Genomic DNA, 70,628 nt, shown 5'->3' with positions numbered 1-70,628 from the left:
GACAAACCCTACGTATGTAAACACTCGTTCTGAGAAATAAAGGAAATTAAAGAGCGAGCGAGACCTTTTTATAGTCCCTGGGTAAGATGAGCACAGTTAAAAGCAGCATTTGTTCATGTTTGCTTTATTAATAACAACTGATGAAAAAATAACTCCACTCCACTCCAAGGAGGGGGCATCAGAAAGGTTACAGCAACTATTATTTCTCATCACAGTGTCCCACACTCATACATGTGTAAGCTCTTGAAGGTGTTTGCAGCCTGCAAGCATATGCTTAAAGCCCATGTGTTGTGGGGACAGTCGAGCTATCGATTATTAAAACACACTCACAGTTATCTTTTAAGTTCTTTAAAACTGTTGCTAATATGTGACATTCCGGTTGCATGACGCACACTTGTGCCCTTGCTCAACTGGGAGAACCACATGCAACCATAGGCTAGTTTCACTACTGTGAAATATTTCCTCTAAGGAGTAATTTTAGCATTATTTGCAATATAAAACAGAAACTGAGATATTCTTACAATTTAAACCATAAATTACACAGGAATTAAGGTTCTGGCTCTGTTGGGTGGCTGGCACTGACTCTTTCTGCTACTCGTCTTTGCCCGTACTTAAAGAACTCAAGCTCATTTGCTTATGTTAAACTGGTTAAACCTTTTACCTAGACGTCCTTTCAGTAACTGTTCCTGGCAGATTTTTTGATCCAATTAAAGTCTTCCTACTTGGAATCTTCACATTTTCAAGATGTAAGCACTCCCAAAAAGTTGTGTTATAACAGTGTCAGCTTTAAGCCTCTTAAATTTTAACTTCTCTTTGTCACATCTGTAAGCTAAATAGTTTCAAGTTCTGAGCTTTTGCTCAGACAAAAATAAGACAACTGTGAAGCTGTGATTGTTTCCCCGTGTTGGGGTCATTTCGTATATTAGAAACCACATTTAGTTCCCTAACATTTGTGAGCATTAGATACTTTCTTTGTGGTTTGTCGTGGATTAAATCTAATAGAATGGCAAAATAATCTGAATAGTTTTTGGAAACCAAGCTCACAGTTGGCTAACTGGAATCAAATTCATTTAATTAAAAGTAGAAGAGCCAATATTGACCAAAAGTGTCAATAGCAAAAATGCCACTTGCAACCTAACTCAAATGGCTTATTTATTCATCAGCTGGAATGATGTCAAAGGTGATTTTTTTTTCATATTTGAATCTCATCCACATGTGTTCAACGCGCTGTCATCCCTTACACCTGACCAAGCAACAACAAGACCCGAGGATACTCACATTCCTTTGTCCCCATACGTGTTAAAGAACTCCATGTGGTTGCAGGCTTGGATCCAGCCGATGGTCCACGTCTCCTTAGCAGCTACTGGTGGCACCAGTATTCGGGCGTTCGCTCGAAAGTGCGGCGTCCGGTAGCGCAAGACCACGCCGGATGTCTCGTCGATGCTGGTGGGGTTGGAGTCGATGGTAGCGTTCAGCTCCAGGATGACGATGCTGTCTCGGAAACTCTTGGGCTTACATCTGATACTCTGGATGCAGCCCATTGCATTAAATAGCAACACAGTCCACAAGAACGTCCAGCAGTCTGGAGGAGAGGAAAGACGCATGGAAACAAGCAAGACAGTCACCACAGTTGGCTCCACATCATGTTTCCCCAACAGAGAGAAGAAAAAATGGTTTATCAGCACAAAGAAAGTATTTATATGAAGCAATGTTTCTCACGAAAAGCCATGCATTCTTTTTCTTTTATCCAAAACTACAAAAGAAGGCAGGCCTAGAAAATCTTCGCAACAGAGCGCATGCTTCCCGGTGCGTGAACGCAACTTCACCAAAACCGGCTCTGGCACCAGAAATGTTCTTATCCGAGCACAGATGTTTTCATGCTGCCAAAGTTACAAGACACTGCCACACAAAGTTCTGGCCTTTGGGCAAAGTGGGTCCATTTGGAAAGGTTCGTGGCATGTATGAGCTAAATAATTAACACACGCAAAAAAAAAAAAAAACTACTTGTATTACAGCTTGGCATCAGATTCTCCTTTGCGTGTGCACTCAAAAGATATAACCCTGTGACTGCGTCCAGCTGGTGACGAGAATCCTAATCACAAATATTGGAGGTGTTCAAGAGTGGACGCCTACAGTTTAAAATGCCTCTAGTGTAACGCGGAGCAGCCGAAAGTCCGTTTAACAAAAGCGTAAAATGTTCCACCAAACTTAAAATATTGGCTTCAGTTTCTCATAAGGAAAAGTGTACCATTGAACGCTACATCTGCGGAACAGAGGTTCTCGCAGTGCAATTACGAACTGAGGTCTTTTTTTTCTTCCCCGTTTCTAAAGCCGACAAAGCAACATGCAAAAAAAAAGAAGAAAAAAAGTCTACCTATAAAACAATTCACTGGAAAGTCTCCAGTGAATTGTTTGGGGCGAAATCCTGGAGAAATTCAGCGTAAACGGCGGCTCGCACAGTTCTCCGGTCACAGAGGTAATTCCGTTATCTCCTTCCACAGCCGATACCGTTATTTATTTCTTCGCCCCCTTCTCTCCCTTTTCCTTCCAACTGCAAACAATTTCAGCGTCCCGTTAACAGAGGTAGCATTTCTCCGAGCGCTGACAGTCTGGTCGAGTTTGAGACTGAGCACCGCAACATCCAAAAGGACGGCGCCGGGTCAACTTTTGCGACCATTCCACGGGATCAGGTGTCAAACTGAATAAAAAAAAAAATAATAATGTATAGATACAAAATATGTATAATGCAGCTCTGATGGGAGAAATTCCAACTGTTACATAGTTCGACCGAGCGGACAGCTGCAGTGCTCCGAGAGATGGGATGCAGTTCAGCCTAAATTCCTGCACAAGCTGTCATTTCTCCGCGCTCGTCCCATCTCTGCCTCGGCAGGTTCACCCCGACACGCATTGGTCTATCTGAGCTGCCTGGGAAGCAGCTTTTAGTAGTCTTCCTGACGACACTTCCGCTCTGCGAGTGTTGCAAGCATGCTGGGAAATGGAGGCTAAAGGTCCCTCATTTTGAGAAGGTTATAATTATAACTGATAACATATAATTAGTAAGTGATTTTTGAGAGCCTAAAGGAGCCCCCACAGGTAACTTAAGACGTGTGTCCGCTCTCTTTGGATGGTATTGAAAATTTGGACACAGACAAATGAAATCATCTTTTTGGAGATGTCTTTCCACAGACTAATCAATGTATCACAGTCAGCTTTAAATAAATTATAAATTGATAAATTTTAATTTATTTATGTATTTTGCTGAAGTGTGGCAGTAGCAGCCAACAAATAGTCTGATCGGTGCGATAAATTCAGTAAAAATGTAGGTTGTGTGCTCATCGATTTTTCTTTTCTTTTCTTTCTTTTTTTTTTTTTTACCATTTCTGAACATTTGAACTTGTTTCCGTGGCCCTCCATAAGCCCTGCCCCCTGTCTTTGTGTGTAATAAAGCCGAATGCGGGGTTTCTGTGCGTCCTGGCGCTGTCTGTTTAAGCACCTTGGAGAACTCCGCTGTCCGCGCTGGAGCGCAGCGCCGAGGCTGAATCGGGAATCGTGCGTAAGCTACGTCAAATCCGCCAGGAACAAGCAAACGCTGCACTGCCTGCGCTGCACTGCCTTGTCTTTTCCCTTTTTTTGTCGACGGTTTGGTGATTGTCAACTTTCCTCTGATTTTGCGCGGATCGCTTTATATACGTGAACGTCCTCTCTGTATATCGGAGAGGATTTAGAGAGATGTGCGCGCCCCCGTGCTCTCCCTTCTTCTTCGCTCGGTAAGATGACAACGCCGTGTCTTTCGTAGTCTCTTTACACAGTATTTTTCTTTCTTCTTTTGTTTTAAATTTGCACCGAGCTTGTTTTTCACCAAAAGCACGCGCAGTGAGGCACCTGTTAGTGGTGTATCGGTGCGTAACGAAATGCTCATGTTGTAATTTTTATCTCCGTGCTTTAGATCGTGTTTCTCTGGATTGGACGGAGCAGATGCCATTCAATACACTCTTCCTCCCCGCATGGCATAAACACCACGGACAACGTGCATTCCAGCGTGTCTAAATATATCTATTAAGGCCACAGGAGGTGGGGGAGGAGTGGTGTAGGCAGGATAGGGTAGGGGGGTTTATCCTGGGACATTTCACTGTCTCGCACCACTTGCATTATCTTCTGGAGATTGGCAATCGGTTATTATAGCCACAGAAGAAAACTTGGCCCCAACACCCCCAGTATGCCCTCCAGTGTGAGATCCAGGGCGCGGGAGAGAAACAGCGTCCTGAGCAGACCTGAATTTATGTCCCTCAACCATCAGCCCCTCTGTAGTGGCGGGGGCCCCGCTGAGAGCCGAGGCAGCTCAAGGCGACTGGGTCAAATCAAGCACCAAACAAGTCAGCAGAGTGAAGAACCTACCGACAGAGGCAGCAGGGACAGAAGAGAGTCCACCAAAATGCCAGAGGAAGACTGCATGCAGCTGAACCCTTCCTTCAAAGGAATAGCAATGAACTCCCTGCTTGCCATTGACATCTGCCTGTCCAAGCGCATGGGGGTGTGCGCCTACACGTCGTCCTCCTGGGGAGGCTGCCGCTCCATGGTTGCCCTGTTGGCTCTCACGGGGCATGGCATCACGTGGATCATTGGCACTATCGTGTGTCTCACACGGAGTAATACCCTTGCTGGACAGGAGGTCCTAGTCAACCTGCTGCTGGGTAAATGCCACACCACACTCACCAACCTCTGTCGTTCAGTACCCAAAATGCACCACGCAGCCATACCTGGCACCCACAGTGACACTGTGTCTTTGCCGCTTCTGTCCTTCTCACACTTGAAACCAGCCAGCTGTGCCAAAAATGAGCTTGCCAAATGAGTTTCAGTGTATTCGGCTTCCCAGCGCAGGGTTTTATTGACAAACAAGTGTGGGTGACATTTTCTGAAGGCACATTTCACAAGTGTTTATAGACCGTATCTCATGTGCTTAATATTACTTGAACTGCTGCTTTTATAGTAGAGCAATGAGACTCTCAACATTTGATACCTTTTCCCAGTTGTCAATAAGCAACAGAGAGGAAAACCTGCAAATTCAGAAAGAAAAAGACAAAATATCACCTAGTCTCAGTTTTTTTTTTAGTGAAGTCACAACTGCGTATTGAGGTTCCTATGCAGGCAATGTAACCTTTATCATTTTCTCATCTAGCAAATCTTCAGTTTTCCGGTTTGGATTTAACTTAACAGTATATTCGAATCAAACTGGTAACACAGCACAGTCTAATACTGCCACAGTCAAAGCAGTCAATCATTCAATCATTCAAGCAAAAGTTGTCTTTTGCAGTACGTTTCTGTCAAATTGCATCACTCAGCGATTACTCAGAACCTTCTGAACCGTCTTTATTAAAACATATGAATCTGAAATCTGTGGGCAAGATTCTTTCCACCGCAGGTTTTCTGGTTTCTATTTGTAGTCTGTTTGTAGTTCGAGTAGACTAATCAACTGACCAACCACGTCTGAGGTGCCTCTGATTGCATATAGAGATAAACTGTATGTGGCAAGAGCAAAAGAGAGACTTCATCTGCTGAAACTCAACCTGGAAACTGCCTTTCTTTGATCTGTCTGCATTCGTTGGAACAGGAAGTAGACAGGGAGTTCTTGTTGTACCGAAAGCCCGGACAAATTGACCCATGCCCCCAAGTGCAAAATCAGCAGTCATACATAACAATAACAACTTTATATGTATAGCACTTTTTAAAACAAACAGTTACAAAGTGCTTCACAATTTGGATAAAACCACTTAAAAAAGTCTAAATGGTTACACATTCAAACACAGAGTCAAGCCCACAGGCTTTCATTCATTCCTACATACACACATGTTAGCAGAACAGAAGGTCACAGATAATGGGCAGAAGATTAAAGATCTGCAGTTAAGAAGGGCAGTAACTGCTGAACTTAGAGGCTTTGAGGGCTGTGATTTAGAGGGCAAAGGAATTAGATGATTAAGTCCGGAAGTAGAAATTTGATGAAAATGAGACGGTTTGCTTCTGTGCCTTTATAATTACAGGGATTGGTTAAAAAAAATGGCAGCATCAGTGAAATATGAGGTTGGTGAAATACTATAACTGGGTCTTTTTGTTTTAAATTGTGATCTTGGTTTATTAAAACGGATAATGGGCATTGAGTACGACTGAACATAAGGCATTAGAGGAGCTGGTGACAGCGTTATGAACACAGGAGGGCAATCCGGCGTACTCAGTTGGTGAGGCCTGAAAGGGGAGCTGCTAAATAAAACACAACTAATCATTACCAGACTAGCTGCTGTCGTGCCAAAAAGTGATTTCTGCTGTTTCTGTGTTTTTCATGTGTAATATTGTTGTTTATAATGGCAAATAGGCTGTAGTGAACAAGATTAAGAAAGAGGTTATATATAAAATTAAAAAACTGCCTGTTTTGAAAGCGTCTTTATGATTGTGACATGACATTATAATTTATCCAGTCCTTTTTGGCTAATTAGAAAATCTTTATGGAACTATTATCTTATATTTGTTGCCATTTCTGTTGCCCTCTTGGCCGGCTCACTCTTGAAAGGGACATTTCTAATGCCAGTGACACTTTTAACCCGAATAAATGCAGGATAGAAAAAAGTCACTTTGCCAAAAACTGATTGCAGCTTCTGCCTTGTGACAGGAATTTGCTCTGTGACCCAAAATAACTTTATATGTTAGACAGATTATATACCAACAAGTCATTTACAACAATTGAAATAGTTTTCTTTTCTTTCTTTCTTTTTGCCAAATAGGGGAAAATCAGTTTTTGGCATGACAGATTAAGGCTGTGTGTTCTTACGCAAGAGAAGTGCATAGTTCTTACTTTGTGCCCGGAAAGGAGAATGCTGTAACTGTAGCATCCTACGCTGGGATGAGGTCCATTTATTTGGCTTCATGGTGGGGTGGCCGGCCACTCTGGTGTCATCAGCCACCAGTGGTGGGAAAGCTGTAGTGTTAGCAGGCATTGTTTCTGGGTCCACACCCGCTTGGCCGTCCACATGGAGTAAGTTGTCATCAGGCATTGCTGTGTAGCAGCTGGAGAGGTTTAGGCTGGGTGGAGAAACAGCACCACTCTGATCCCTCAGGCAGCTATGGACCATCACTTCAGCCCGGGACGACTGATGGGTAGGTGTCGAGCAGGAGGAGGGCCGAGGACCGGTGACAGTGTCCCACAGCGCAGTGTCCTGGCCGGCTGCATTGAGTGAAGCAGACTTTTTAGTTTGACCATGCGTCACATCTATGAAGCTGGACAACAGTGAGTCCTTCACATTAAGTTCTTTCAATTCGAGACCCTTCAAATATCCTCTTTTTAAGTTTTTATTTGTGTTCATGAGCAGTTTATCAATGTTTCCAATCAGGGCTGCCATGGTACAGTGGAACAGTATGTACAAACAATGCAAAGGCCCAGATTCCTAAGAATGGGTTCACACGTTGCTCTTACAAGTCCTGTTACTGACTCAGTACTGGGTTATTGTTTCCATCAGTAACTACATAAAGCTTTACTACAGCACATTTAATATTATCCTGCAGCAAAATTTTGATCTCACTACATCAGATCAGAATTTTCTGAAAGTCTGGGGGACCTGTGTGTATGCTTGTTCATGTGCAGGCATGCACACATAAACACAGTCCCAAACACAGATTAAAGACCAAACAGAAACACAAATCTTGTGTAGCTGTAGCTGCATTGAGCTCTTGAGTGGGAGCTATTAAATCTCTGGATTTGGGACACTGTTGAATTGTGTTTGGGACTTTTTTTTTTGCCCTAAGTGCTTGCTCAATATTTGTTGGTTGCAGGATAATTTCTGGTCTATTGAAGTCTGTCGGGAGAAAATATCCCAACATGGTCAACAGTGGGCAGAGGAATTAATGTTAAATACTCGCTGAAAGTATATTTTGTTTTTATCTATCGGGGAAACTAATCAGCCATGACTGGTCTGTCGGGATTAGTTTGATTCAGCCCACTGTTGCAAACACGTGGTGCTGTGCAGCGTAGAAATGTTTCTCCTTTAGTTTTTAAGTTGTTTTACTCGCACGCAACCTGGGACCTTCTCAAAGACTATTAAACATGTCAGAGACGCCAAAAAGCGTGTCTTAGCTGTGGAGGGGATGTTCCTATTTTTATCAGGTGTGGTTTGTGTGTGTGTGGCTTTGTTTCTCCTTTTAAAGTACTCACGTTTATTTCATGTTACATTATCATCTATATGGTTCTGTTAAGCATGCAGGTAAGATTGCAACATTATCTTCAGCATCCATTTCACCGCTATTACAAGGATGAATGAGAGAGTCCGGTGTGCTCTGAATGACCATCTCTCTGTGCCGAGGCGGAGGCCTGTGTGCAGGGTGACAGTAACAAACAGACAGGATTAGGTCATGCTCACCCAGCTGTTGTCTCTAATTAATTTTTCATCATGCTTGATGGAACAGATAGCTTAGTATTTAGCTTTATGTTTCAAGGGGCTTACCTGTGTAGCCCTCCTTCCCTTCTTTTTGTCTTTTGAGAAGCAATAAATGAATGGTGTTTTTTGATGTTAAACACATATAGACAAAGCATTTGTGAAGTATCTCAGTGTTGCAGCGCAGGGGATGTCTGTTTGAGATGAAAATATGAGATATCGCTGGTTTTCACAACGGAAATTTCAACAATTTTTCCACTTTTAGCTGTTTAGGTGGATTCCCCAAAGTTCTTAGTTTGATTACCAGCTCGACCTTCACTATATGTCACCCTCCTGCTCCTTTGTTCTTGTATTTTGTGTCTTTCTCGCATTGTACTTTCCAATAATGGCAAAAATGGCACAAAAAACATTGTGCCTCCATGCCGCCCCCTCCAATACAAAAAACCTTATATAAATACATGTAACCTCCTTTGTTGAAAAGTAAATGTGAACAATAGCAAACATAGCCTTGAGAAAAATGGCTTGCTGTGGTCATTACTGTGTTTTACATCTATGTAGAGCATATAGAGCAGGACTATAAGTGCATGTGAGCTGACTAACCACAGTGTGTATGTTAGAATACGCGACAGACTGACTACTCCTTCTGTTTCTCAGCAGCACGTAGCAGCCTGACCTACTGTCTGCTCACGCCTGCTACATTTCCTAGAATCGGAGTTTCCACCCTCAAACGGCAAATCTGAGTTCATCACCTCAAATCTTAGATGACGTACTTCTGAAAACTAACCACAATGCTGACCGCAGGTTTGCAGACAATCTTTCACGGCAGGAGCACGGAGAAAATCTTAGTTTGTCTGCAGTGACAGCAAACCTTAGAGAACCTCAGTCGCAAAGAGACTTGTGCTTACAGCCGATACGATGCGTCACTGTTTGGCTGCAAGCACCGTCCCCGTCTGCTGAGATGGCACAATGGGGCCGTGCAGCAAAGACCCCGAATGTCCTTCCATTGCACCTCTACTCAATATCAGTTGGCATCTTATGCCTCATTTTATTTGAACTATAACAAAATTTTACCTCCCAATTGGTGATATTTCCAAGTTGTAGGCCTTTGAGGTACTTTGTTTTTTCTCTATAACCAACACTAAGCGTCAGTATTGTGGGATATATTATTGCTTCATTAACAAAATGATGACACCAATTTGATGTCTGTGACATAGAATCAAGCATTGGTACTGTGGATGTTTTAGTGTGGCTGCTTATGAAAGGTCTCCTCTTTTTTTATCTGCGTTTTGATTCCAGGCTCATCTTCGATCTGTCAAATGATTTTCTGTCATATTTTAACACTCATCGTTGGTGTTCTGTGTAAGAGCTGGGAATCATCACACTGATCAAACATCTTTAGAGTCTCGTCAGTGGATGAGCCAACAGACGAGGTCCTAGCAACTGGAATTCCCCCTTCTAAAGTTTAGAAAATTCAGTAAAAGAGACCTGTTATTTTACGCCAAAACAAATCTGTAACAAGCCCAAAAAGCAATGAAGCCACAAATTGCAAATAGACCGTGTGAGACCCTGTAGGGCTTGTAACTGGGAAAAAATTCACTGCATGAGTGTAAAATTTAAACTGACTAAATTCACTGTGCAAAACAATTCGGCTGATTCTGAGAGAACTTTTTCAGATTTAGTTGATTTTATATGCATGGACACATTGTATTGCCTTTAATAAGCTGAGATTGATTTTGAAAGAACAGTCCCTTTAGGATAGCAAGTATTAGAGCAGTATAACTAGTACCGCAGACATTTGACAGTTATTTAGCGTAGGCTTGGTTTAGTGAGTGTGAAGATGGCTTTAAATGGCTTTATTGATGGTCAGAGTAGAAATATTTTTGGGGAGTGCTGTGGAGTTATAAAAGGCGTCTCCGAATGTCTGGTATGTGGAGCAAATGTTACTCACTGGTTAGTACTAATCACCGAAATATCTACTTACACATTTACTGCAGTTGTTCTGTTTTATGTGAAGACTACCAAATGGACCAATAGTTTTATAAAGCTGATTATTGAGTTGATGTCCATTTGATTTTACTTTTATTTGAAGATTTTTAAAGCTACATCCATCCCCATTAATCATCTCACACCTTAGAGATGTCCAGTTAGGGGAGACAAAGTAAAACCACTCACAGTGGTTGTTTTTCGGCAAAATGATCACTTTTACCTTAAAATCAATGTACATATCACCGGTAACACGTCTATACTTCTTTGAATATGGTTTCAAACGATGATCTTTTACTTGTACCATGATGCAAGTCAGGTACTCCTTTAACCATTTTCTTTGACTTTCACTGCATATTCATACTAACTGTCTGCTTTCTTTATTTCATGATAGCCCTCATCCTTGACGTGATGACCGTGGCTGGAGTCCAGAGATTGGTGAAACGGAGAGGACCCTGGGAGATGACACCGAGCTTCCTGGACTGCGTCGCCATGGACGTGTACTCTTTCCCCGCTGCCCACGCCAGCCGAGCTGCCATGGTCTCCAAGTTCTTGCTGTCCCACTTGGTGCTGGCTGTGCCGCTTCGCATCCTGTTGGTGCTGTGGGCCTTCCTAGTGGGCATGTCCCGGGTGCTCTTGGGCAAGCACCACCTAACAGATATGGTGTGCGGCTTTGCGCTTGGCATGCTCCATTTTAGCCTGATGGAGACGGTGTGGCTCTCATCAAACACCTGTCAGACTCTTATTTCCATAAGCACGCTGAGCTGGAGCCCCTTTTTCTGAGCTTTTTACTAGCACACATGGCTTGTTTAACCTTGCAATATCAAACACACAGACGGGTGACAAATTAAAGGAAACACTTGCTGCCAGAACAGCCTTAATGCACCTCGGCTTTGTTTCAACAAGACTTGCATTCTTCTGTTCATGATGAAGGCTCAAGTCTTTGGGTGTTTCCTTTAAATTGTCACCTATGCGTTGGTTAAAGTTGCAAAGCAGGTTTTCGTTGCAGGCTGCGAGCAGGAACCCACTAATATTCGGATCCAGATGCTGACTTGCATGCAATTCCTAAACCAGGAAGCTCGCAAGACCTTCATAACGCTTTACAAGTTCTAGTATGACACTGCTTCATAGTTTTAACGAAACACTAACAGCCACAAGCAAAATAAAATATCTGCAGACTGGCTACAGGTTTTCTTGAAAGTGTACATGAAGGAAAAGTGGTTTGGATTTTTTCAAAAGACTTTCATTCATATTCATTTATTATTTAACTTCTATCAAGGACACCAAACTCCATTCGATCTCATTTTTTCTCTCTTTTATTTTAGGAGAGTTAAACACAGAAGCTGAACACTGAAATTTGGAGTTAGACTATATTGTTGGATGTAACATTCAAGTATATATGAAAGTAAGGCAGTTTGGATAGTCTACATTTTTTTATAAGTGGCATGACTGTTCTGTTACATTTGTGTATTTCTTTTGCTGATATGTTTATCATATTTGAAGGTTTTTTTTAATTAAGCTGTTTATGTACAATTATCACCCAGAATTTTTTTCTTACCCTTTCAAGTATAATTTCTATCAATGTGCCATTTGTGATTTAATGAGTTTAAATCATTTTTAAAGCTAATATTTCTCCACAGCACTTTCATTAAAGGTCTTTAATGATTCATTAAAATCTCTAAATCAGCTGATCATAAACTGTTTATGTCAGTGAAACTGATTCTATGCCTCACTAAAAACAAGTGCATGTGTGTGGGAACATATGCATACGAAGCAGAAGCAAACATTGGTTTGAAATATCAGCTGTGGACATGTTATGCCTTTTTTATGGCTTAGAATGAACATAATTTCATTGGTTTAGTATGATTAAACAGTTTAGTGTACGCGAGTATGTGCTGTACAGGGATCTGTATATGATGTTTTTACTATGTTGTTCTATCTCAATAAAATGAAATGAACCACTAGGAAAATGCAAATGTGTTTTATTTAGTTTTGGTAAGAGGATGCCACTAGCAGTTCAAATTTGTTGTTTTCATGTATATGTGCCTGTGGGTGTTTGGGATTGCTGCTCTATTCTGTCTGTGATTAAAGATTTGGGCAGATCTGTCACAAGCAGAATGTGGGGGAAAAAATATTTATTACAATTAATAGGATAAATGCTGTTTTCTGTTTACCAGTAGCTTATTTGTCTGCTCTTAAGACAACTTTCCAAAAAAAGTAGTTTTAATTACTTCAGACTTCACAAGGATTGTAAAATGCCCCACAGCTCAAGAAAATTAAGTTATGGATTTCCATAGGGATGTCATACGGAGAGGGCTATTCATTTGGAAAGCCATTTTACACCATTTCTTTCCAGATGGGGTGTTTGCACCCACTATATATATATATACATATATAGTGGGTGCAGTGGACACGTTTCACTCTTTTTCAACCTCAGCTCTTTACATGTTATAACTACTCTTCTCTGTGACTTGCAAATGGATAAACAACAGCAAAAGCATGAGGGGCCCACAGACCAGTTAATAATAATAATAATAATAATAATAATGGATTGCATTTATATAGCGCTTTTCTAGGCACCCAAAGCGCTTTACCATTCCACTATTCAGCTACAGTTGTAGCCACAGCTGCCCTGGGGCAGACTGACAGAAGCGAGGCTGCCATATCGTGCCATCGGCCCCTCTGGCCAGCAGTTACACCACACATTTTGCACACTGCCTCCATCCACAACAGATGAGATGGAGATAGTCAAGACAACCTGCTGACATTCAAACTGAGCATCAGAATTTAAATGACTTTAAACATGGAATGGTTGTTGGTGCTAGTCATGCTGGTCTCAGCATTTCAGAACTGTTGATCTACGGGGATTTTCCTACACAGCCAGCTCTATGGTTTACAGAGGATGGCTTTACTAGGGACTAGTAAAGCGCTATACAAATACAGGCCATTTGAAAAACAGATGATATCCAGTTAGCGCCAGTTCAGGACAGAGGAGAATGGTCAGACTGCTTTGAGCTGATAGGAAGACAAAATGACTCAAATAGCCACTCACCACAGAAGAGCATCTTGGAACGCACAACATGCCAAACCCTGAGGCAGCTGGGGTACAGTAGCAGTAGACCACACCGGCTGCCACTCCCGTCAGCTTAGAACAGAAACTGGCACATAGGCTCACGAAATCAGACAGTAGGAGGCTGGAGAAACAAAACATAAACAAAACAAACTTCCTTGATTGGATGAGTCTTGAGTTCTGCTGATGACGCACCATGTCACAAAGCTCAAGCTTCTCAAACCGTTTTTTTGAACATGACAGTGAGTTCACTGTACTCCAATGGCCTCCACAGTCTCCAATCCAATAGAGCACCTTTGCGATCTGGTGGGACAAGAGATTCACATCAAAGATGTGCAGCCAACAAATCTGGAGCAAGTGTGTGACACTGTCATGTCGATATGGACCGTAACTCTGAGAACTGTTTCCAGCACCTTGCTGAATCTATAGCATGAAGAATTAAAGCAGTTCTGAAGGCTGAAAGAGGGGGTGCATTCCAATACTAGCAAGGTGTGGCTGATGAGTGTGCATAACATGGGCACTACAGCCTCCCATCAACCTAAAATTACTTGATGAAAAAGAGATTTCATTTTTAAATTAATTTTTCCTGTATTATTACAATTATAGACTAAAATGCTCTGGGTGTATGGCAGGCCACAGTCTGCCTTTAAATATTAATGAAGTATTTAATAGTATAATAAACTCAATCACGCAAAGCCATAAAATGATATTGCACGACTGAATATGCAACATAAATTAATATTCTAATTTACACAAATTAAATGGGACCAAAAATAGACAGGAATATCCAAGATTACGCTTACTCGACAGCGTTTTTATCCAGAAAGCACACTTTAATGTGCCGATTCAGACTATTGTTAATACTTCATACCCTTATAGCTCTCCTGTCACACTGTTCTTAACCCCGGAGGATTTTTATAGGAAAACGCACCAATGCAAAGGAGTGCGCCGTGAAACCAAAAGCAGGAACGAAAACTGATTTCAAAATCAATCAGATTCTCACCTTAATGTTTTTGGAACTGAGGATCTATTGTGAAACTATATGTGCTATTTGAATATTTAACAGAGAGTTTAAGACAGTAAGTGTTGTGCAGAAGAGACAGAAATAGTTTCTTGGACATATATGTTGATCATGGGTAAAATGCTGTCATGCTTCAGTGTGTGACTGTGAATGTTATACACTGAAGCATGAGCATGGGGACTAAAAACAACTGCGGTGCAATAGGCTATAAAAATAATACTGCAAGGCAATGAAAAGAAGCTATGGGGTCATTTGCAGCTTTATGCAGCTTTAATAAAAAGTAACAGGTTAGACAGGTGCTCCCTCTAGAGGACTCTTCTTGACTACACTCCAGGACATCATATCCGAATACACAGTGGGCTGTGGTGGAATATAGTCCAACCTTTTCCTAATCACCTTTCTTTGACTGTGATGGGAAAGGTCAGGAGAAACGATTTAAAGGGCTTAGGAAAAGAAAACTGTGGTGCTCAGAGAATCTGACTTTGCTGAACACGACTGTGCGGACAGATAGACTACAAAAAGTGCATCTCAGATTTGATCCCAGGAGTTTTACCACATTGTGTCATGCAAGGACAACCTGGTGAAGGTGTACTTATTATCTTTGTGGCTTGTACCCCACACACCTATCCTGAACCCTAATGCTATGTTAGCTTTTTATGTATTTATAATATTAAGTCACACACTTGGGCTTGCATTTTTATAGGTTTACTGCTCACTCATAGCTTTATCTAGCTCACATCTGCACATATTGCCACCTCTGAGTCATCAGTTAACCTAACATGCATGTCTCTGAACTGCAGGAGGAGAACAGAGCATGCAGAGGAAACCTGCCACATAAAAAGGGCTCCTCAGTGAAGGTTTGGAGGGAGATTTTCAGATGCGTACATGGGCCACGGCTGTCTTTAGTCTGCTTTATACCATATTTTAAATTTGAATTCAATTTTATAGACTTATGTTTGATATGGATCTCGTTCAAATTTCTGAGTTTCAGAAACTGCGTTCTGCTGGAAGAATCCAAGAACTCATCAATGAATATCCGCGATCCATGATTATAAGAACCAGCTTCTTGCCAGGAGTTCAAATAGCAACTCCAAAAATTCAAAACATCCCAGAAAGAGTCAGAGATGTGTGTATCTCTCCATCCGCTCATATGGCATAACAAAGTTATGGTGTGATGACAGAGACCCAATATTGTGCATGTGGAATGAGTTCCCTCAACGGTTTGAATTAAAGTACTGCATTATCAAGCAGGACAGCCCAGTGGTGATCATGCACTGCTGATCCAGTGGCCTCAAAGGGATTTTTATTTCCTTTGGCGATTCAAAAGAATTTTTGTCTGTGCTCATCTCCCATCATACAGAGGCGCATATCCTTTAACACTTTTAAAGAATCTCTCTTAAGTCTTTTTTGTACATTAGGATTCCCATCTTCATCAGTGTGTGCAGCATGATTCAATTGTTTGCTCGATCTTCGCTGTTCTCACCTGTGTTCACCAAACCCAGCATATCTAAAACAGTCTGTAAGAAATGGTTCTTTTAAGAGTGTTGCGCGTGTGTTGAAAGATCCTCATCATTTCCGAGGTTGGTGACTGGTGGATCAGATATATCACTGCGGTTGTGGCATCCAAACAAACCAACATCCTGGAAATATAAGTTAGAGGGACACCATAAACTCATCACCCACATCATACACAGTTGCACTGATCAAACGTCAGTGATTTCATTCTGCAGTTTGAATTTACTTTTCTGGTCTAAGGGTGACTGGATCTGGGTCCACAGTCTGTTACAACTCAAACAATGAGTTATTCCTGTCTACGAGGAAGAAAAAGATCCCATAATAAGCACCTGTGTGTGCACTCTGTTGCAGCATTTTTAAGCAAGTTGCCTCCATTTGATAAAAAGGCGTGATCACCATGTGGGATACCTTAACACCATGCAGTTCAGCATCCCTCCAGCATCCTGCGTTTCTGAAGCACAGTTTCTCAGCAGGGGGAAGTGGAACTTTAATATGGAAAAGAGCTCAATCACCAGATTGTTTGCTTCAGGAAACAACTGACTGTTTGACTATTTGACAATTGTTTTTGACTTTTAATTATTATATGACATTTGCTATTACGAATGTGCCTGAACCCAGAGTACTTATTGCATTCAGCAAAAGGAAATATTGTTATCTGGGATGCTGACAGCACAGAGGTTCTGCATTATATATCAGAATCCATGACAAACTCGTGAGCATGGCAGGAAAAAAGGAGGAGGAGATACGGGTAATCTGCCGCTGAAAATGTCAGAAAAATATCTCCATGCATGTCTGAGATGGGGTTAGCCCTGATACTACAAGTCAGTGTTGACAGAGCCATCAGATGGCTACATCTCTGGCCAGTCAGTGTTCCAGTGCAAAGTGATGGGGCATATATTGGGGCTTGTGTGTGAATGTCGGGCTGTGGACAAACGTAGGTTGCTGTGTGGGCTTTTTTTTTTTGGAGGAGACCAACGGGAGCACAATGATACCCAATTCCCACCAAAGGAAAATGCTGATGAAGAGGAAAAAGAAAAAGCAAAAAAAGCAAAGAGGAGGCAAAAGTCTCTCAAACTTTAGAGTTTCCAGCAGCACCCCAATCATCAATACCAGACTTTACAGAGGTATTCGAGGGAATAAGTGAGAAATTACATATGAACACAATGCTAATATTGAAAGTCATCGTGTTAAAATGTTGAATAAGAGAATTTTTTTATGTTATTATTGTTGTTGTTTTTTAACAGTAATCGCCAACAATCTGTCTAGAAGCAAGTCTTATCATTCAGCACCCATCATAAAACACAGTTTGCAGACTCTATCCCAAATTAACATTTGAAAAAGCCTCGGAAGCCTTTTTAGATTTTTAGTCAGGAGTCTCATTGCCGTGTCTCTCTTCTTGTTCTTTTAAAGATGGTGACGGGCACAGACGCAGCGGCTCACTGCGCCTCATGTTCGGTGCTTTATTTTTTATATTTCCTACGTGTATATGTGTGAGTGTATGTGTTTTTACTACTCTACATAGAGTAGAGTCTACTTACAGTCGTCAGGACCTTCTGAGTTTGGGATTACGCTGTCCAAGGAACATTACGTCACGTCAGACTATCACCACTTCCACGGCATTTCGGAGGACATAATAAGAGCTCCAGGGTCTCCGTGGTTCTTCCCAGCGGCAAGCCAAAGAGGAAACGTAAACAGAGGAGGCAAAAGCGTGGCTGCAGGGCGGGCCCGCTCGCACGGCTAAAGAAACAACCATTTAAGCCACCGCTGAGTATCTCCTCTCCGACGTAGTCAGCGAGTGTGTACGGGACAGCAGCATCCTACTAGTTACAGAGACTTGACTGCAGCCATCGATTCCGGACTCGGCTATTGAGTTAGCAAGCCGCACGGTTCACCATCACGACAGGAACGGCCACTCCGGTAAGAACCAAGGAGGGGGTTTATACAGCTACATCAGTGACAGCTGGTGCAAAAACACAAAGACTGTAGACAGCCACTGTTCCCCGGATTTGGAAGATTTTACTGTGAAATGCAGACCATTCTACATACTTCGCGAGTTTACTGTCGTCATGGTAACGGCCATGTATGTACCACCCGATGCTAACGCTAACTCGGCCATGGAGGAGCTGGACAAGCCAATAAGCAGTCAGCAGAACCCCCATCCCGACGCAGTGCACATTATAGCTGGGGACTTCAACCATGTTGACTGTCAGTATTCCCCAGATTTGAACAGCATGTTAAATGTGCAACAAGGGGGAAAAAACACACTGGATAAAGCCTACAGCAACATCCAAAAAGGCTACAGAGCAACCCCTCTACCACATCTAGGTTTGTCAGACCACATGTCCATGCTGCTGATCTCTGCATACACTCCTTTTAGGAGGAGAGTCCCCCAGCCAGAAAGACTGTGAAAACCTGGCTAGAAGGTGCATCACATCAGCTGCAGGACTGTTTTGAAAGCACAGTGTGTTTGAACACCAGGACCTCGAAGAGCACACAACATCAGTGCTCTCATATATTAACTTCTGTATCAACAGTGTTACTGTGACAAACGTCTCTGGGTGTATTCCAACCAGAAACTTTGGATGATTAAAGAAGTCCAGGTCCTGCTGAAGCAACGTGACACCGCTTTCAGATCCGGTGATGTTATTGCATTACAGTACAGCCAGATCTGAGCTGAAAAGAGGTATCAGAGAGGCCAAGGCAGCATACAAGAGGCGGATTGAAGACCACTTCAGCAACAACTCACAACAGGTATGACAGGGAGTTCAGAACTAATCAACTACAAACCCGGTAATACCACATTGACTGAGGGCAACGCGGTGCTTGCAAAGCAGCTGAAGCACGCTTTGAGGTGAAGGGACTAGAGGCAGCAGCAGCTAAAACATCAGACGGCAGCAACAGCCCAAGCTCTCATGGTTCAGGAATAGGATGTGAGGCGCACACTGAGGGCAGTGAACCCCAGGAAGGCCGTCGGTCCAGATGGGGTGACCGGAAGGGTTTCCAAAAGAATGTGCAGACCAGCTGGCCGGGGTCTTCACTAAAATCTTCAACGCTTCACTGTCCCAGTCCTGCATCCTGCCATGCCTAAAGTCGGCCAAAATTGTCCCACAGCCAAAGCGTACCAGCATTTGCAGCGTCAACGACTACTGACCAGTTGCTCTAACACCTGTTATAATAAAGTGCTTCGAGAAACTGGTCCGACGTCAAATCATGTCCTGCCTGCCACCCACACTCGACCCGCTCCAGTTCGCAAACAGAGCTAACAAATCAACTGAAGACGCCATTGCTACAACGCTCCACACCACCATCTCTCACCCGGAACAACAGGAGCGTTACGCCAGGTTGCTCTTTGTTGACTTTTGCTCTGCTTTTCATACGATACTCCTGGACAGACTAAAAGTAAAACTGCTGGATATTGGACTTCCTTCTACCACCTGCCGCTGGATCAGAGACTTCCTCTCAGACCGTGTACAGAGAGTTAGAGTGGGGCCTTATCTTTCCTCAGTTCCCACCCAGACAATGCAGTCATTAAGTTCGCAGATCATCTCTGGGGGAGACAAGACGGCATACAGAGCTGAGGTTAAGAGGCTGTCAGATTGTTGTGTAGACAACAACCTGGACCTCAATATCACCAAGACAAAAGAGCTGGTAGTCGACTTCAGAAGAAGGAAGGCCCCCGTTGATGCAGCCTGTCAGCATCAACGGGGAGTGTGTAGAAAGGGTGTCCATTTTCAAGTTCCTGGGTGTGCACATAGACACAGAAATCCAATGGAGCTCAAATACCTCGGCAGTTTTAAAGAAGGCCCAACAGCGTCTCCATTTTCTGAGAATCCTCAGAAAAATGGACCTGAAGAAGGAGGTGCTGATCGTCTTCTGCCACTGCTCCATTGAATTCTACCTCCCTGGACTTTTTTTTTTTTTTGGTGGGGGGGGGAACAACAATAACAATAATAATATTAATAACATGGTGCAATAATAACAATGTGCAATAAACATACTTATTCTTCTTTTTATTACTTAAGTTATTGTGTTGTGTTGTGTTGTACGTAGTGCCGACGTGGGACAGGTTTCCAATTTCATTGTACTGTTGTACTATGTATGACTGTGCAATGACAATAAAGACCTTATCTCTCTTCTGTTTTTGACAATGCTCGCTTAATAACACATTTGTCAAGTATCTGGCCTTCCTTAGTAGGCTTTCAGGTCTGTGATTTATTTCACTTTGATGTTAATCTGGCCTGTAATCAGCATTTTAAAGAGAGGTTTCTTAGTGTTTCCATCAAGGACTATTCATTTAAGCAGCCAAAATTGCTTTAATGCTGCTGGCTATTTCATTTTTTAAAGAACTGTGAGAATAATAAAAACAAAACAAAACAGAGCTTGTAACGAGCCAGACTGCAGAAGGCAGCTCAAGGATGAACTTCAGATGATGATTCAAGACAATTTTTTCAAAGGCCTCTGTATCCGAAAACATAAACTTTTCTCTGTTCATAAACGTGCACACAGTGTACTCTTTGACATCCCTGTGGTAAAACGCGTTGGTATTTGTGTAACAAAAGTTCTGAAAGAAGTTGATTAATGTAAAGAGAGATTTCATATTTTGGTTAAAGGAATAGAAGAAGATCACATGGATGTAGTGAAACAGGATATGCAGAGGGTTGGTGTGACAGAAAAGAATGCTAGGGTGAGGTGGAGCAGTGATCCAGAAAAGAAGTTCTGTATTTCTTCAGTGCATAAAGAGGAGTACATCCGTTTTTGAAGACACCTAGAGGAACCATTAGCCTGCTGTTACACTCAATTTATGATGAATCAATGCCTCCATCATAAAATTACAGGTGTGAGTCCAATTATAACATCTCCTAGTTGTCTTGTTATTATTTTGTATTTTAAATATATCTCAGTTTAACCGCATTCACTGTAAAATATTTATGCAAAAATCTATTTCATACTTTTAAAAAAACTGCTGTGCTTTATTCTATCGTGTGTAGGGGTCAATCTAAAAGGGCTTTTGGGAGTTAAGGGCCTAGAAATATCAAGGGAAGTGTTTTTCTGAAATTAAACGACAGGAGGCGATGTTGTGCTGGCGACGTCTCTCGGTGACGTAGGACGTAGTGAGCCGAGCCGATCCAGCCTCCACTCTGCCCTGTTCATTCTCAGGCCGGGTAGGACCCCAGCAACAACATTGCAATCGGTTAAACCTAAAGAAGATTCGGCTGTACAATCGCAAGCCATCCTTTGAGTAGACAACATTTTGTGGAAATTTCTCACCGTCACTGATCAGAAGACACTCCAAGTTGTTGAATCGGTGAGTTATACGTGCAGATAGCTCCGTGGGAGCTCCCGGTTCGCTCGTCTTCTCCGCTGCCCAGTTTTATTGTTGCTTTGTTCCTGGCAGCAGCCATTTTTAATCGTCTTGTCCTACATTCCCATCGCTGTGTTCAGGCCGTTCAAAAAGCCAAGCGGGATTGGGAAAAAAAATAAGCACAGGTCAGAGTATTTTATAGAGAATTTCCACAGAAAAGCCTGTATAACCCCAGTAATAAAAGCACCACTGTAGAAGCACTGAAAAAAACACCGGTTGTAATTTGTCATCCTCCACTGGAAGTTTTACGGGATTGGCGTTTCGCTAATTTTCCAACAAGCTGCCAGAGTCAAGGCTGTTAGCTGAAGCTAAGTTAGAGCCGTTGTTAGGGGAAAAAGAAAACAGAAAAGTAGCAGTTTACATTTTTTGTGTGTGTCTTCGTCATTTAACTGTGAAGTTAGATGACGACCATTTGCTATATACATAACCATATTGGTTTAGCCAGCAGTTAGCATATTTTGTCGCCGAGTAGTAGCCGCTACATCTTAGATCTTTGGTAACGTTTGTGTGAATCTCTTGCAATTTAACAGACAGTTAGCCCGTCTTGATAAGTGTGTTAAAGAGACCAGAGACGATCGATTTGTAGTCTTAACGATTGCATTAGCCTTTGACTTTCTTGTTTTTGTGCAGCACTCGCTCATGTCAGTTTTGTGCTGGAGAGCTTAGCATGTATGCTAGCTTAAAAAAAATAAGAACAGTAACTCGGGGTGAAACTAAAATCCAGTCCAAATTTTTGTTTTACGATTACATAATGCCCACTTTATTGCTTGTGGTGTTTTCTTTGGGTTTTCTGGTGGATGTAGCCTTTTGAAATTCACACAATGTCAAGGCGGAGCTAGCGTTAGCCGTCAAGGCGTTAGCTTACACATCTCAATGTATTTTAAAAATTGGTTGTGATTGGAGAGGTTGGTAGATTTTATGTTTTTTTTGGAGTAGTGCGAGCGACCATAACAGAGTGTATTGCATAACTAAATTTAGCTTGATGGACATATTTATGGCTACAAGTCTTTGTAAAACGCCTATGCGGAGCTTTTAACCGAGCGGCCTCCACTGTGCTATGGATTGACGGGTGTTAGCTTCAAATGATATTTACTATTATTTAGATTTGCAAATACGATAATCAACTATCCACTGATGGTTGAAACCTGCTTAATTTCATTCACACATGAAAATACTCCTAGTATACACTAGTGCTTGTGTCCTGTTATAAATCTATCAAGATGTATTTTGTTTTGATACTGTGTTATCCAAGAGACTGAAAAATCTGCTCATGTAGCCACCATGAAAAAAGACGCTTGACCAAGCACAACAACAATAATTTTAACACTGGAAAAAAAAATACATGAAACTGTTTAAATGAAGACAAAGAAGACATTTGCAACTCTGTTACCAAGGTTGTGTATTGCTTAATCACACCGAAAAAGTAAGTCACCATAATACTATTTGTTTACATGTGGGGTTGAGAAGCCATCTCTAGTTTTGTTCATGCTATGGCTTCTGTCAGCTTAACTTGATGTTTCTCACCCACTAAAGTATCCTGTAAATTCAGATAGTTTCTGCAAGCCTCCATCATTTGTTCAGAATAGTTCAACACTGAATAAAGAATAGATGGAAATGGAGTTTGAACTAGCCAGGAAAGAGAAGGAATTCTTGGCATTGCAACATTGTGACATTTGCTTCCTGTCAATATGGACATGCTTGAGTTTGATTTGAATTTAACATGTCACATTATTTTTCTCAGGTTGGATTGCATAAAACATTTTTTTTCTGTTACCCAAAGAGATATTTAGCAATACTGGCAATTATAATTAGGTGTCAAGACAACTGCTACTGAGATATTGGGACACAGTATTTTTATATATTGAAAAGATTTTAAAAAGCAAGATGTTGCATACCAAATGCAAGGTTCCTGACTGTAATAATCATACTGGCTTACTGTTTTCAGTGTAAACTATTTCCTATTAATCATAAAAATCCATCCATTTTCCTAGCTGCTGGTCCATGCTGTCACTGAGTGAAAGCCCCAGTACACCCTGTACAGGTTGCCGGTTTAACATCAGGCGAACACATTAAAGACAGATAACCATTCTTCATGCTTACATTTAAACCTGCAGCCATCATTCATGTCAGGACCTTACTGTGGTAAAGTGGCAATGTAGGCCTAAGTGCATAAAAGAAAAAAAAACATAGGGATGTGCTTAATAATTGGTGTGAGGTGGGATTATTTTTTTCCCGATCAGTGTTTCTTGAAATGGTAGGAGAAAACTGGCTTTAACATAGGATGACATTGTTATTGATAATTTCTTGAAAGTTGGTGGCATTGTTTGGTTTTAGCACTAGACATCGACCTGGACACAATATCAGATATTCATTTAGAGACTGTCTTAAGCTCTGCATTTTTTTTAGCTCAAATATTGTGAGAGTAATTGATGTTTTTAAAGTTTATAGTGTTTTGTATCTCACGGTTAGTCACCCCGTAATGTTTTGGTGGCGGATGTTTACCTGCAGAGGATATTTGAAGACTGCATAAAGATGTTCTATGCATGCGTACTAAAACATAAGGTCTGTGCGTTGATAGTGTAAATTTTCTTTTTTTTACATCTCTTTTAAACCATATCCTCAATACATTTTCCTGCTATAGACGAGAGAAATGAGAAATGGCAATTTAAAAAATGTGCAGAAATTCACCAGGAAAAAAATGTGTAAAATCATGTGAAACAACATGTTGAGTTACAAAGCAGATTTGGATCGCTTCAGAAGAAATTTAGTGTATCACAGTAAAAACTACACACATGGATTTCTTGTATTACCTTGTTTCATGATTCATATAGAAGCTTCTTTCAGCAGTTCCCTTATTCACAAGGGGTCACCACAGCAGATGGATCCACATATGCAGCTACTACCCAGGGATTTGTCTTCTCCTGGTCTTTCAGAATAGATGGCTGTATTGTGGTTCAAGTTTATGTGATAAACCACTTGAATAATGTTGATTTGAGATAATATCTTAAGAAAATGATCCCAATAGGACAGTTGTTCAAGTATTTCCTGTCACCCAAAGACTTGTTCTTTGTAACACATGTGGTGTCTGAAGGGAGCATCTTTAAATTTGACAGTACAATATATATTGGATTGAAATTTGCAGTGAACAACTTGTTTCCAAGGGTTTTAGAGCCTATCTCCTGCATTGCTTCTGAGGTGCAGTTAAATTTATTTGTACAACAATTTCAGTAAATAACTGTTGTTGTCCCTGCCTCAGAGACATTGCTGACAATGTTCAGAGGTCAGATAGAGGGGAAAAACAAAACTCAAGTTGAAGTGAATGTCCACAATAGATGGTAATGTACAGGGGAGATTTGCTTCAAAGAAAGAATAGCAGTAGTGGTTTCAAAATAATTTTATTTAGATAAAGTTTACGCTACACAAAATGTGTTTATATGTGGTTAATTATACCTTTGCAGAAGTATTGCCATCTTTGTTGAGTGTAGCTGGAAAGTATAAAATTACTTTTAACACTTAAATAAATGAATTGCCATTTGTAGCCGTTAACACAGTTCACCATATGGGTATTGTGGAATACTTTCTTGGCCTCATTATTTATTGATATAGTGAAAGCACAATTCACACCAAAATGTGTTGGTCTTTTGGTTTTTGGTAGGTTTTAGGTTATGAAACTCCTATACATGTGGTAAAGAGACGCATTAAAATAAAACCCTGACCCCTGGCACCCACACTGAGGGAATCTGGTGACCTTGTTTCATTATGATGTCGGAGGCATTTTTGCTGCCATGGTTTGGGTTTCTTCTTCCCTCAGTGTGAATGGTCAGTGTAATTCAGTGGAAGAGTTGATGAAACATTTCTGTAGGGAGCCGTGGACCGATCCAGAGAGGATGTGATATCACTAAAGTGTTTCAATCATATTTTGTCAGCGGGTCTTGAACCAACCGAAGATTTTGGGACATGTGTCTCCACCATCACACGAGTGAATCTCTTCTGGAGATAATGCAGTTTCAGGGACTTGTAAAATTGTTTCTAAGCGACTTAATGGCTGTTTCGGTTTCACACTTTGCTTACATGCCCTATTGGCTTACTTGGAGTGTATTAACTGATATTAATAATATGTAATATTTATATTATATTAACTTGTATATTGTTTACTCATGTGTATTATTCCTGTGAACATTTATCTTTTTTATTTACATGGGTATTTTGTAAACCAGTATTACATGTAGAATATCTCAGTTACATTATGCTGTGTTGTATAGTTATTGCTTTGGTCTATATTGGCAGATTAACACTGAATATTTACAAAGGTTGTGAATTAACATTGTTTATTCTTGAGGTTTGGTTTTTCCTTGGGTGACTTCTGTACTAAGGTGGATATTTCATTTCCTCTTTTTAGAATCAGAAGGCACTGGGAAGAGGCGCAAAGAAAAATTTCCATACTAGATGACATTACATCGCAATGTCCGATCGTTTGGGGCAAATAACCAAGTCCAAGGATGGAAAAAGCAAGTATTCCTCACTCAGCCTATTTGATAAGTACAAGGGAAAATCAATAGAAACTCAGAAAAACACAGGTAAGGCTCATTTTGTTTCTCCACTCGATACTTTTTCTTCATCTGTTATCTAGTTTAAGCCCCTTTACTAATGTTGGTCCTACTTCTTTATCTACATGTTTTGTCTCCCAGTAGTTCCGCGACATGGCTTGCAGAGTCTTGGTAAAGTGGCCACAGCCCGGCGTATGCCCCCACCAGCTCATCTGCCGAGCTTGAAGTCTGAAAACAAAGGAAACGATCCCAACGTGATTATAGTGCCCAAAGACGGTACAGGATGGGCGAACAAGCAGGAACAACCCGATCAAAAGAAGTAAGGCGTGTTTTATAGACCCGCTTTCTCCGATTTAAAAAAATTTTTAAAAAAATATGTCAGTCAAGTAAATTAATTATGCTATAATTTTATATACTTTCACTTAGTATCATTGCACTGGGAGTCAGACACCCTTTTTAGTTGATTACAGTGGCTGAAATGGAAATATCCTTCCTGAAGTATCAACATTGACATTAAACTCGCATATTTTTCAGGGATCAGTGTCAGGATAAAATAAGTTAAAGCTTTGATCTTGATAGAAGTCAGCTGTTCACCAGGAAGAACGAGAAGCAGTTTAGAGGCTTTTGAGGGTTGATTTCTCACAGTTGTCTTTTTATTTTTCGTAGTTCTGTTGCATCAACACCACAGCTGCCGGAGTTGCAGCCGCCGCTGGCTTTGCAGAAATCTGTCTCCAATCTTCAGAAGTCCTCACCGGTAGCCAACCAGGAGGTGTGTATGAGTATACGTATGCTTATAAATCTGCTTCAGTCATATATTTATTGCAGATTTTCATTAACACATTGATTGTGTTTAAGTGTTTTTGGTTATTTGCTAATTGAGAGCTACTCATATACAAATGAGTGTCTAGTAGATATTCTAATGAAGACTAATAATGGCAGAAAAGCAAAGAATTATACCTTCTTTATGGAGGAAAGCTCACACTACCAAGTTGAACAAGAAAGGTTGTGAATATTTAAGATAATTTCTCATTTGTGCCTCAAAGGTAGAGAAACTTCCATTAGGTCTGTGGGGATGGTGACTTTGGTTTCTTAATTTTCACAGAACACAAACACAAGTGGACCAAAGCAATGGGCCCAGCTAAATGGAAAGGCAGTAGAGCAAGATGGTGAGTCATTCATTAATTCAGAATAAAGTCTGTTTAAAATGAAATGTCACGCAGTTGGTGTTCAGTATGCTGTTCAGATTTCAAACCCCAGTTGAGAAAATGGCTTTCTGTTTGCTCAGCTCAGACAAGCATCTCTCTTTATGCGGTGTCTTTCAATGTCTACATCAGGTTCAAGGGCCTCAAACCGACTTCAGCCCTTCTCTCACGAGGAATTTCCCACGCTGAAGGCAGCTGGAGAACAGGACAGGGCTGGCAAGGAAAGAAGCGGCTTCGATCCGTCGTATGGGCCCGGACCAAGCCTCCGCCCCCAGAGTAAGTTATGTTTTGTGCTTCACCTTCTTTAGAAATTGGCAGTCTCACAGATAAGGTAACACCTCCTGGAAGGCAAAGTATTAAACTGGCAGACATTACTTTATTTAAGAAATAAAGGAAAGAGGGCTGTTTTTTCGGTTCCTCTAACCTGCATTACATGCTTCTTGATGTCATTTACTTGCATAGTTTCCAAGCAAGTTGTCTTTCAGAGCAGAAATCTGACAACTTTCTTACTAACGACTACTGGCTCACACCACCCACCCTCACATTTGGCCATGATCTGTCTATGCAGGCTGGGAACTCGATTAAATATTTCTGATTAAAAAAAAAGTATGAAACTAATTCACTTGTAATTAGTTCTTGAAATTACCACATTGAGATGAGATGAAACAACATGGTCAGTGGATGTGTTTTTAATTTATAGTCATTGCTTGTTTTCAATGAAAGTTGTTACCTATTGCTATTTGAAATTCAGTGCAGTTCCTAATTTCACAGGGCCTTAGACATTTTATTAGTTTAGCTTGGTCTGGTCCTCTAATTTTTTTCCCCCTTTTCTTTTTTTACTTCTAGATGTGACAAGCTGGAGGGAAGGTGGTGGCAGGAACCTTCAGCCCTCATCCCTGACCCTCAGCCTGCCAGCAGATCCTGAGGGTAAGGCCACTGCCCTGGCTGAGACTGGCACCCCTCCAGCCTCGTCTCACCCCTCCTCCGCCACAGTCACCACCTCATCTAGTACGGTGACGGCTCCGTCACCAGGCCCTGACCCCAAGGAGCCTTCCCTGCGACCTGCTCAGCCTGTCCGCAGAACAGCCGTCCCTACTGCATTGCAGTACCAGCTTCATCACACTTCAACTGCTGTCTACCATGACATGTTGCCTGCCTTTGTAAGTACTGTATGACTAATAACATTACAGGTCATTGTGGAAGAAAACAACATGGCCTACTTTTAGATACAATCTAAAACCGAGTGTTTGGCATTTGCATGCCTGATATGATTGTCCCGTGTGGTGCTGCTGTTTTCAGATGTGCTCTAAAGAGACACGTGAAGCTACGGGTACAGACCATGTTCCCACCACCGTAGCAGCCCCCGCCCGTTTTGACAGCAAACCTACTTTTAGGCAGAGCTATGCCAAACCTGAGCTTGTAAAGTAAGTTCATTTTAAATATCCAAGTAGTTATCCATTTTTCAGCAGTTTGACAGAGAGATCTGGGATACTTGGCAGTTGTTAATTTGCCACAATCTCATTGCAGTGGCGACGTAAGGAGAGAGAATCGCTTTGTCCGTGCTGCGCCTCGACTTTCTTCGCAGCCTATCCGTAGACCTACTGACAGACCAGTTCGCCCAGCCATTATTAATCCAGAGGATTTGAAGGATCTGGATGAGCTTGACAATGACTGTGAAGATGGATGGGCTGGTCTGTATATCTTAGACATGTTTAATGGTCCCAGACACTTTCTCACTGTGAGATTCTTCTATAGCTTGTGAATATCTTTCACCATTATATTTTTATGTGTGGAATGCTGTATTTATCACTTTCTAGTATTCATTGTTGGGGCCTTTTGTGGTTGGCCATAGACTTATACATGATCAGTCTGTTAATTTATCTTACAGAAGGTGATGAGTATTTCCCATCATTTTTGACCATTTTAACAAAAAATATATTTCACGGTAGATTTCACGGTGACTGCAAGCTTTAAATTGCAGTCACAGTGATCTTTTTCCTTTGGGAGAGGGTCACAATCTCATTAGTGGCCATTAAAATTTCTTATATGGAGGAAAAACCCTGGGGATGCATGATATGTCTGTGCCTTATAAGTAAGAAAAAAAATGTTAATGTTACTTTATTAAATGTGTAACATGATCAAGAGATTCCAGTTAAAGGCTTGGAGTGGTGCTTTCTCTTTATCTTGTCATATCCTCAATGGTGCAGCCTGTGTACTTTAGGGTAATGCTAATCTTCCTCACACACACTGCGAACGGTCATGTGTATATTTCTCAAAGCAAAGCCACAGAGGACGCAATCAGATGGGCTTTGTATGTACTATGAAAACCAAATACCAGCTCGGTATAATTTGGCAATTGCTGATGAGATCCAGTTCCAACTGTGGCTTTTTAATAACAGTTTTCTGGTTGACTGTTGTTAAATAAATGGGATGTCGGCCTACCTGTTTAGAGCAAGTCAAGTGACTTATTCACCACAGTCTGACAGATAAATGGGGGAAAAAAGAGTTGCTTTAAACTGTGACTCAAAAGAACAGGGTGACTGTTCTTCACAATACAAATACGACCCAGGAGAACAAACTGTTTGTCTGCTCAACCTCACAGCTAGCGTTACCTCACTCTATAAATACAGCCAGGACAGTATAGTTTAGACCTCACCCTGATTCACCACTGTGACTGACTGTTTTGTTTTCCCCCTGCCCACAGGACTTCATGAGGAGGTTGATTATAGTGAGAAGCTCAAATTTAGTGATGATGAAGAAGAACACTCTTCCAGTGACAAAAACAAGATCTGGTGAGAGCGCGTCCCTAAAGGCTGCTTATTACTCTAAACACTCCAATTTTGTCTTTATTTAAAAATGTTTCTGGCTTTATTTTTCTTCATAGGGCTGACTGGGAGAGGGAGAGAGATAACCAGCGGGACTGCCATTCCTCCCTTAGCTCGGGGGAGGCATCTTACCCACAAGAGGGTCCAGAAGAGAGTTACTCTTTCCAGCATCACCACCACGAGCCTCCCAGGAAGACCAACGGCAAATATCTCTCCACAGACACCCAGGTAACCATGCACAGGGCAGTGTTTTTCCATTTCAGCCCTCCTCTTTTGAGATTACTTACCTAAGATCAAATTATTATGATGATCACAGTTAAAACACACTGTTTTCTTTAATTCCTTTGTGACTGTGGAACGTTATAGAGACACCACTATAGAGCATATACATAGCTGTCTGCCTTTACATACCCTGAAGTGAGTCTGTCATTGTGAATTAGGAGATATGACCTTGCGGTAACCATAGTGATATGTCTAAGCACTTTTCATTTGCCAAGTCCGTTTGGTGTTTGTTAGTTGCAATTCATTGTAGAAAATTTGTCAAACCACTTATTTAAAATAAGCTAAAGATACCACAATATTAAAATATGTCTTACAATAAAAACAAAGCTTTTATCTGTTCCCAGGGTGATTGTTTATTTTAGCAAGAGATACTATAGGATATGCAATTTAAGAAACAGGACAAGTGTCCTATGACCTACGGGTAACAGCGAGTTTGAGTAGCAACTAATCTGGGAGAAATAGTTGCTAGTCCTTTTTTTTTCCCAAAATAAATTTAGAGTGAAATAAAATCTAATGGACCTCCTTAAAAAAAAAAAAAGTAAGGGATAATCTTCATCACTCAAGTTCCTCCCCTTTAACTCCTTTAGGTCCAACAGAGAAACCAAGGAGACCCACTTGCTGACCAGGATGATCACCAGCGGCAGTCTCAGGCACCAGCTAGGGCCAAGTATGTGTCGCCTGAGCTGTCTGAGGCTGTTGAGAGAGCCCGAAGACGGCGGGAGGAGGAAGAGAGGCGTGCTCGTGAGGAACGTCTGGCAGCATGTGCTGAAAAGCTCAAAAAACTGGATGAAAAATTTGGGAAGACTGAAAGGCAGACATCAAGGACGGATGACAGCCAGAAGGAGGTAGAGGGAAAAGAAGTTCCACTGTCCCCAAGTCGGGAACAGAGTCGAGGCCACCATGATAACTGGCACTACAGCACAAAAGGTAAAAAAGAGTCCTTAGTCCTTTTTATTTTATATAAAATATAGTTTTAAAAATGCACAAATGCAACTATTCAAGCGTGTTTTATCACGATTTCCAGATGGAAGTGAGTGTCCCTCGGACAATTCCCCTGGCCATAGTTACCGTGAAGAGTCTGGCTTCTCTACCTACCGTGGCAGTGAAGACGATGGCCCAGAGCCCTCCTCACCATCAGGAGACTACAGTGGGCGTCAGCCAATCAAACCAGTGCCACCCCGCTTTCAAAAGCAGCCACAACACCACCAGCAGCAGGTGAGCACCAGCTGATGCCAATAGCTTCAACTCCAAATTAAGGAGAATTCTGGTTTCATTGCACTGTTCTTAATAATGTGGCCCATGGTCATGTTAACATTGCACTGTCCACCTTGGTTGTAGAGATTTAGGAAATGAGGAGCTGCACTAAAACATCTATAAATAATGTAACAAATGTGTGACAGTAGCCTTTGGTGTATATTCGGGTGAAAACCATAAACTCCCCGCAGCTTTACAGAGGCACAAATTAGCCATCTGGAACTTCTAGTGTTACTCCATTCAGGATCTCTTAGAGATGGCTTACTTGCTGACCTTATTATGCTGCATTAGGCCACTAATACACCTGGGCAGCCCAGGCAAGTACAGCTTGTGTGTTGTAAAGAACAGCCTCTTTGATATTGACCATGATGGGGTTGTGCTAGAGAAGTGAAACTAGGATATTTAGCACGTTAGGTCTAATTTCTTGAGAAGAGAATCTCCAGCATCTTCTTGGTTCATTCTAAAATATATGAGAATAAATGTACTTTGATTTTTTTATTATGAATGCTAAATGGGGAACAATATCCTGCTGACTTTGTTAGCTTAGCCTGGAAATGTCTTCAATTAGTTTGTCTCATTTTACACAGAACAGACAGTGTCAATTTTGCCCATTTATTGAATGTCTATTGTGTGGATTTTAAAGGAACAAATGTTCAAGATGCAGCATTGGCAGCAGTCAGGTCACCCTAATCCATCAGGGTCAAGCCACACTCAGCGGGGCTACTACCCTCCACATGTCCTCGGTTTTGATCCGCGCTGGATGATGATGCCACCTTTCATGGATCCCCGCATGACCCAGGGACGGTCTCCTGTTGACTACTACCCTGGTAATTACTAAATCTGTATATACTTATATGTATTAAATTTAAACAAATAACAGGTGGTTTGGCCAGACACATTTGTTTCGGTATAGACAGACTATACAGTCGATAACGGAAGGACAGACACACCTGAAATCATGTTTAACATGATTAATATGTGATTGATTTATTTTCAGCAGGAATGGTAAAACCTATGATGCACCAAGATCACTTGAACAGTCCCGGTTCTGATGAGGGATGCCATCCAAACTTGCCTCAGGAGAGACGAGCGCCTTCCACTGAGCCTTACCCAGTGTGGAATCAAGATGGCTATCCGTTGCGTAGCTTTACTCCCCCTTACCAGAGACAGCGTGAAAGCTCGGAAAGCGGACATCCCGATGACAGGTAAGTTTATTGTGTTCGAATTCTGCAGTCCTTAAATTAAGGCATGAGGCCCTCTTGTGTTTTAATCTGTGAAACTGAGCATTTTAATAATTCCTTTAAGTCTTCTGAATTGAGTGATTACTGAATTAAAGGATATGCTGACATTATTTTTAAGTATATAGAGAGGATTTTCTTATCAACACTGTAAAGTCCATGTTTTTTTAATGGAATCTATGTTGTTAAGGGCAAGAGGCTCTGTTAATGTGCCTCTGTCTGGTTTTGTCATTCCTAATCTTTTTTTTATGTCTCCTCGTATCCACAGAGGTGATATGGCCTCTTCCCAACAGGACTCCTATGAAGAGAGGGCCAGTGATTGTTTGTCCCACACTCAAGATGATCTTCCCCATCACAGTTATCAGAGCAGAGGTTCAGACAGAGAACAACATGACCAAGGCTTGCTCACCACCGCTCAGAACCTCTCTCAGAATTATTCAGATAGTGAATACCCAAAGCAAGAGTCGAGAGACAAGCATCTGAAAGATGGCCTTGAATCCCACGACGAGGCCTTAGATGGCTCCACAGACAACTGGAAAAGAGATGGTAGCCAGAAACAAGACGGAGGGGTTAACAGTGCCCAAAACCAGTGGTCTGAAGCTAGTTCCAGTTCAAGTAGTGTCAACCAGCCATCTGAGGCTAGTGGACGCACCTTGATACGCAGAACTGGTCCCATCAAGAAACCAGTTCTTAAGGCTCTCAAAGTGGAAGACAAGGAGAATGAAAAGCCTAAACCTGAGCCTGAGGAGAAGCCTGTCCCCTACCGCCTGGAGAAAGAAGTCCTTACTAACGTTTATGACTTGAAGAAAGACAACCAGCCTGCCAACAATAGGCGTTCTGCATCACCTGTGGTTGAAAAACAACCTGAAGAGAGGCAGCGCCAGTCTCCAGCTCCCAGTAAAATGGACAGACCTCTGAGCACCCACAGCGATGACTCTCCCAAGGAGAACACTTGGAGCAGTGCTAAGAGCCAGTCACTTAGAGATAGTCAGGAGAACCGAGAACCCCAGGCACCACGGCGCAATAACTGGATCTTTATTGATGAAGAACAGGCCTTTGGTGCAGTGAGGGGGACGGGTAGAGGCCGCAGTCGAGGCTTCCGGGAATTTAACTCCAGAGGTGGAACCCGTGGTGGCCGCGGTGGAGATAATCTCAGAGGTGTTTATAACAACAATAACAACAGCAGTGGCAGCAGCACTCAGCGAGCAGGCAGAGGTCGAGCACCACCCAGGGATCTAATCAAGGTCGAGGAGTTTCAGAGGGGCAAACCCCGTAGGCGAAATGTCAGTGAAACATTGAGTGAAGCCTCAGAGTATGAGGAACTTCCCAAGAGGCGTCGCCAGAAAGGATCTGAAAATGGAGAAGGCTATACAGAGTCTGGGGATGTCCGTAAAGCTGATAGAGACTCTTGGAGATCCAACAAGGTGTACACAGATGATCAGACTGCCCCAGATTCCAGAGAAAAGACCAAGGTCACCAGAGGCTTTGGAAATCGGGTGCTGCCTCCACGACTGAACACCACTGGTAGTTACAGTCGAAGCTTTGGAGGATCTAGAGATATTTCTACATGGAGGGGCCGTGGGCCTCCATTTAGTGGCAGCAGTAGTGGCTCGATGCAAGAAAATGGTTATGGTCCTGGAGCAGAGACTGCTTACTCCCGCAGACCCCCAGTTGAGCGTGACGCTCTCAAGTACACTCCTAAATTTACTGGCTCCTTCATGGAAAATGGAACAGAGGAGCGTGAAGGAGAATACTACTTTGACAGTGAGGCCCCTGACAGACAGATTTTAAGGAGAAGGCGTCCTCCACGTCAAGACAAGCCTCCGCGCTTCCGTCGTCTACGACAAGAGCGTGAACCTGGCTCAAATCAGTGGACAAGTGATGAGTACATAAACGGAGACTTTGCAAATCCCTGGCCAGGTCATTCTAAAAGCACTGGTGATGATAACTGGCCCAGTGGCCACTACTCTGGACGTTCTAGCCAGCATGGCCAGACAGAGGAATGGGAGACGGGTTCAGACAACAGCGACTTTGGTGACTGGAGAGAGAAACGGAGTGGAAGTGGAGGCATTGCTACACAGGGCCATGGCGATATTCCCTCAGACTCTGGCCAGGAGCCAGGCTCCAGTGAGAAGAGGGAGCTTTCTAAGAGAAGCTTCTCTAGTCAGAGACCATTGGTGGAACGGCAGAACAGGAAAGGAGAACCATCACTGCTGGACGCAAGCAAGATGGTGCGTGCACCTGATAATCCCCCCACCTCCTCATCGAACAGGAGTGACAGCTGGCAGAACGGAGGCACTTCTTGTAAAAGGTGAAGCAAATAACTTACTGACCAGTCGTCTGTTATAGCTACTTAGAAACCAACAACACTTTATTTGTATGATGATGACTATAATTTTGATTACAAGGACACCATTTTCAGTTACTCAATTTGGTTTATTTTGAAAAAACACACAATTTAAGCACTTTTTCTATGTCCTGTTTACAGCAGGAGTCCAGATGAGTCAGGCTCTGTATACAGCATAGAGCAGCTGCCAGAAGAGAGGGAGCCCATTGAGCCCGCTGGGAAGAAATTAGACAAGGAGCTGAAGCCAGGACCTGTCAAAACAGACATCACTGAACCACTGTCCCCATATGAGCTCAGCAGCTACCCAAGTGAGTCCAACTTTCTTTCACATCTTTATGGAATGCATAGGGAATGCACTCTGATGGAAATGAAGTGTTGGCAATAGTGTATTTTTAGTGTTAAAAATACTGTAAACACATTTGCTTTCATTCATTCCTCTAATCCCCTTGAATCTTGTGTGTGTTATGTGATTTTGTTTTTCTTAACATGTGTGGAATCAGACTAACTTGTTTAAAAATTAAGTTGCACAGCTGCAGAACAGCAACTCCTGTGTTCTGCAAGGTGAAGTTCATCTCTGTTAATATAGATTGAGAACTAAACACTCAGATAACGTGTTAGAGGTGTGAGGCCTACAAATAGTACTCTAATGTGCTCTTGTCCCCTGACAAGCTGAAAAGCCAGTAAATAACTTTTTATGGCAGTGTCCCCACAGCAGTAGGACAATCCTGTTAGCACGCAACCCAGCTAACGTGGCTAACATGATGATTAACTTTGATGTCATGCCCACAGGCCAAAGCTATGGGGAAAATTTAATGCTGAGGGATAACCATGGGTGGTGGAAACAGATTTGCAAGCACTAAAGAAGTTCTGGTGTGGGCTGCTTTCTTTTTTTTTTTTTTATCTCACTTCAGTGCAAGCTAAACCCAGCTGGCTTCCTGTTTGCAGTTGACGTCTGTTCTTTTCTCTCTCACTCTCTGTGCTCACATATGCTATATTTTATATACACATTTCTACCCCTCAGCCGTAAAAGGCGCCATTACCATGCTGGTGTAGGGGGTGAGGACATAAGTTTCTGAAAGCAATAACTTGAGAACAAGGAAACACAGGATTTTGAAATTGATACCATAGGTGTGTCTCGTAAAACAAAAAAAGCTTGAGTCTTGGTGACCTCGAACTCAACGTCAGATCTTCTGAAAATCACCTAGGAATTTCAAATTTTATACCATAGATGTATCTAATAGGAGGCTGAAGTGTAGCTCTGTAAGGCCGCCAGTATTTTTCCTTTCTTGTTTTCAGACAGCAGAATAACTATGATTTGTTTTTTTCTAGGTGCAGTGAGAATACCATTAATAATTTTTAAATAGTAAAATTAATTGAAAGGTCTCATATTTTAGGTTTAAACTGTTGGGAGAAAGTCTTTAGCAGCTGTACATTTTACGTGGGGTAATTTAATTCAGGGTAAAATGTATTAATGGAGCATTTTACACAGGTACAGATATGATTCAGCACTGCAGCTTTTACTTGAGCACTCTTGATTTTTCCTCTGACAAAAACTTTGTTTTGTAGTTGAAGGAGACGCAGGGGGACCAGGTTCAAATGCAGATGGTTACCAGGATGCCTTGTCCAAAAAGCAAAGACGCCCACAGGAAGATGACAGGAGGAGGAAAGAACAAGGGGCATCTGTAAGTTTAACATACACCAAATTCTAAATACTCAAAATATTATTAGTTTGTTTGTTTTTTAATAAAAATGGCCCTCTAAAATGTGTTTAATTCGGAAAGTCGTTGTTATGACACTGTTGGCCCAATATGTGAACTGCAGTCCTATTAGTGTCCTATAAGTGCCCTATTGCTCCCTTTATGAGTCCTGCAGTGGTTGGTTGTTAATGCTCTTTAGTACTCAGTCACCAATCAGTGAGCAGTTGGCAGATGTTTTCAGGAAAGTCACTGTCTACTATGCAAAATACTGCTGACCATGGCAATCTCCCTGTGAATTCACAAGGAGGTTTTTGGGCAAGCTGATTTTTTTTGCCACATATTTTACCTGGCAGCAGCCAGTTAAAGCTACTTCACACCCCACTGAGAAATATACCTTTTTCCCCAGGCGACTGGTCGCCAAGGGTTAGCTGACCGATGTGATCTTATCTACCCTAGAATGGTATAATACAGTCTTGACAGGGTTTACTTGAGCAAATCAGTTCAGCAATTCGCTAAACCCTTACTTGTAAATTGGCTCGCCTCCCGCTTTCAAACAACTTTGCTAAAAAATGCTACAAACTAATCGTCACATTCATGCATTGTTGGAGTTGGAGAAAGCTGGCAAGCTTACTTAATTGTTAAGTGATACAGCAATGACCTTCTGATAATACTGTTTGAGTCCAAGCTCCATCTGCATTGGCAAAGCCTTCTTGTCTTTTGAGCTTGCTGCAGCACGCTCATTTGTTTCTCTACAAGATGTGAGTCCTGAAAAGCGATTCAGTTGTCATTCTACATATGCACAGCTTATTTTTTCCGTTACTATTAGATTAGTAATGGAAGTATATTAGATATTTGAGTTTAAAAACTGAGAGTGTGCACTCTGTCCTCTCTGAGAAAGGATGACTCGCAGATGGGCCAAGGAGAATTATGGGATAGCGATTAACCCCTCTATCATGACCTTCTGGTAGTTGACTTAAATCACACAGCAACTTCATGTTTAAAGTTGTTTTATTTAAGATGCTCTGTTGGCTGCCATGCTGTCAGTTTTTGTTGCGTCTTTTCTTCCATATAATTGTCTCTGCCTGACTGACCGCTGAACATGTGCTAAATTTGAGAATAATTCAACCCTTACTTTAACATGTCCAAACAAAACAAACAGGCACAAATACATGGCAGTGCTACTCTTTTTGTATTACACAGATGATACTTAGTTCAGTAAGTGCTGGCTGTGATGCCTGGACACTGATCTCTGGGAAGGTGGCTGCACTGATCCCTTAATTACACTTTAAAGAATTAACTCATTACATCAGACTTTGCAAGCACATCGGCATGTGAAGAAGAGAGGGAATGTGTAATTTTTTTTTTTTATCCCTCAAGCGTAAAAAAGTGATGGCATAGGAATTTCACATGTGTACCATAGGTACATTTACCAAAACTCTGGGACAAGTTAAAATTTCAGCGATAACTCAAGGAAGGTGATCTAGGATTTTCACATTTATAACTCAGGTGCATGTACAAGGAAGCTGAGGGGGAGCACTGGAGGCCGGCAGTATTTTCTAGGATATATCACATTATGTTTACACAAAAGTGTTCATTCCATTTAGTTGCTTGCCATTTTTACACAGCGAACCTTGAAGCTTTTTCTTTTAACCATCTTAGGTACCAGTGAAAAACAGGACAGTCACTTCCAAGATGCCACCACGCTTTGCCAAAAAGCAGGGAAGCATGAGCATTGAACAACCCGAGGAAGGAATTTCTTCTAACAATCTGGGAACTGAAATCTGGGAGACCAACAGCTCAGGTATTGTTATTTATTTAATTTTTGGTCAGTGCTTCATTGAGATATGCATTTTGTTATATTAAACATAAACCTTTAGCCTCAACACACACTGACGGCACATACAGTCAGGCCCATGAGTTTTTGGGCAATTACATTTTTTGAAAGGTTACCTTTGTTCACCATCACAGTGAACTTAAACAATGAAGGCATGCTTTAAGTGCAGACTTCTATATTTAATTTTAGGGCTTTAACAAAACGTTTTGCACCAACTTAAAGTAATTTTACTCTCCCTTTTCCTGGGACTCAAAATTAACTGAAATTAACTGACAAGTCCTTTCATAGCTTGTGGTGAAGCCTGGGCACTTGTTACTCCATGAGAAATTAATCATATAATCTAACCTACATATAGAACAAGAGCATTGTAGTATTATTCCCAGTATTTATGGCAAAGTCCATAAAGAACAGATGTTGTAATATAAATGTGCATAATATGAAAGCTTGAGTTCTTTGTGAACATTTTGTTTTTCAAATGATTGCATTTTTCATTAATAACAGTGAGGTTTGTGTATCTGTTTAAGCTCTTTCAGTGCAGTCTTCAGGGGGAGACTCATGGACCAAACAGGTGTCTTACACTGGGAGTGAGCCCAACTCTGAGGTAGTGTGATGCAGCTGCTACTAAACTGCATGTTTTTTTTGTTTTGTTTGGTTTTTTTGTTTTAAATCTCATTTTAACTTTCTTTTTCACATTAGTTTCAATGTTGTTCTAGTATTGCTTTGAAAAACATAGACAGACTTGTAACATTGCATGTTTTGGGACAGGACTCCGATGCGGGCCCAGAACAAAACAAAGAGCAGCACAAACCAGGGCCCATCGGAAATGAACGCTCCCTGAAACACCGGAAGGGCTCAGAAGGTGTCGATAGGCTGGAAGGTGGCCCTATCACACCAGTCAATGGTGTGGACCTCCATGTGGACACTGTGCTGCCTGTCCCACCCATTGAGTTTGGTGTCAGTGCCAAAGATTCAGATTTCAGCCTGCCGCCGGGTTCTACCCCAGTACCCGTGTCCAATCCTGTGAACAAGCTTCAGGACGTAAGTGACTTACTGTACTTTATAGAAATCAATGAAACTAGCTGTAATACATCTGAAACCATTAATGGAATAGTGTCTTATTTGAAAATAAGATATGTTGATTTGTAAGTATTTATAATCTTCTTTGTCCTCAAACCAGACGGCTTTGAATCAGAGTATCCCCATTCTGCGCTCCAACCACCTGCAGCCTGGCATCAACCTCAATCCCATCTCCTTTCCCAGTGCTGATCTCACCCTCAAGGTATTTAAATCACAATCTAATGTCAGATAGTTTTTTTTTTTTAAATATATAACTTAGAAAGAATGGTACTCCTGTTGATTTGTGGTGCTTTTAGTAGGAAACATTAGAAAAACTCTGATTTGAAATGTGCAGCTCAGTTATAAATGTTTGTGTCTCTGCAGATGGAGTCAGCACGCAAGGCGTGGGAGAACTCCCAGTCTCTTCCTGAGCAGGGCTCTCCTGGTGGCAGCGCTTCAGGTGCTCAGCCTCCCTGCAGTGCCGGCTCATCCACTGGTGTCAGTTACAGCTCGTTTGGAGGCGTTTCCATGCCACCAATGCCCGTTGCATCGGTAGCACCTTCCATGTCCATGCAAGGTAAAACTACATTTTGTTTCTTGAGTTTGATGAAGGATTTATCTTAGAGGAGTAAATGAAAGCTTGTTTGGGTTTTGCCCCTGATGCAGGTAATCATATTCCCCCGCTGTATCTGGATGGTCACGTCTTTCCAAGCCAGCCACGCCTTGTACCACCCACCATGACCCAGCAGCAGACTTACCAACAGGTAACACACACACACACACACACACAAACACAGGCTTGCTTGTGTACCAGCAAATTGTCATGATGCTGCATGTGCTCACTCATTCAGGCGGCTGCAGCCCAGCAGATTCCCATTTCTTTACACACGTCTCTTCAGGCTCAGGCTCAGTTGGGGCTTCGGGGAGGTCTGCCTGTTTCTCAGTCCCAAGAGATGTTCAGCTCCATCCCCCCCTTCAGGTACTGCTTGCTTAAAGAATTTCCATATTGCTTCACTTCATTTATTTAGAAAGCAGATAAAATCTTTTTGAGAGTTTTAAAAAAAATACTTTTTCCTTTCGCTCATTGTGTCGCTCTGCTTTTCTTCTCCTTCCTTTTTCAGGTCCCAGGTTTACATGCACCCCAACTTGTCACAGCCCAGCCCCATGGTACTGTCAGGTGGAGCCCCTCTCAAGGGCCCATACTCAGCTTTCCCTGGCATGCAGCCATCAGACATGGTTAAACCCCAGTCAGGCTCACACTACCAGCCTATGAATGGCAGCCAGCAGCTAGTCTATGATAGTCAGATGAACCAAGGGCCTGGCATGGGCTCTTCACAGTTAATAGACTCTCAGCTCATTCAGGTTTGTGGGCTGTTGTTCATAGTGTTTGTTTTAGCCTAACCTAACAAATATAAGCCGTCATATAAATGGCATAATTGGACTGTTGTCTTATATTAAATGCTTACAATCAATTCTTCATTCTCACCAGGTCACTATGCCCCTGCCTGGCTCTCAGCTGCGTTATGGTTCAGCTCAACAACACCTCATCCTCCCACAGTCCATCCAGCTGCAGCAGGGACAGAACTTGTCAGTGGGAGCCCCACGCCGAATGCTACCACCAGGGTCGCAGGCAGCTGTCATGACTGGCAGCAGAGAGGTGAGCCTTACTGGCTTCATGTTACTCAACTTTCCATCCATCAGATATCTCAGCACTGGTGTGCCATTTTTACCTGTTACACCCCTGACCATTACTGAAATTCCACTACAGTTGTCTGACAATGTACCTCTGTGTGTCTCTCCACTGTCAGGGCTCACAGATGGAAATGAAAGGTTTTCAGTTCTCTGAGAAGCCCAATCATTCCCCAGGCATATCTGGAGGTTCTTACAGGTGAGTGGAAATAATTTGAGGAAGGTAGTAGAAGTTAGTTATGTAGATCTTTTTATCACTTCAAATGTGCTCCACTGTGTAACAGTGCACAGTTGGCTAATTCATTTGTATTATTATTATTATTTTTTTAAATATCAGACCTGGCTCTGCTAGCCCCGGCGGGAAGCCCTCTGGTCCTGGAGGACCTATAGGCCCTCTGCCTACACATTTTGCTCAGCAGGTATGGATTTTTCACCTTAAAATATTACCTTTTTTTTTTTTTTATACGACCATTGTTTTAAAAGTGGGCCGCACAATATATTCCTATATGTATGTTTTATTTTCTAGACATGATTAGTTAAATGCACCATTATGCAATTGGAATATAGTATACTGTAAAAAAACAAAACAAAAAAAAACCTTTCCAGGACTTACACCATTACCTTGGTTTCTGCTCATACAGAGCACTAAGTACAAGTAAGCTCTACACTTTACTTTAAAGAAGAGACGGGGAATCATTTTTGTTTTTACATACGGTATGAATTTCAAAGTCATAGGAGTTTGAAATTCATACCGTATGTGTATTTACTAGGAGGCTGAGGGGTAGCACTGGCAGCCCCCGGTATTTTATGTCTAAGCCAGCATCAGACTTGGATTTGAACGTTATTCAAGTAAACTGTCACAGGTAAATACAAATACAAGAATATGCACTTACTCGCTTGGGGTTTATTATTTTAAATAAATAACAGGAGGACCAAGATTTTTTTTATTTTTTAAAAAGGTATTTGTTACTGGTCTCTTTTCTGCTCAGTGTGAGTCTTTGATGCATACTGCTGCCAATATCATATCCTAATATAGGATGGCTACATCCTTTAGCCTGAACATCAGTATTTGGAATCTAAAAGTCAAGTCTAAAAATGTGTTAAGGAATTCAGCACTTGCTAATTATTTGCATTTCATTTATTTCCCAACCCTTCACCTGCTTTTCCTCCTGTTGTTTCCTCTGTGACCAACAGGTCCCTCCTGCTCAGGGCAGCATGGTGATGCACATGCGGCCCCCCACCACAGGCCCCTTCCCCAACCCTATTCAGAGACCTGTTATGCAGGTCAATAAGCCCGTCATCATCCGTTCCCCCCCTTACCCCAATCCTGGCCGTGACCCTCCCCACTCCACCCCTCCTTCAGCTTCCGAGCCCCCAGTTAAAGGGCCAGAGGATGGCATGAAGGTGAGCCACCCACTGTAAATATAGGTAATTTAATTTAATCCATTTTATCTTTCTCTTATTTTGAAATGCTTTTCATGTTCACTGTTGTGTGATTTGACTTAAAAATGTAACATTTTTTTAGTATTGAATTCATTTTCAGTAATGTGAGACTTTTATGGTGTTACATAAAACACTTGTTGGTGCATATATGTACGGCTTACCAGGCACTGCTGTCTCTTTAATAAGTCCTCTGTCTTTTTTGTACAGAATAAAACAATAAGAGATGTACGCAAGGCGGTGGGAGAGGGCAAAACACCGTCCGGGGGCATGACCAGCAAACTCCAGGAGCCCCTACCTTCCACAGGCCAAGCCAAACCAGCACGCACTGGAGCCATCAAACCCCAGGCTGTCAAAGTAGAAGAGGGCAAGGCGTAATAATGGACCTTAAAATCCTCATCACCACCAAGCCTGCCAACACAAAGCTCATTGACCACTGTCAGCCTTTTTAAAACCCACCTTACCCCCAAGGCGCCAAGGCCCGGGGCCTGCAGGCAGACAACATAATGAAATGCCCCCTCTTGAACTTTCAGAACTGGACACTGTTATTTCACATCACGTATAGAGATATATAAATATATATAAATATATGCATAAACACAGTCTTTTAAACAGATCTCTTCAAGGTCCTCTTTAATTTATTATTAGTCACTTTTAAGGGGATATTGGTAAGGAGAAAAGACATTTTGTTTTTGTGTGTGCGTTTTCTCTGAAGTGGGGGAAGAGGAAAATGGCCAGCTCACATGGTTCATTTTCCATACTGTTTTGCCAAACTGTAATTACTCCCTGTTTATGGACTGCATCCCTTAAAGACCCGACAGAAACTTCATACAACTGAGAAACAAAGTCTGTTAACTTTTTTTTTTTTTTTTTTTTTTAAAGCAAATTCGAAATGCAGTGGGGCACTTTTTGTTTTTCTTTGGTATTTTTTCTGGTAAATAAAGTCACGACCCAGACATCCATACTAATGCTAAAAGACTTATTTCATTAACCCAGGAAAAAAATAAAACAATTGTTGGGCATCATGCATGTCAAACATAGCAGAAGTCAAGTGGATCACCTCAGAAATGCGTCTTTTTTGGGCTACTTAACCCAACACATGAACTGCGTAAAAACTGCTTAGATTCTTAGAAACTTTTTTTTCTCTTTAAACCGTTCTTTGCTTTTAGATTCTGTTGCTCACTCTGTATGTAAATTGAAAGGAGAAAAAAAAGAGATGGACGTTTTACCAAAATTATGTTGCTTCCATGGGAACTTCACTGGCATCAACAGCGTGTGCATGTGATGTGTTGAATGTGTGTAAACTTGCAGGACATCTACCTAGAAGCTAGCAACATTTCACAAAGACTGTACCTGAACTCGGCATTTATTATGCTGACGTGTGCTCTGTGTGCGTGCGGGGGTGTGTGTGTGGATTTGGATTGACCACGCTGAAAACATTTGTGGGCTCATTGTGAAGTTTTGGAGGGCTGAGAGGTGGGCATTCACAGTTGCTGTAAAAGGACCCTCAGACAGCTGATTGAAATGTTTGCTTTCTTATCGCTTTGCTTTGGGCTGTAATGAAATCAAACTGTGTTAATGAACATGTGATGTAAGCGATTTTTCTTTTTTCCTTCTTTAACATCCATTAGCGTTTGGTTTTTGTTTTGTTTTTTTCTTTAGGGCTCCTGAAAGACTTTCATATTGTTCCGATCCCATTTCAAAATCACTGAGGGGAGTTATTGAAAAAAAAAATGTCCTCACTATTTGATAATTCAAAATCTGGTTTCTGAGGTGGCACTAGCAATAAATGCAGCCTAACTATAATCACAATCAGGGTCCAATTAATTTTTTTTTCCTCCATTAGAAGCTAATTATCACATAAGGAGGGGTGTTTGCTTGTTAAACTCAAATCCACCCTTTTTTTTTTTTTTCTTTTTTGTGTGAGCACAGCAGTTCCAGCAGACTACGAAGGACTTTAAAACAAACAAACAAAAAAACAAAAAAAGTGTGTTCTGTTTGAAAATGTGAAGCTGATGGAATCATTTATTTTTGTTCGTCTTCTGTTTTTATAACGGGCGCTCAATTTGAAACTCACGACGCCCCTGCCATAACTGTTACTGCTTACTATAATGCTCCATGACACTACAAATGTTTATCTTTACGACAGTGTTTCACTGCTATATGTGTATACGCATACTTAACTGTACAGTTGAGCCTTGTGAGCAAAGGGAGGCTTAAACTTACATTTCATTTTAGATATTGTGGCACTATAAAGGATTCGATGTTTTTAAAAAAAAAAAAGAAAAAAAAGGTCACTGTGTTCTCAGAACGGACTGCTTTCACCTGTTAGGTTTATCGGGCTTGGAGTGTGGGGGTTTTTTGTTGGTTTTTTTGGCCTCTTACCCCTTTCTTGAAAGGATCTTGGCGCTTCGCATCATTGTACCTGCACCGCAATGTTGCCCATTTTGAGGTTTTTTTTTGTTTTTTTTTACTTTTAAGATGCATATTTCAGTTTTTGTCAGAGGACCAGTGCTTTCTACAGCTGATCCAGCATTCTATTTATCCTCTCTGACCTTTATCCTTTCAGGTATTTGGTCATTACTCTCCCTTGTTAAAGAAAAAGAGCTTATTGAGAGAAAATAAATAAAGCAGTTGTGATTTCTTAAATGCACTGTTGTTTCTGTACTCTCACTCTCGTACCTCAGATTCTTCTGATGGCAGCAATTATCGGGATGAATAGTTTGCAATTTGTTGAATGTGTGGTGTCCTTGATGGGCAGTAAGGTTAACTGTGTACTAAATATGTGAGCTTCAAAGGAAAGTTTCAAAAAAAAGTCTTTTAAAAGTTTTAGGCTCTGCTAACCACGTTTGTTTTTAACACTGAAGATAGACAAGTCTGAGGTGTTTGCTCCACACACCTGAGGACTGCCAGCTCCTCAGGTGTGTGGAGCTGGAGATATATATATATATATATATATATATATATATATATATATATATATATATATATATATATATATATATATATATATATATATATATATATATATATATATATATATATATATATATATATATATATATATATATATATATATATGACAGCTGTGTATATCCTATTCTCAGCCAAGAAAAAGGTTTTCACTCTGAATCCTCACTAGAGGCTGATACACCATTGTAAGACCGATGATGGTATTTGGGGTTTTAAAAAGTTGAAAATTGGCCGATATGTTATTTTTGTCAAACAGAAGGCTTTGCGGTCAAAATCGACCTGCTAAGACAATCTGGCCCACTGAAAGATGAGAAGGGGAACATGGATTTTGTGCTTCTCAGTGTATTTTTATAGGTTTTACAGCTTTTCCTACTGATAAAGACTTCCATGCCATTCATACTATCCTAAGGCAATGAAGTAATAGATGAACATTAAATTAAGAGAATATGATAACTTTTTGGCTCAACAGGTTAAAAAAAAAGAATAAACAAAAACTTTATTTTAGTATTGTAAGACAGCCTGGCCAATAAGCTACCATCATTTTTTTCATTAGGACATTTTATTTATTAGATAAATATATTTATTATATATTTATTTCTTACAGTTTAAGCCCTGAGAGTCATGTTGACAGATTTCTTTCTTTGTTACAGCAACATTTCTTTATCATGTAGAAAAAATGAGACATACTGTTGGAATTATACTTGTTTTTTCTTATACAATGATATCTTATTTAATGTGTAGTTAAACTTCTTTGTGCTGACAGAAAAGAGAATTTCATTTGGTCTGGCCCACTTAAGATCAACTTTGACATACCCCATGAAATCCATGCAGGAAATACACTTACCAGACACCAGAAAGGCAAGACTGGGTTGGACTCAGTCTTTTGCCCTCAGGTTAAACTTTTTTTTTTTTTTGCATGAATTCAACAAGTTGCTGGAAACATTCCCCAGAGATTTTGGTTCCATTTGTTGACTGCACATCAGGATGCGAAACTCCTGTTCCAGCACATCTAAATAATGGTTTTTGATATATTTTGTATGATCAGCAAGCACTCTGATTAGAAATTCTGGTAAACTCCCCAAGGCCCACAAAATAAATGTAAGAGTCACGAAAACTGAGGAGGCTGAGAAAAGAAAACTGAAAAAGCTCCACGTATTTTTCTGCCTTTTTTTTCTCCAATCTAAAAAAACCAAACTCTACTCTCTTCAGATTCTTTTACACCCACTCTATTATTCGGTCAGCAGTGGACACACAATGCAGGTTTTTGTGTCTTGGGGGCAAAGCCTTTGCTGCTTTATTTCTTTTGTGCTGTACATTGTTTAACTGTAATCACAAAGTTACCTTTAGTAAACGTCCACATGTATTAATAACTTCCGTAGTAACACAGCAACAACGCACCTGTGTGGTTCAGGCACGGTGACGTCACTCGGGTCAGAGATTCCGGAGATTTTTGCGGCGTAAAAAAAACCAAAGGAGGCGAGTCTGGACGAAGAAAGTTTCTCCTTCCTTCCTGAGTGCGGAGCGGGAGTTTGCATACCTCACCGCGCGGCTTTCCACGAAGCTTTTGGAGTGTTTCTTAGCCAGATAGCTAAGGTAACTTTTCTTTCTTCTCTTCTTCGCTGTCTGAGGACAGAAAGATGCACCATCTTCTTCGACGTTTTTCTTCCTGTGGTGCAATCGTGACGATAACGATAAACAACGAAAAAGTACCGCCTCGCTCTGAATTTATCTGAAAACTTACATTTTTTTAAAAAAATATTTAATTAGTTAATTTTCTTTTTTCAGCATTTTCTACTACAAACAGAATCCAAGCAGGGGAAAATGGCTCTTGGCTAAAAGCTGGCTGTTTTTCCTCATTACTGCCTGTTCACACAGACGATCCTCGTTAATAGGACTTTTTTAATATTTAATATTCGTCAGAACCCGTTAGCAGTTCACAGAAGAGTTGCTTAAAAAGAAAAACATCCATATCGCTCCTTAACAGAACATACGGCAGCCATCTTTGCCGCATAAAGTTAACGCTTCAACTGATTTATGAAAATAAAAAATAGAACATTTATGTTCGTATTATTATATTGTCATTTTTAATTAATAGATGACTGTCGACTGATTTTCATTGCTAAGTTTATTTGCACTCACATATTCAGCTTGCATTTGAAGACAACGCAATGTTATTTATGCTGTTAATATTCAGATGGTCTAGTTGTTTGTTGTATAGTGCGTCTTAACTGTGTCTTAACTGATTCAGAATAAATAAAGAAAATGAATAATTAACACATTTCTGTGCCTGTTCAAAACAAAGGAAAATTCTACATTGTTGTTCATTTTTAGCCTTCTACCATAAATAAAGAGCCGGCAAAAAAAGAGGGAAAAAAAGCTGTTTGGTAGAGTTTTGTTACTTAACACTAAAGATAGAGAAGGTCAGTCTGAGGTGTTTGCTCCACACACCTGAGAACTGCCAGCTCTCGGTTCATCATTTTTTATTTTTGTAAGGAGACGCAAGATCGGAAGTCACTCTTAATCAGTGCGTTGCAACGCAACTCAAGGTGCTTTATATTGCTGGCATATATGGTATCTATATTGGTATGAGCACCTTTATTCTAAACACTCTGAGGCAAGCTTTCTCGTAATTTCTTTAAGTAGTCTCCGGGAACGATTCTCCAAGCCTCTTAAAGAATTACTTCATTCAATAATGTCAAACCGGGCTCTAGGGAGGCCAATCCATGACTGATAGTATCAGATTGTGTGTTTTATCTATTCAGGGATCCTTGAGATCATTTTCATGCTGAAAAATTAAGCCATTTTCAATGCATGCTTCCTAAGATGTGACTTTTGTTTTTTTCTGTGTTAATTTCGACAAGCTTTCCAGTACCACTGGCTGAAATGGAGCTCCAAACCATGAAACAGTCTGCACTGTGTTTTAAAGGTGGCTTTAGACACCCACAGTCTTACCTTTTTTCTGGCCTCCTATGTATTGATGATGATTTGGATTCATCACTCAGACTTTTTGCCACAGACTTTCAGTCCAGTTCTTGTTTAGTTTTAATTTCCCCCTGTTTCCCTTCCTTAAAAATGTCTTCTTGACAGCCACTCTTCCAGTGAGACCATTATGTGTGTTTATGTGAATTCAGATCAACAGGAAGCTAGATGTGTTCCTTTGCATCACAGAAGGCCACTCTGCAGCAAATCTGTGTGGAATGAGAACTGTGTCGCCCCCTGGTGGTTTGTTAATAAACATCAGTTTCTCAGATTTCAACCCCAGAAATACAGAAAATGTTAAAAACCTGCCCAGTAAACAAAACAAACAAAAACAGTGTATTCAAAAAGATTAAAACAAAAATCAAAAACAAAACCTCAGCTAACATATCGAACTGTTTACATGTTCACAAACAAACAAATGACATTAGGCATAACATGCTCTCGGTTGATGCCAATACATTCCTATAGGGTGGTACTATAAGCTGAAACATCTTTGCATAACAGGTCTGTTTCTCTGATCCAGGATGACCGCCAAAAGTACTGTCAGGCCCGATGAAGGCCTGATGATGATGCAGGAGCTTGATGACCGCCTGAAAGAGCAGATTGACAAACTGGAGCATGTTCGTCTTGCTGCTGTTGAACTGAAGGATAACTTGTCTGGGGTACTTTCATTAAAATGCTTATCTATCATATAAACAATTGTTTAATAAAATTGTATTATAAAGAAACCTTTCTGTTTTTTGTTTTTTGTTTTTTTAAATTCAGAGCAACAGTGATCTAAGCCAGTCTATCAGTGACCATTTGGAGTGGCTGAATCACCTGTCTGAGCGAGTTGAGACTCTTCACATGAACACAGCTGTTTTTATTCAGGTGGGAACGGGATGGGTTGTCTGAGGGGATGTAATAAAATGTCTATCTTTTTGTTATAAATGTCATTTTCCAGCATTATCAGTCAAAAAACTGTCACTTCAGCAATGAAGGCAGGACTCCCTTCCACTTTTAAAAAAATGATGCCAGTAGGGTTCGCTTGGGCACTGGTAGGAAGACCTGAAAGTAAACACCAAAAACTGTGATGGCAAAAAGATTTAGGAACAGTTGCAATGATTGTTAGGGTAGTTTACTCATGAATTGGAAAATAACCGTGAAAATTCTTTGTATGTTTTCCAGATGAATCCAAAACCTCGTGCATGGGCAGGAAAACAGAGTTCCAAATATGGGTACCGCTGGGGTCGTCTCCACCAAGCAGATGATGCTCTGTCAGAGTGTGGCTGGTCCCCCATTCGCACACGACGTGGCAGCGATGCGGCCTCTGAAATGTCCTGTAATTGGTGACCGTGTAACCAGCTCCATATGTCAGCTGAGGTTTCAAAATAACATGACAATGTTTCACATTTTGTTATAGCTACAGTTTTCATGCATTTAATACTTTACTGTGGTTTTCTTCTGCTGTGTACTATGTTACTGAACACCCTGTATTGTTAATAAAACCATGGCTTTTGATTTTTATGTGTACCTTTGTGTAAGATTCTCTCTTCTCAGCTCTGTCTTTTAGCAACTGGAACATTTTTACATAGTCAGTTAAACTCTCTAAACATTTTTGATATATTGCAAAGTAGGAAATTTGTTACTTTATTAAGTTTATAAGTTATGTTTCAAAAACTGTAAATAGTGCGATGACTTCACTCTTGTTTCGGCTACCCTCTTTAGAGGTCAACTACTTCCATCCCAAACATCCTATGTCATTCCACAACCACAACTTGTCTACTTATTATTCACTCATGTATTCTGTCTTCTACTGACTTTAATTCTTAATGGAAATCTTGTTCTCAATGATTCACATGTTTGATTAGGTTTTATTTATTTATTTATTTTTAATTTTATTTTTCGGGCTTTGGGGCCGGAAATAAGGGTACACTGGCTTGTGTGGTGACTTCACACAAATCTCGTAACAACAATATAGGGGCACTTCGGTTTGTGTCCGTGTCTGATGCAAGGTGCTCTTTAACCGTGAAATCACCGCACGCTTTGACCGGCAGAGGTCGCTGCTGACAGGCCATCATTATGTCATTGTTAACCACACTGTTGTAAATAAAGTTTTGGCAGAACGCGTGGTCGATAATTCTGGAAGGTGCGCCTGGTTAGTTTATAGTAGAAACACCTTTCCCCGAAGGAAAACTGTCAGCTAAACTTATTTTTTATATATATATTCAACGTTACGGGTATTGTGTGAACAACCGACAAACATGGCAGAAAGCGACTGGGACACCGTAACTGTCTTGAGGAAGAAGGGGCCGACTGCTGCCCAGGCCAAATCCAAGCAGGTTAGTGCGAACGCTTTATTTCGTTTGTGCTTCCGCACTTTTGCTGGCTAACAACATTTTCGGATATCTACCTTGCTGAGTGAATTAATCGTGTGTAACGTGTTGGTAAAAGCTCTTTGTGCACGTGGTCGTTAGTTGAAGCGCTAAGAACCATCGCACATCCTTCTGGTTTACTTCAGTAACAACAGATGTGAACGCCCGTTTCCGTTAATGTTAGCTAGCAAGATGAACCGCCTCTAGATGAACGGTCGTATTGGAGACATTTAAACCGTCTGTTTGAGTGTTTTTAACTAAGCAAGTGCTAGCTATCTTCGAAGGAGGGCTAGCTAGCTAATCTTCCTGCACTAACTTGAAGTGTATTTTTCTTTATGCCACAGTTTCTAGTAGCATATGGTACCTTCAACAAAACAAACTTTACACGGATAATGATCACACTAATGCCGGGGTAGCCTCTATATTATCAGTAGTGGATGGTCAGGATAAAGGCACACTCACTTTGGTGTTTATTTATACGAATGGTGGGAATGGTCATCAGCAGGCACGTAGCGAACGTCTTTAAATGCCACAAGTATAGTTTAACTGTAACTTAAAGTAGTACTTTAAAAAATCATTAAAATGACTCGCTAAATAATTAGTTTTTGAAGTTTAAGAACTGATTGTGACACCATTTTGACATTTTGTTGTTGCTGTTTTAAACGTGTATTGAAAGGAGGGTTCAAGATGTCATTTTGGGCTCATATGGGTTGGCTGTGGTGTTATAAATCCTTAGGACACCTTTCTTAAAAGAGTGGACTTAAATGTCACATTTCTGTGTGTGAACGCTTATTCCATCTTGAGAAATCTGAAATATTGTTTGTATTCAGGTTCAGTTTGTGTGCTAAGGTGAACTGTCTTAAATTCAGTTAATATGCTTTGATAAACAGATTGGTTACTTATTAACTAAATGGCATAAGGCTAAAGAGTGTGTATCAAGAGCTGGGCAATCTGCTGCAATGTTATGACCTGTACTTGTCCTATTTTTTTTCTGTTTTGTTTTTTTCCCAGGCAATCACATCTGCTCAGAGACGTGGGGAGGAAGTTCAAACATCCAAGAAATGTAAATTCCCAATAGTTGGTTTTACACGATAAGAACTAAGTCCACTTACTCACCTGTGTTATGAGTACTACAGCCTTTGCATGCCCGGCATCTTTCGCATTGCCCAGTGATGCTTTGATTTTTATCCACGGCTTGTCATGCAGGGGCTGCAGGGCAGAACAAACAGCACCTTGTGACAAAAAATACAGCCAAACTGGACAGGGAGACAGAGGAGCTGCACCATGATAGGGTTCCTCTGGAGGTGGGCAAGGTCATTCAACAAGGCAGACAGGAAAAAGGCCTGACCCAGAAAGATCTAGCCACTGTGAGTAAACAAATGTATTATGCTTGTATAAACAGTGCACAGACTGCTGGAAAATGTGCCATGTCTGGTTTTATAAAGCATCTCAGAAAGCAGTCTACATGTATCGAAAGTAAAAGTAGTAGTTAGTAAGATAAACCAAACCAAGTCAGTGACGAATAGTTTGAACGTTGTTGTGAGATCAATATGATCCATGTTTTTAACATGATCACAGTCATGGGCAAAGGTTTCAGCAGTTTGACAGAGTTTTTACATGTTTCTGGGGTATAGTGAAGAACAATGATAGGCATTTCAGAAGTTTCACAGTGTTTTATTGTCAAATAATAAATAAAATAATTTATGCAAAGAGGTGTGCTTCAAGGCCAAATCCTGACTGATAGCTCTCCGTTCCCATCTTATCAGGACTCAAAGTCGAGTAAAGTTTGTAGGCTTCTGCTTGGTCCACTTGCTTTTTAAAGGATTGACCATGTTAAGAGTGTTATTAACTTCTTCAAGCAATCCCAGAGCAATTTGGGGGTGATGTGTGCATGATCATGCACTGTTCTACAAGGCAAACATGATAGCTTAGCCAAGTTGAGAATCTATGGTGAGTTTTTTTTTTCCTCACTGTAATCATAGAAACTTTAAAAAGGAAAGGAAAGTTGTTGAAAAATATTACAATTTTAGCCATGACTGTACTTTGGCTGTTGTTTTTTTTAAGTATTTGCTAGCAAAGTAATTTTCCAGTGCAAACCTTACAATCAGTGTTTATTATAACCCTGCAGTTATGTGAAATGTGCTACCCACAAGTTCTAAATTATGTATTCCACACTTTTTCCTCAGAAAATTAATGAGAAGCCTCAAGTCATCGCTGACTATGAGTGCGGGAGAGCCATTCCCAACAACCAGGTCATGGGGAAAATAGAAAGAGCAATCGGTAAGTGTGTTACTTTTAATTTTTCCAAAACAAAATATTGAATTTTGTTATTTTCTCGGCTGTATGACCCACATGTTTTTACCATCGACCATGAACAGGACTGAAGCTACGTGGGAAGGATATTGGCCAACCCCTGGAGCCAAAAACCAAAAAGAAATGAACACAAAGCCTCGAAATCAGCCCTCCCCAACCCCTCCTGTTATCTGTAACTGAATCCTGAATCCCCCTCCCACCTCTTAGAACCCTTAAAAAGTTTCCTTTCCTTTCCCCTCCCATCCGATCCTCTTTCTGGGCTGATCCCACCTGTGTCCTGTCATAGGACCTGGTGCTTCACTGCAATGCAGGCTGCATACTAACAAGTCATCTGAAACACTCTCGAACACCACAAAAAATGAATGATTGAATGCTTTTTAAAGCATCACAAAAAATGTTCAGTGAAGTTCTTTCACCTACGTCTGCTTGGGCTTTGACATGATAAAAGTCAGATTTTTCTTTTCTTTTTTTAAAACAGGTGAATTATTTTTCATCTTCAGACTAATGTTAATTCTGAGCATGATGTTAAACCAGAAGTGCTTGATTGCATCTTTTCACTCTCTTCAGACAGTGGGTGGATGTCATTACAGTGTTGAAATGTTTTAATGCTGTGTGTTGTTTTGATCTATAAATAAAGTTTGGCAGTTCATGAATTATTCTTTGTGTGACTTTAAAGCTAGTGTGGCACAGAATGTCTTAACAAAACCAGTGAGATGTATATAGATACAGATAATATATAGTCTTTTAAAAACTACGTTTATCCCAGTAGCACTTCAGTAACTACTTCAGGTAAATTTTGGCAGCTATCTTTGAAATGTCCCAGGGCGCTTATTTGGAAAGTTTTGTACACATAATTTCCAAGTTAAACTTTAGGTTCAGTGGGCATGAAGACACAAAAAACATGTAAGGAATCACCAGCCAAATCTTTGAAAAATACAAAAGCTTTTAAAGTCTGGCGCCTTTGTAATGGGTATCTGCCAAAGATTTCCATTCAGGATCCTTGGAGTGTTGTATCTTCGTCATGCTATACCTCTGTCACAAGACACTCCGTACTCCCAAGAGTTGGTGTTTGCTCTAGAGCTAGTGTTTGTATTCTTCAAACACATCCTCCAGAGATGAAGCCTAAACTGTATTTCCTCTGTAGTAGACAAAAAAGTCAAATTGGAAGATACTTTAGTTTTACTCGGATCTCAGGAGGTTAAAAGGCTGCCTAAATTATGTTGTTAGAAAATACTATTGCATTGAATACAAAAGTAATGACAGAATTCAGCCACTAGATGTCAGAATACTGCAAAAAATTCATAGATTTTTGAACTTTGAAGTCTGTAAAAGCAAGTTACACAAGAAACAAGTGTATGAAGGATCAATGGGGGGGAGGACATGCCCGTGTGTTTCAGTGTTTACTGCTGCTGATAAAGTGCAGGTGCATACCTGTAAAATGTTTCAAGCACCTTTTCAGAGAAATGTGTTTTTGTTTGTCTTTTTAGTCTTAAAAAGTCAAATTTAAACACATCCTAAAATAGAAGGTGCCGTCTCAAACTTCCAAAGACTGACCTTGATGAAGCAGCATTTGCATTTCTTCATAGTGCCCCCCTTTTCACAATGGCTTACTGATTTAAGGAATATTCTTTATTGCCATAAAGGCTGCCTTATGTTCTTATTAATGATTCATAGAATTGTTGCAGAGCAGCAAGGGCATAATGGAAGAGGAAGTGCAAGTGGGACAAAACACGTTCAAGGGTGAAGGACTGAGGAGCTCGTCAGTGTGAGAACTTAAAGTGGGGAAGGACGAATATTACTCCGGCTTCCTATTTAGCTCCAACAGCAGGCTGCAAGTCCTTCAACTTCTCCGCAGGAAACACCTGAAGGAAGCTGCAGCTGTGTGCATCACTCGTTTGGGTTAGATGGGAAAGCTGGGCGACATGAAGTGTTGCTGATATCGTTGTGATTAATTAAAGACCAATGCCATGTCAGTGACTGTCACTATTCAGTTTTATTTATATAGCGCCAAACCACCACAGCCGTCACCTAAAGGTGCTGACTATTTCAAGTTAAAGACCCTAGAATAGTACAGAGATTAGAATTACTACTACTTATTAGATACTGAATGGGCCTTTTTCATAGCAAGTATTTTCACTCGTAATGTTAATAATAACAATTCTGTTCAATTAAAGTTGTAGTAAATGACACATGTTAATAATATATATACCTTTTATTATTTGTCTTTCTTTGTGGTATGTCAGATGTGTCCTGTGAAAAAGCCCTGTGGGCCTGTTGACTTGGGGCTGATTCTTGGCTATAGGGAAATGGAACTAAGGCCATGCTAGCTGTGCCCCACATTTCCACTGAGCTGCATGTAACAATCCTCCTCAGTGTTAAAAGAGCATTTTTTAATGTGCATCTTCATACAGTAAGCACTCTGATATATAACATTATGAATGGGTTTTCTGTCTTTCTTAAGGTATAAAGACCAGAAAGAGATAATAAAGTCTGCATAACCAGATTTTAGTTTTAACTTTTAGTCAAGGCCCCAACAAAACAATCATTCTAGAGTTAAATGAGCAATAACTGGTAAATTAGCTTTTTGGGGATTTTTTTTAAGTCAATTAAATACTCATATAAATCATTTCCCCCTAACTATAGCTAGATCTTTACCTTAATCATATTTTAGCTGAGCTGAGCCGCGTTGTACTCTCTTATGTCTTCTGCTAGAGACAGTTTGCTGGCATTCCTTTTTTCTCTTAAATAAAGAATGCAACCTCTTGACCGGTGTTCACGGCACAAACAAAGAAGGGGCCTTGCTGTTGTTACCAGGGGGTTATTTAGATTCTTGCTCAACAGGCTGCTTCAGTGTGTGTGTGTGTGTGGACTGGTGAGCTAGTGAAAGGGAGAGGAAGACAGAGACTGACTGCTTTCCTGGAAATGCCATTCCATTGGTCAAAACACCATAGCAACATAGTTCCACCTATGACAAGGCAGCAGCCAGTGGTTTTGAAGGAGTGATGTGAAGCAGAAGGCTACACTGTGTGGGGGGAGCAGGTGGGAGGTATTGAATTTGGGGGGTGTTTGGGGAGGGAGGGGGGTCTGAGGTCTGTTTTGGCCTGAGGCTCCAAACTGAAATTGAGATTCCACCACATGACCAACCTGTTGTCTTCCACAGCGGCAAATGTTTTTCTCTTTTGTCTGACAGGAGTTTTTGGCTCCTTTCATCCTGTACTTATTTTACTTTTTCAAAAAAAAAAAAAAAAATCTAGTTTTAATTTGCTCACGACGCTTTAGTCCCTGCACAAAAAATAGTTTACAAGACATAGAGAAATTATTCTGAATAGAATCAACAGAAGTTAATTCCCTATTATGTTTATGGGCAGTCTGTCAGCCAAGCAACAGAAAGGCTAGGACCAATAGGAGCAGGTATCTGCAACATTGTTTACTGCTGTGGATTTTTTTCAGTATGGAGTTAATTAGTTAATTTGCATGTGTTTCACACAGTCTTACATAGCATAATTTGGAGTAATAGGATCCACAAAACACACTGAGCAACATAACAAAAGGCTGCTGTTTTCTCCCGTTCATCAAAAACACCCTCTACTTCCTGTGTGACATCCAATCAAGGCCCTCTTTCTGAACAGCTCTACTATCAAGTCACACATAAAAACACACATAAAAATGAAGCAAATTGTGTAAATGTGGTTTATCATCACCTACTAAAGGACTGGACACCTTTTTGCCTTCAGATCTGTTTGCTTGATGCAAAACTCCCTTTCTAACACATCCCAAAGGTGCTCTGTTGGACTGAGGAGACCATTTCTTCAGCGCAGCGAGCTCACAGTCATGGTCCATGTTTGAGCGTTATACTGTTGTAAGCAGCCATTAGAAGATGGGCACACTGTGGTCATGAACAGAAACAATACTCAGGTAGACTGTGTTTAAACAATGATCAGTTGGTACAAAGTAATCCAGTGTGCAGAGAAAAATACCCCCACCTGAACCACTGATACAAGGCAGGATGGATCTGTGCTTTCATGTTGTTTACAGCAGATTCTGACCCTACCATTTGAATGTGGCAGCAGATAGAGACTCATCAGAGCAGGTATTTTCCCCCCCGATCTTCTAGCTTGTGTGATCTGTCACATCAGGTTCCTGTTCTCAGCTGGCAGCGTGGCACGCTGTGTGGTGCACCAGGTGTGGAACCTTGAAGCTGTGCCCCATCTGCTTCAAGGTTCAACATGTTGTGCGTTCAGAGATACCGTTGCTGTCCTGTGAGCTTGAAACGTTCTATTCCATTCTGAACTCTGGCATCAACAACGAATTTCCACACAGAGAACTGCTGCTCACTGGATATTTTCTCTTTTTCTGACCATTTTCTGTAAACCCTAGAGATGATCTGTGGGAAAATCCCAGTAAACCAGCAGTTTCTAAAATACTCAGCCCAACACGTCTGCCACAACAACCATGTCCAAAGTCACTTCAATTCAAAATCACCTTTCATCTTTATTCTGTTTGGTTTGAATGATGTCTACATGCCTAAATGCGAAGAACTGCTGCCATATTTGCGTTAACAAGCAGTTGTGGAACTAATAAAAAGGCCAGGGAATGTATCTATCAGTTGTCACAAACAGCTTGCAGATATTCATTAGCGGCACCTGCTAATAGCCCAATCATTAAAATGGATAAGTACAACAAAACAAAGAAAAAACTACCTCAACACACCACATCCTGCAGTGAGAAAATATATGCAGTTTATTGATAGATGCAAATAAGAGGCACACACACAAAATAATTCCAATCAATAATGCATTAGTCGTGAGTTCAGGGCGTGTTTTACTTTTCTTCCACATTAGAAACAGTCGGTCATGAATAAAAACCTGCGTGCAGGCTGTTAATGTGTTGCCACACTTTTTGTTTGAATATAATTTATAACTTGAAGCTTTCATGACACATAAAAAGAAAAGCCCAGCTGTTGCTGAATATCATGGAAATAAACAGAAATTCCAGTGACTACTACAAGATAACAACTTAAATCATAAATATCTTGTTTTTTAACTGCTGCTCATATTCATGGCTTTTTAAGACCTGCTTGGGCCCATTCACTTCTATTATCATCTACAAATCACTGTACAAAACCAAAAAAAAAGAAAAAAAAAGAAAACATTGTTCCTGTGAAAGGCCAGTTTCACAAAGGACAAATGGTGGGGAGTATTTACATTAGGCTCGAGTAACTGTAACAAATACAAAAGAACAAAAGGCACTGTGACAAATGTCAACAAACATTTAAATATATAATAAAATTGAGCAAAGGAGGGAAAAAACTGCGTGTAGTAGAACAGTAGTAGTATTTTTTTCCAAAAGGCTGTGTTGATCATTTCCAAGTATACACAGAATAAAAAGAAAAAAGGATAATCCTGCAGTAATTCTGCAATACAGCACTATGTGCCCATGACAAAAAACATGAGAGTAAAAGGTGCAATACGGTAAAGCCTGCAGGTGACCTCACATTTCCATTAGCAGAGAAATTAGCCGTACAGGTTACATGTAGACAAAGTTAGCTGCACATGTATGTGCGACACAGCATTACTGACACAGAATTAGGTTATGAATTGCTATCCTGTCATCAGCGCGTATAAATGTCTCCACTGACATTTAATAAATACACAAAACACAGTGCCAAACATGAACTTTGGTAAGTGTATTATTATGAATACTGTCCATGTTCTTTTTTCCCCCTGATGCATCCACCGGGATCGCGAGAGAAAATAAAAACAGATTCTAGTTCTCATGAGAATCTTTCTGATTATTACAAAATCAGTGGCGTGTTCACACGTCTTTTTTTATACTTAGCTCACTGTCGCAGGATACTGTTGGTATAAATTAAAAAAAAAAAGTTCAGACTGGACGGCTAGTTTGATGCATGGATCTCATGCATGAAGTAGATCAAATACACGGGTGCGGGTTTTCTCCAGAGGATTGCGCTTCCTCATCCCATTCTTTGACATCATTGGTCTCTCTCGCACCTACAGTCGCATATAACTATGCTTTCACCCACATGGATTTTTAACCCTTAATGTGAGCTTTCACTTTAGTGAGTAGAGCAGTTCAGCTGTATGGCAGAGGGACAGAGGGTGAGCTGAGGAGAAGTACTGACAGCACAGCCAGTCCTCCAGCTCTGCGTTCCTCTCTGGCTCCAGCGAGCGCTCGGCAAACTTCATCATCAGCAGCGCCCTTTTCACGTCGAGCCAATTAAGGAGACCCTCGTGTCGGGATCCATCGACAAAGTTTCCCCCTTGTCCTTGTCTCTCCCACTGCTGATCCATGAGGTCCTTCCTCGGTCCCCAGAGCAAGCTCTGCAATATGCGCTTGGCCTCCTGGATGTGGATGCGTTTGATGGGGTCAGGTTGGAGAAGGAGCTGGGCCAGCCTCTGGAGGCCAGCTGAATAAAGGGAGACCGAGGGGATTGGAGGCAAGTCCTCACAGCGGTAGTCTTGTTCCTTCAGTGCTGGACTGACCTCAAACGGGTTTGGCTGGTGGAGGAGCTCATAGATCAGGATGCCTGTCTGGAACTCATCAAATTTGCGGTACTGGGCTGCTGAGAGGATCTCAGGCGCCAGCCTGGCGTGGTCGCGTTTGATGCGAGGGTCCACATTGGTTGACACGGCATCCTCCGATGAGCGACGCTTGGCCTTTGCGAAGTTACTGATCAGGAGCCGGGGAAGGTGACGCTGAGCCTCTGCACCGCTTGAACCATTACTGGAGCTGTTTTCAGTCTGTGGAGCGAACAGAGCGGGCCTGCGCTGATGAGGTACCAACAACAAATTTTCTAGGCAGAGGTCACGGTGCGTGACCCCGTGCTCTTTCAAGTGCTCCAGGCCATTGCAGAGTTGTAGGAGGAGGAAGCATATGCGACGCTCGTAGACCTCTGGCTGAGCTTTGTGGAATGCCTCCCACTCCCGAACAAAGTCAGCTGCCGTCTGCTGAGGGATCTCAGGTGTGATGACCACCACTCGCTCTCTGTCTTCCGGCTGGCCCTGCACAGACTGAGGCAGTGGCGAAGCAGGTGTGGTTGGCTGGGAGACTTCATCAGAAGGCAACATGCTCTGGGGGACACAGGCGAGGAAGTGACCACAGTCCTGCTGAAGGTTGAAGTGAGGAGGCATGCTCTGCTGCACTGACAGGCCGTAGAGATGGCCCTGTTTGGCTTCAATGCTTGAACTCTTGCAGATCTGCAGAGGTATGTACACAAAGGAAGGGAGAAAGGGGTGAAGCAGAAAAGAAGAAAGGGACAAAGAGGGAGGGAGGGAAAATTCCAGAGAGACGGGAAGGGAGTGGAGCCAAGAAACATAAGAAAGGAATTCTTGTTAGTTAAGTTCCAAGGTCAGTGCTAATTCAGTTCCTGTTCCTATTCATGTGAAATCAGCACCCCTGATGGACATGTAAGCTCAAGCCTCAGCTGAAAAGCTTTCTCAAAAAGACTTTTTATTCCACAGTTTGGCAAGTTGATAGCAGTACCAGATTCTGTTGGGATGAAAATAAACTACTACAGCCCTTCAGTGTCCATTCTCGTTCTAAAAATAGAACATTTCAAACTTGTCTGTGTGAAATATTACATCAAATTTTTTAAACAACACCTCCCATTAAATTATATTTATTTTAAGTCTTTGATGGGACTGTTTTTTTTTTTCAAAAATAATGATCTCGTCTTAGTGAGAAGGTTTAGGTGGCAATACAGTAAACAGTATTACATGTAAAAAAGCATGCTGTACAACACTGACTTTGCTGTGTACTGACTTTGCTTAAATGTACAAAATTATCGTTAGCACAGGGATGAGTGTCTTGTATAAGTAAGTTTGTCTTGGCTTTGGACAACAGAAAAGGTCTGTCTGGGCTGTAAATCCTGCCTGGAATGTAAAGATTAATCAGCCCAGAGATATTAAGCAAGAGTCTGGGCACCCAGGCTGTGGCAAAACACACAATACAAACAGCTGCTACATTGTACAGCACTAATGACTTTCGGGCAAAGATCACATCACCCACACCCTCCTTCCTCGTTATTTGCATTACATGCCTTTAAGGTTTGCGCTGTAGTGGGGCTATCCCATCTGCAGCCTTAGAACAAATAAGACTGCTGCCCAGTTTTAATCTCCTCATCCTGTCCTCAAACTGTCAAGTACCTGCTTAAAAGTTCAACACCCACTAGGTCAACTGTACCTCAGACAACTGTAAGTTTTCACTTCTCTCAACTGGAACTGACAGTTACGAACAAGCAGAGTCCCCCACTCTGTTACTATACACTTATAGGTTATCTTCTGCACACAGTTTTAACAACAAATGCTTTCCTTAAAATTTTCTATTTCATTTAAATGTTAGCCTTGCAAATCCAAGTACATTATATGAAAACCAAAAATACAAGTACAATAGGTGGTCAAAGTTTAAAGTTTACACTTAGCTAAAAGTAATGGATAAGCAGTAAAAAAATGGCAGCCAAAAAATGTGTAAGTGATTAAAATGAATGAGTAACTATCCAAGTGATGCTAGCAGTGAATCGTTAGCTAGCAATATGGATTAGCAGCTGACTAGCTAGGTAAAGTTGAAAGTGTTAATAGGGCATATACTGGATAAATGGGTAGAATTGGTGACACCATCCTTTGATATTAATATTTGATAAATAGAGTGCTGCTAAAAGTACCACAACAACAGTCCCCTCAAGGTGCTTTATACTGTAAGATAAACTTTACTATTAGCCTATTGCAAACCTCCAACAATCAAACAACCACCTATGAGTAAGCACTTGGCAACAGCTAGAAGGAAAAACAGGAAGAAACCTCCAGGAGAACCAGTTTTAGAAGCCATCTGCCTTGACCGGTTGGGGGCATCCAAAAGTAGCCCAAACCAGTTTGAAATGAATTCTGCTGAATATATATATAAAGATAAAACATGTTATATTAAAATAGTTTCTCAGTATGTTAGGGGATCCAATGAAAAAGATTGGCAACCACTTGTTTAAACTATGTAGGATATTATTAATAATATGAATACTGTAAACTGTACTGTATTGATGATCCTACAATCCCATTTTAATGAGAATCCACTTCAAAAGAAGTCCGAGTTAACTGTTATTTACATTTTTATTTTTTTGTACCTCCCTATTTATCGTTTACTCTCCAAACAGTGCATCAAAGCTGTGTTCAGTTACTGACAATCTAACTGAACTGCTGCTTCTTCATGTTAGGTGTGTAGAAAACGGCACTGAGGCTATTATTTTGAAGTAGTGACAGGAAGCATAACAGGTTGCACACCTGCCAACCTTTACCTGTTTTGCAGAAAAAGTGCTTGGGTGCTCACAACAACAAACAAAAAGCTAGTTGTTCATTCGGTTGCCCAGTTAGTCTTTTTGGGTTAATTCTGATAAAGTGCTCACAGAGTGTGTTGCGTGCCTGGAAAGTAAAACATCTCTCTTGCAAATGAAGCTCAGTATTTAGGGATTACCTTTACAGCGTAGGAGCTGCTGGGGTCTAAGGCACAGGCGGCAGAGTAGTACACAGCGTCTCCTGCATTGCAGCTCGGCTTGCTAGACGTGAGCCTGAACAGAGACCAGTTGCTCTCTTCAAACCTCAGCGGGTTCTTCTGTGAGCGAGTGAAGTGATCTTCACATTTTAGAGCCAGGCGCCGCAGAGACTCAGCATAAAGCCCGCCCAGTTTGGAGTACACTCCTTCTCTACTGTCGATGTTGCTCAGAAGGGTCTGGAGCTGCAGGCTCGAGCCGAAGTTTGGCGCCGAACCTGGTTCTGCAGCTGAGAACGGCACGCTGAGCTGAGGAGAAGATGAGCAAGTGATGCTGCTTCGGCAGTGCACGCCCAGCCGACCATGAGTCTTGACTGGCTCGTCCAGCGTCCTGGACCTCAAGGCTCGTCCCAGGGGGGCGTGACAGCGTTCTAGAGACTCACTGGAGGAGAAAATGGGCCGTGGATCAACGGGGCTGGATGGCAAACTGGAACGGGAGCTGGCATCAGCGGTCCGGCACACGTTGCTCTCTGAGCCGGTAAACGGGAGGCGCGGGTACGCTCGAACGAAAGGCTTTCCGTTTCCGTCGGGAGCGGACACGGTGCGGCTGGCCATTTTTTTCTCTGGGAGTGGAGGCGGCTGCTTACTGGGGCTGGTAATGGAGGGAGGGTTAGGAGAACCTGGAGCTGAAGCCACCGGGCTTCTAGGAAACGGAGAAGAACAAGACATTCGTGTAGCATCCTGAGAACCTATGGAAGAAGAAAAAAAAGACGTTAGCAGGTCTGCCAATTAAAATAAAACCAAACTCACAGACATAACCAATGAAACACAAACTGTGTCAACTTGGGAATTACAGGCTTCCACATGCACACAAACTAATACTGACACAAACAGAGAGAAATGTCTCTTGGCAGACTTTCGTTTTCCTGCCTTTGTGGATTCACACAGTGTATCCTTTGTGTCTGTGCGTCCTTCTAAGTTAATTTTACTTAACAGGATTCCCTGACAGAATATTCCCAGGTGACGGCTGCAAATCTGATTTATCTACTACGCCCCTTATGTCACTGCGTACTGCTCGGCTATAATATAAAGACATACCTTGTGTCTACAGAAGAACTGGAAATTTTCCACAATCCAGGGTCCATGGTGACAGTCAAAACATCTTCCACCCAGTTATGAACCATTTGTCAATTAAAGACTTAAACTTGGAACTTGACATTACACCAGAGAAGACTGAAGATATTTAGATAATTGTGCGGTGCAGTCTTCAAGAACTGCTTTTGCAAGGGGGGGTGGATAGTAAAGGTGGGTGGGGGGTGGCTCTAGGATGTAGCCAAGCCCTTTTTCCCCTCGTTATCAGAGTCCATAATTATCTCTTCAAACAACATTGCTCAGGAAGTTGCAGCAATTACAAGTGTCTGAGTGCCACCGAGGTTTAAAGCTGATACGTGAAGGATGACGACAATTTCCAAAGCGAGGACAGATGCCTCTCATTCTGAGCCACGTCTCAGGCTAGAAGACCGCGAAAAACGTGAACTAATGAACCCGTTACAACAAACTGCATGCGCACTGCATGCGAAAAAAAGGAACCAGGGATAAGCTGACAGCCACTAACTGTAAATCCCTGCAGAGCTTCCTTTCCTTGTTTCGATGTTGCTGCTCAGGTTAACTCTGAACAAAGTGCACCTTTATGGTTCGCAGTCATAAAAGAGCAAAACAACTTCCATGGATACCCAAGTGTACATGTCAGAAAATTCACTGACATTGCCACGTAGATATGTCATGCTCGTTTCAGTTGGATTACACGAATGTTTATTACTGCTATTATTATTTTTATTAACTGATTCAGTATGAGCTGCTTACCAGTGTCAGTTGCAGCCAGGTTGTCAGTGGAGGCCATTGGGAGGCTGGAATTGCTCAGGCCCCGTAGAGACGAGGTAGGGCTCTCTACTGACCCATGTTGGCCACAGCGGTCCATCTCCATGTTGCTGCCACTCATCCTACCCACTCTGTCATGGAGAAAACAACAAAGCAGAGATAATGTTACACAACTTGATTTTTTACCATTTACTTTTCTACAACAGGGCCCGGTGCAGTGTCTCGAGGCAGTCAATCTGCTGATCTGCAGCAGAAATGGGCATTTTTCTTGCATGCCCGTTTGTAAATGTGGAACCATTCCTCTTCCTCTTGCTTGTTTTACGTCTGCACTATGCAATTAATAAACCTGCGGAAAGGACGACATAGTTTCATCTGAAATGATGAATAAGTCATGTCAAGTTTCACTTCTTTGTTAGGAGTGCTACGCTTCCTGATTCAACGTTGCCTCATAATTGCAATAAACAAGCCTCGATGAAAAATGTACTGCCATTCACATCAGAATCTAAAAGTGAGACTGAGCAACTGCTGCTGAGCGTTAGCCCCTCTGTGTCCACAAGTGGCAATAAGAGCATAGGTGCAAACTGGATTTCCCTACATTTAGTTGCATTTTCCTAATTTATGCTTGTGGCTAGGGACTCAGAGTTACATTAACGACTAAAATCTGTAAAAGAATAAATGCGAGGACCTCTCTGGTTTTTTATAATCTTTTTAAAAACTGCACTATGGTTCCCAAATGTAGCTTCAACTAAAGGCTACAAATTTAAGCACAAAGTACAACCAGAATTCCTCCTGTCCATTTGCCTGATTACCTGACCATCTAACCATCGTGACTGCGTCTTATAATGCTGGTGAAAACTGTTCATGAACAGTTTCTAATAAAGTTGACCAATTAGGGTGACTGACAGCTATTCGCTCTTCTCATTACAGCTGCTAATGGCTCAGGGAAGCAGGGTCCCATCCCTCCCCTTCATCTGCCCCTCTCCGTCCTCTCCTCCGTCACAAAATGACTCCTCTATCCGTTTATCTGCCGGCCCCTGACTTCAGTTCCACCATAAATCAGCAGAACAAACAGACGAGCAGAGGAGAGAAGCACAGGAGGGAGACAAAGGGTTAGGTATTCTCTGTTGGTAGTTAGCTAAAGGATTCGCTATCATTTTACAGACAAAAGAGGCCGTGATGAAAGGCAGTGGAAATGCTGAGGCGCAGGAGAAATGGTAATGGGCGCAGGGATTGTGAGCGAATGTGCATGTCTGCGCCCGTGCATGTCTCGGTCTAGATCTCTCCGATTTGTATCCAAAACATGAGATTTTCCTATGTGAAAAAAAAAATGGCACTGATTTATACTGGAGGATGAGCATGGATGAGCAAGCTTCTTTAGGAGAGGCACGCAAGGAAGGAGATACAAGCGTTTAGGGTGGTACAATATTTGTCCTCATTATTGTTTGTTCCATTAAACGCACATAAATGTTTCAAGTGAAGATTTTTATTGCTGTGAACACTTGGTATCTGCAGTTTGAATTTAATTTAATTTAATTTAAAAGCCCCCCCACACACACACTTTATACAGTGTTGTACAAAATGCACATTATGCACCAAAAGACAACATTTTTTCCAAGATCACCGTGACTAGAATGTCTGATTTTAGACTAAACATCTATTAATAACCTTGGTTTCTCATTTCCTCTGAGTAGATCTAATCAGCTTTCCAGCAAAAAACAAAGCTTACTTGAGATTCTCTTATTGCCCCAGTGAATCTGAGGTTTGTGCTTCGTTATCAACTCCGCTACTACAACATAACCCAGTTTCAGTATAAACAGTTGCACTATCGTAAGTAACCCACTCAATCTGCTTTGCTGTCGTGTAAGTGTGTACTACTAATAAAGCTGTGGGCGACAAGCTTTAAAAAGGCAGTGGACTGGCGTTGCAGCTAACTAGCTAGAGATAGCAGTGTAACAGTGTAAAATGAGACATAAACCAAACTGCAGCAGTGTTGTTGTTGTTGTAGGTTAGGCTAATTGAACTGATTTCACTTCCTGACTCTTACTTGGGACGTTCTTTGTGGTAAACACATAAAATGATGCGGTGGGAGCGAAAGCATGCATGCACTATGTTTACGTGCAAAAGGTCACATGCTCACCCATGTACAAACATACTTGGATTTTCAGGGCTATTTCATGTAGAGATGTAATCTTTTAGTCACGGGCTTAGCTGGTTAAAGAGTATTAAGAATACACCCGATTAATTCATAATACACCGTCCATCCTTTATGTATGCTGCAGGAAGCAGAGGTGGTAGCAGACACACCATGCAATGCAATGAACACAATCCCCGCAAAGCTTGCAGTGTTAGTTTTTATGAGTCTCTGCCAGAGAGGAATGAATTGAACTCTATCTCTGTGATATTATGGACAATATAAATATCTCATGTCCTCCTTTAATATAAAGACTCACAGGAGGTAAAAAGCTGTATATTGCATTTCTGTTACACTGGGTTATATTTTCTCCCGCTTGTTGTGCAACCTCTACATGTTCCAACAGAGAATAAAGAGACACATTGTTTGCCTCCAAAGACTGTAGGACAGTTACCAAGGCTGTACAGTTTTATAAACCAAAGATCCATTAATGTTTGACACAAATCCTTGCTATCTCTTGCAGACTGCTCCAGGCCTACCTTGTCATCATTTGTCAGCCTTTTCCCCCCTTTTCTTATTCACCGCCGCTCAGCTCACGTGTTAAAAAAAAAACCCCCAAAACAATCTTTGAAATGCAACTCTGTCGCTCCTCCTGTCTAAGAATGTAAAATCTATTAGAACTATCAAGCTTTTCATCTTACGACGTCTTTCTACTGTACCAGCGAGACTTGTTAAAACAGAGAATTAGATCAAGAAAGTGGAAAAACATTACATGAGATTAGAAGAAGAGCAAATGGCAGTTTGTAAAAGAGGAAGGAAACAAATTTGACCACATGCAATGCTACATCTAAATTTTGGCATCTGATGGAGATGTGGGGGGAAAAAAAAAGAGAGAAAAGCAAATCTAAGAAGCAACCTGAAACACAAACTCTTCACCAGCCTAATGACATAGCAGTCAGATTTTGTGTCTCACTGGTGATGCAGGAGAATAATTTGTCGTCAGGTGCCTACCTCATGCTGAGGTCCTTGCTGGGCCGGTTGGTACAAAATGCCCCTGGATCATGCTAGCGGCTCCCTAGAGCCACGCTGTGTGTAGGTAACACAACCCTGGTGCCACACGAGTAATGTGTGTATTTAAAGTGTCTCACAAGAAAAGCAACAGCATCCATTAGATGCGAGGAGTTAAAGCGCCCACATTTCTAATTTCATTCACCTACGAGTTCACTTTAGAAAAGCCTTCAAGTCTGCCAGACTGCAACAAGATGCTATCTGTTGTGCAGCAGAAAGGGGATCAGGAAGGCTTTGTGCAGGGAGGGGCAGCAAATCTTGGAATAGCAGATCACAGAGCGAAGCCAATTCAAACCCAAGTCAAGTTGAGTCCACAATGCTGATCTATAAAATCTACTTCTATCTGTGGCAACTGATCGCCAGGCTGGAACAGTTTGGGAGTTGCCCCGGGGGGCAGCAATCTGTTCACTAAAGCCCCTCCCTCTTTGGCAACATTTACACACCAGTTGACACGCCTTCCTTGTTAAGGAGTAGGCTACTTAATCATGCACACTCATCCATGACGTAGGCACATGCACAAAAGCGAACACCTCCTAGGCCCGACCCGACATATAATCCATTGGATGACCTGTTACACGGAATAAAAGAGCAAAATCTGGTGTTTTATGCTGTGATCAAAGGCTCTGAGAGCCAGATTTTTTTAAACCATCTGTGGATTTTAAATGATTCAGAACTTTAAAATGCTCCTTCAAAGGGGACGTGTACTCATGTCTTTGAGTCGGGAATGTGGAACTACTCTCCAGTACTGTGTCTCCAGTAGTGACCAGGGTCGCTTACTGCTTAAACAAATTAAACCCACTGAAACTTGGAATGCCACAAAGCTAGAGCTGTCACTGGCTGGGTAAAGGCGTGTTCCCACATGTGTCCCAACAAGGTATTTTTATCAGCGCAGAATGTTGGCAATGTCATAACAGCAAAAACGGTTCCTTCCTAGAATTACCGCAAACATAAAGCCCCACTGAAATGTGATCAGCGGTCTGTGTCGTCTTCTGAGCTTTGGCCGAATCTAGCTCAAGATGAGAAAACGCGTGCTTGCGTGGGGAAGTCACATTGTGTGTGTGTGGCTTGCACCTCATTGCACTGTTATAGACAAAGCAAAGTTTAGTTTAAGGGGGGAGGGGGTTCATTTGATGCTCTAATAACTTCAACACAGAGCCTCTTCTCTTTTTCTTGTTTGGAAAACTGACTTAGACAGCACAATGTATTCTTAGACTCACGCAGCTTCAGTTTAAGGCAACTGTGCATTTTTTTATAGCTTACATATGACTGGTAAGACCAGGAGTGTGCAAAGAGGAGCATTCATCATTTTGCATATATAGCACATGATGTAATAAAACGTGATTACCAAGCCACACAAATGACCAGCATGTGGACTTCAGCAGAAATATCATACACACAAACAAACAAACACACAGTACTGTGAAAATTTCACCTCTGGTCTCATTTCTTTATATTTTTCTTCAAAGAAGTCAGATTTTCTTGGAATGTTTTTTTAAGTGGTCTTGAGCAATAGTTCTCTGGGCTTTCTGATGTTTTTCAAAGTTTTTCTTTGGATAGTGGCTGCTTTAAAAAAAAAATCATATTTAGTCTAGTCCTTGCATCTGCCCATTTTCTGAGTAATGCTTTTTTTTTGGTTTTGTTTATTGAACCTCTTAACACTGACCTATGAATCACTGAAGGATGAAAAAGGCTCTTAACTCACAGGATGTGAACCAGTGTTGTTTTTACATATAAGAGAAAACTGACCAGAGGGCCCATTTTAAATTGGATCTTTGTTACTAGCAGTCTGTTGTAAGAAGACATCATTTGTTTCCATTCCTTTAGCTGATTGAATCTATGAAACTCACAAAAATAACACATTTTGACAGACATACAATAGTATTTTTTGCACCAACAAAGTGATTCCCAGAGAGCTATCAGCTTGAATTTGACACTTCTCAGCATGTGGTGCAGTGTGTTCTTAAAATATCTGAACAGCACCTGAAAGTCATGTCTTTAAAGAGTGGGAAAAATCTAATAAGGTCCTGGAAAAGGAGCTGAGAGATGTATTTGAGCCTTTAGTTGATCCAATGTACTATTCACTAAAGCCTCATCAGAAATAATTTTAGTGGACAGGTGGCTGTCAAGAAGCCATTCGTGCAGAAGGAAATTGGGGAAAAAGGTGGAGGTATGTCACTTTACATAAGAATTTGACTGAAAATCAGGTCTTGGAGCGACTAATCCAAATGTGAAAATTCTGATTCAAACCACTGTCAATATGTACCAAGGACATCAGGAGAGGTGTAGAACAGTGAGTGGCTACAGCCATCTGTAAAAACATGGTGGAGGCTCTGTCATGGTTCGAGGATGCATTTCAGCCAGGGGTGTTGTAGATCTTGTCAAAATTGATGGAATTATGAACACAGAAAAATGCCATCAGATTTGGACCCACTAGCATCTGACTGACAAAGATCCCAACCACAATACAGTAAAATGCCACCAACATCCAAAGAAGAGCTTCGACAGTCTTCCAGGAAGTCCAGAGAACTATTCCTGAAGACTACTTTCGTGCCTAAGAGGGTTCAGGCTGTGTTAATGAATAAATATTGGCTTTCACGCTTGTTAGAAATCTTTTATATAAGGCTCATTTTTGCTGTGTACACTGTATTTTCATGCATGTTT

The 70,628-nt window shown here is 41.3% G+C and overlaps 5 protein-coding genes across 10 annotated transcripts in view; 3 read left to right on the top strand and 2 right to left on the bottom strand.

Annotated features, from left to right (window-relative positions):
- fam78ab (family with sequence similarity 78 member Ab) overlaps positions 1-2,901 on the bottom strand; it is an 11,518-nt gene extending 8,617 nt beyond the window's left edge. Inside the window, exons 1-2 of one of the 3 annotated variants that reach the window (XM_063478421.1) lie at positions 2,375-2,901; positions 1,279-1,582 (exon numbers count right to left, since the gene is read on the bottom strand). In XM_063478421.1, the coding sequence (XP_063334491.1) occupies positions 1,279-1,541 (263 nt within the window). In that variant the 5' untranslated portion in view covers positions 1,542-1,582; positions 2,375-2,901. The other 2 variants (XM_063478420.1, XM_063478418.1) reach the window with 2 other exon arrangements.
- A 512-nt stretch (positions 2,902-3,413) lies between these two features.
- On the top strand, positions 3,414-12,333 carry LOC134630773 (inactive phospholipid phosphatase 7). Its single transcript, XM_063478417.1, has 3 exons — positions 3,414-3,767; positions 3,947-4,691; positions 10,792-12,333. Exons 2-3 carry the CDS (start codon positions 4,217-4,219, stop codon positions 11,178-11,180), a joined length of 864 nt encoding a protein of 287 aa, XP_063334487.1. The 5' UTR covers positions 3,414-3,767; positions 3,947-4,216; the 3' UTR covers positions 11,181-12,333.
- Positions 12,334-21,137: 8,804 nt separating this feature from the next.
- Positions 21,138-43,740, top strand: prrc2b (proline-rich coiled-coil 2B). 4 transcript variants are annotated; one of them, XM_063478414.1, is made up of 31 exons: positions 21,138-21,308; positions 25,765-25,942; positions 26,057-26,231; positions 26,579-26,681; positions 27,015-27,078; positions 27,247-27,390; positions 27,961-28,274; positions 28,414-28,538; positions 28,642-28,805; positions 29,819-29,906; positions 29,999-30,167; positions 30,809-31,148; positions 31,246-31,436; positions 32,119-32,302; positions 32,473-32,680; positions 32,982-35,024; positions 35,202-35,368; positions 36,627-36,742; positions 38,417-38,558; positions 39,116-39,192; positions 39,357-39,629; positions 39,769-39,870; positions 40,032-40,224; positions 40,314-40,411; positions 40,499-40,626; positions 40,769-41,009; positions 41,137-41,304; positions 41,456-41,535; positions 41,674-41,755; positions 42,531-42,740; positions 42,987-43,740. In XM_063478414.1, the coding sequence occupies exons 2-31, from the start codon at positions 25,828-25,830 to the stop codon at positions 43,152-43,154; spliced, it is 6,672 nt and encodes a 2,223-aa protein (XP_063334484.1). In that variant the 5' UTR covers positions 21,138-21,308; positions 25,765-25,827; the 3' UTR covers positions 43,155-43,740. The 4 variants fall into 4 exon arrangements, with proteins under 4 accessions (XP_063334484.1, XP_063334485.1, XP_063334486.1 ...); XM_063478415.1 differs by having other exon boundaries at positions 26,054-26,231; positions 32,476-32,680; XM_063478416.1 differs by having other exon boundaries at positions 26,054-26,231; positions 35,205-35,368.
- Positions 43,741-50,811: 7,071 nt separating this feature from the next.
- Positions 50,812-54,048, top strand: edf1 (endothelial differentiation-related factor 1). The gene is made up of 5 exons (XM_063480627.1): positions 50,812-51,049; positions 52,094-52,145; positions 52,289-52,449; positions 53,269-53,362; positions 53,461-54,048. Exons 1-5 carry the CDS (start codon positions 50,972-50,974, stop codon positions 53,520-53,522), a joined length of 447 nt encoding a protein of 148 aa, XP_063336697.1. The 5' UTR covers positions 50,812-50,971; the 3' UTR covers positions 53,523-54,048.
- Positions 54,049-58,112: 4,064 nt separating this feature from the next.
- Positions 58,113-70,628, bottom strand: part of LOC134630770 (inactive tyrosine-protein kinase PRAG1) — a 19,067-nt gene continuing 6,551 nt past the window's right edge. Inside the window, exons 4-6 of the mRNA XM_063478412.1 lie at positions 64,754-64,899; positions 62,876-63,639; positions 58,113-60,612 (exon numbers count right to left, since the gene is read on the bottom strand). Coding sequence (XP_063334482.1) covers positions 59,467-60,612; positions 62,876-63,639; positions 64,754-64,899 — 2,056 coding nt within the window. The 3' untranslated portion in view covers positions 58,113-59,466. The remainder of the gene's footprint in view (positions 60,613-62,875; positions 63,640-64,753; positions 64,900-70,628) is intronic.

Source organism: Pelmatolapia mariae, linkage group LG7 (assembly GCF_036321145.2).
Source record: "Pelmatolapia mariae isolate MD_Pm_ZW linkage group LG7, Pm_UMD_F_2, whole genome shotgun sequence".
NCBI classification, from domain to species: Eukaryota; Metazoa; Chordata; class Actinopteri; order Cichliformes; family Cichlidae; genus Pelmatolapia; species Pelmatolapia mariae.
The sequence above is the reverse complement of the archived record's forward strand: the minus strand, read 5'-3'. Positions and strand labels throughout refer to the sequence as shown.

What these genes read in the sequence shown, in the direction of transcription:
- prrc2b (XM_063478413.1), top strand. Translation starts at nt 25,828, where the DNA reads ATGTCCGATCGTTTGGGGCAAATAACCAAGTCCAAGGATGGAAAAAGC. An exon ending in AGAAACTCAGAAAAACACAG is followed by an intron (nt 25,943 to 26,053) that starts GTAAGGCTCATT and finishes TTTGTCTCCCAG; the next exon opens with TAGTTCCGCGACATGGCTTG. An exon ending in CTGTGAAGATGGATGGGCTG is followed by an intron (nt 28,806 to 29,818) that starts GTCTGTATATCT and finishes CCCTGCCCACAG; the next exon opens with GACTTCATGAGGAGGTTGAT.
- edf1 (XM_063480627.1), top strand. Translation starts at nt 50,972, where the DNA reads ATGGCAGAAAGCGACTGGGACACCGTAACTGTCTTGAGGAAGAAGGGG. An exon ending in AGTTCAAACATCCAAGAAAT is followed by an intron (nt 52,146 to 52,288) that starts GTAAATTCCCAA and finishes CTTGTCATGCAG; the next exon opens with GGGCTGCAGGGCAGAACAAA. An exon ending in GAAAATAGAAAGAGCAATCG is followed by an intron (nt 53,363 to 53,460) that starts GTAAGTGTGTTA and finishes GACCATGAACAG; the next exon opens with GACTGAAGCTACGTGGGAAG.
- LOC134630773 (XM_063478417.1), top strand. Translation starts at nt 4,217, where the DNA reads ATGCCCTCCAGTGTGAGATCCAGGGCGCGGGAGAGAAACAGCGTCCTG. An exon ending in CCTAGTCAACCTGCTGCTGG is followed by an intron (nt 4,692 to 10,791) that starts GTAAATGCCACA and finishes ATTTCATGATAG; the next exon opens with CCCTCATCCTTGACGTGATG.